The sequence below is a fragment of the Nerophis lumbriciformis genome, linkage group LG34 (assembly GCF_033978685.3).
Source record: "Nerophis lumbriciformis linkage group LG34, RoL_Nlum_v2.1, whole genome shotgun sequence".
NCBI classification, from domain to species: Eukaryota; Metazoa; Chordata; class Actinopteri; order Syngnathiformes; family Syngnathidae; genus Nerophis; species Nerophis lumbriciformis.
The window spans coordinates 11,093,278-11,152,145 of NC_084581.2; the positions used below are offsets into that span (position 1 = coordinate 11,093,278).

Below are 58,868 nucleotides of genomic sequence, written 5' to 3' on the forward strand. Positions count from 1 at the left end.
TAATCTTACTTAGATTTCAGTTTTTGCAGTGAGTGTGCAAGGACGGGAGTGGTAGAAGTGTCAAAAGATGGAGCTAACTGTTTTAATGACATTTCAGACTTTACTTAGATCAATACCAGAGCAGCATCTCCTCATCTGTGGCTCACTAGTGCAATAACAACGCCAGAAATGTGTCCCGTGAAAAACCGTCTGACCGGAACTCTCTAAAAACTAAAGTTCCTTGGGTGAATAATGTAAACTCACTCCACCGGTATGTTTTAGCGCTTTCATGACGAGTTTACTGACAGATATAAGTAAGAGCTTTACACTACTTTATATTAGAAATGGCAACAGCGGAGGATAAATGTCCCATAACAAGAAAATAGAGAAAAAGAAGAAGCTTATTGACTACGGCATCACCACGGACTACAAAGGCGGACGCGCGTAAATTTACAGGACTTTGCAGATCCCAAATACAGATCAGCAGGTACCAGAAGGTAGGAAAAGTTGCTTTTGAATAAAATAACAAAACAAAACGCCAGATAATATGTCTTACCTTATACACAAACCATAATAATACTCGTATGTTGAAGGACAGTACAATCCATCAAGCGGTGTGGCTTCATAGCTTACCAAAGTCGTACTAAAACATTTCGATAGATTTTTGAGTCCCGTGATTATTGTTCTATATTTTCAATGGAACATTTAAAATGTTGGTGTGGTTTACTTGAGTCATATTGCAGTCTATGCGTATCTCTTATGTGTGACTGCCATCTACTCGTCACATTTATCATTTCACCATGTACCAAATAAAATAGCTTCGAGGTCGGTAAGCACAACCAAAATTATTCCGTACATTAGGCGCACCGGGTTATAAGGTGCACTGTCGATTTTTGAGAAAATGAAAGGATTTTAAGTGTGCCTTATAGTCCAAAAAATCTGGTACACGATGTGTTCAATGTGGTCTTATAAATGTATTATTAGTGGGACATTTGAAGTAAGGAGTATACTTTTTATATATCACCGTTCAAATAAGTTGACAGAGGATTTTCTGTCCATCATGTGTCTTTGCAGCGCGAGCACTCCTTTCTCACAGCCGTGTGTGGAACTGCATCAGTTTGTGCGTCCTTTTTTAAACGTGCAAAATGAAAGGCAAAATAGTGCTCCCAAAATGGTATGTTGATAAATCACATCGCGCTTGCTGTTATGATATATTTGCATTTTCTCCTCCCAGTATTGTGGGTGTTTTGATGATCAGCACATATTTTGCATATTAAATTAGGACAGAGATGCAAAATGGATTGCTCGTCTTATTCTGCTCATTTAACAGATGCAATCGACTTTGCACACGTTTAGTAGATCAGCTTTGTGTGTGATATGAAGTTTGCACGCGTTTTAGTACAAGCAAACCTTTAGTAAATAAGGCCCTTAGTTCGGCTATTCTAAGACACCCTTAGATGCAGTACTTTATCTCCCTGCAGATGATGCCATCAACCCAATTTCTATTCACCGTATTTTCTGGACTATTGAGCGCACCGGGATATAAGCCGCACACACTAAACCTTTGAAGAAAATCATATTTTTTCCAAATATTAGCCGTACTGCACTATGAGCCGCATATATGTTTGTTGTGAAGTGAGTTATTTACACAAAAAGATTTTGTGAATATTTACATACCTTAATTGTTTCCAAACGATGTCTGTAATGCGGCAGTAAAATGGCTGATCAAACAAAACCGAAGTCATCATCATGGACCAACTAGCTGCGGAGGATAACTTTCTAATCAGACTGAATAAGTCCATGGCGACGTTTTGGGGAATTTAGAAAACTAAAACAATACAAAAATAATACCATAGTAAGTTAATAATACTAACAAAGACAATCGTGATTGTGTTAGCATTTTAGCTAATGCTAACAACGCTAGCTTCATTACATTCTGATAATACTTACAAATAGGCATGAAAACACTTCTACAGACACCACACATGGGACGATGAGTAAGTAGAAATAGTTTTAGTTACAGTATATTGTAAAACTTACAGACGTTGCTTGGAGTGATTAATGGAGAATCCATACGAGTAGAAACGCTATGGAAGGCTAGGAGACGGAACAGCACATCGACTTCCGGTTGAAAGCATAGTCTAAAAAGAAGGGCAAGGCAGCACCAGCAGTAAGCGAAATTGTTAAAAAAATGGCGCTGCAGCACAAATGTATTCACTTACTCAGTGTCTTTGTTTTTTTAATTAAAATCTATTGACAATATGGCCTAGAGCATGGGTGTCAAACTCTGGCCCGCGGGCCAAATTTGGCCCGCCGTGTAATTTCACTTGGCCCGTGAGGTGATATCAAATTAACACTAGAGCTGGCCCGCCAATTATATACAGCGGCGGTGCCGCGGTACACCGCTAATTCTCATACTTGCCAAACCTCCCGGGAGACTCCCAAATTTCAGTGCCCCTCCCGAGAATTGTGACACCCCTTTTCGTCCAGTCCAGCGAGTGCTGGCTCAGTTACACAATATGTGCGGCTTTGGCACGCACACAGAAGTGAATGCAACGCATATTTGATCTTCAGCGATACAGGTTACACTGAGGGTGCCAGTATAAAAACCTTTAACATTGTTAGAAATATACGCCACACTGTGAATCCACACCAAACAAGAATGACAAACACATTTCGGGAGAACATCCACACAGTAACACAACATAAACACAACAGAACAAATACCCAGAAACCTTTGCAGCACTAACTCTTCCGGGACGCTACAAGGTGTGTGTATGTGTGTGTGTTTGTCATTCTTGTTTGGTGTGGATTCACAGTGTGGCGTATATTTCTAACAATGTTAAAGTTGCTTATACGGCCACTCTCAGTGTAAACTGTATCGCTGGTGATGAAGTATGCTTTGCATTTTGCTCATATCTTGTGACTGGCGGACTCGTTGTTAGAAGGGATAAAAAGTGGACGTGACGTCAGCTCGTAGAGGACGTTAAAAGCAGTGCCTGTAAGGCACGCCTCCAAGACTGTGGAATACGAGATATAACGACAGATGAACACCTTCGTTCGATAATGAGGGATGCCTCAGCTCAAAGCCTGAGCCCCGACATTAATGAACTAGCATCCAAGAAAAGATGTCAGGTATCTGGCTTGGGCACATCAGATTTGATCAGTGTGTTGCAAACTGAGCAGCTTAAAGTCCTGAATGGTTGTTTTATTCATTATTTTATTTTCAAAATGATTAGCCTATGGAAAAAGTTAATGTTGATATTTACCTCAGAAGGCTGCAAATAGAAAAGAGGCATTCAATTTGTATTTAAATTGTATTTGATATGCCATTGATATTTTTTAATTATTATTATTATTATTTGAAACTCGATTTTGCATGTCACTATAAAGTTATATAAGCCTTGCTTGTTCAATATTTAACGCAAAACTTGTTTGGGTCCATATTAAAAAGGGTAATTTGTTCAACCTTGGCCCGCGGCTTTGTTCAGTTTTAAATTTTGGCCCACTCTGTATTTGAGTTTGACACCCCTGGCCTAGAGCAAAGAAAAATCCATAAATTATCCGCATCGTTTTATAAGCCGGAGGCTTCAAAGCATAGGAAAAAAAGTAGTGGCTTATAGTCTGGAATTTACGGTAAATTAAAGCAGAGAAAATTTAAATACCAAATGGCAAGTAGACCGTTTATCTATTGTACTTTCACCTTTATACTTGTGTTTCCACCAGCCTGTCCAGTCCAATTCAGTACAGTGCAGTCTGGAAGGGTAAATCCTGCAGGATGTGCTACATAAACAGTGTCACACCTGAGGAAAGTGGGCATTCTTTGTCCAGCAATCATATCAGCTTTTAGAAACCGCACTATCTTGTGCTTACAGTGCCATTAAGTGAACGACACACTTTATACTGAACTTAATTGTACTGCTTGGTGGAAACAGGACTTGGACTACTCTTACTCTAAATACATTATAACACAAGACTATTTATCTGGCGGCCCCAATCCCAGCAGGGAATGACACCAGACTGGCCTGCAAGTTAAGTTAAAAAGAATTTGGAAGAAGATGATCTTTGACTAGATTTTTGCAGTAGGCCCTTTTAAAAACAGCAGATTCTCGGACTATACCAAATAGGAATAATAGTGACGATAGAAGTCTGCCTCCTTAGGTCTCTGAAAATGTGGCCCCCAAAACAGTTTAGTTGACCCAAACCATGATAATAAAAAAATCCTTAAAACTAACTCTGATGAAAACAGGCTAGAACTGACCATAACCTTTAATCAGAACCTTTTTCTAAACACATTCTTAACCCGAACCTAACCCTGATTAAACCCCTAACTCTAAAACTAGTTCTAACCCTAACCATCTTTGTCCTAACTCTTAACCCTCCTCTGAACACTAACACAGAACCATGAGCAATAGTCCTAACTCTTGTCCTGAACCAAACCCCTAACTGGAACTACCAACCCCTGATCTCTCATCCCTAATCCTACCAACCAACCCTAAACTAATCAGTAACTCTTAGCAATATTTATAAGCCTTGAAGGCCTGACAAAGCACTTCTGGGTTTTCAATCAGAGCTGAAGAGAGGGAGTGAGGGGACAAAAGGAGTAAAGTTTAATGAGCATGAAGAGGAGGAGCATGTTGAAGTTTGAGTGTGTCAGACAAAGATCAATAATAAACAGTGGAGTCAGACTAGACTAGTGGGCGGAAGGATAAATAAAGCTGACCACCTTGACACCACTGTGAGTCAACGCTTTACAACACGCATGAAAGGCAGCTTTGTGTCGGGATAGAAAATAAATACCAAAGATGATGTGTCTCATGTGGACACCCTTGGACATAAACTCTGCGATGGGGACACACTAGTGGAAAGGAAATGGGACCAGGTTGTTATCTACTTGGCAAGCCTCTTAGCCACGTCTTTGTACGCCATCTCGATCTCCGAGTCAGCCGCACACGTGTTGGTGAACTCGTCGCGCGCCGCCGCATTCTTCAGGTACCGCCAGATGCCCGTCATGTCCATGGAAATGTCGTAGTTGCGGTACTTCTTAGCCACCACCTGGAAGACAACGCACATGAGTCTGAAGTGTAGCGCTAGCTAAGAATGTCACTTTTAAGCTAAACAAGGAACCCTGGTTGGTAACATCGGCAGAGATCAAGAAATGGACGGTTTTTGTAAATACTCAAGTCAGTTACGAGTGAAGAACAAATTGAATGTACGTTTTAGCATCAAAGAGTATTTTGCGTTTAAAGTCAATTAAGACTTTGATGAAGTCAACATGAAGCGTGTTTTTGTTACCGTCATTGAAAAAACCCAACTTACGTTTGTTTTTTTTTACATCAAAGACAGCTCTGTGTTTACGACAAATATAATGTGCGTTTTTGTAAGCGTCCAAGAAAATTTTAAATAACTGGACAATTTTGGGGAGTCGGTGCTTTTCAAAGAAGATTACATCTTGTATTTCTCAAAGCTCAGGGGTTGCGAGTCTTCAACCAACACTGACGTGGATGATTTAGTGTTTTCAACAAAACTAACATTTACGTTTTTGTGAAAACTCCACAAAATCGTCTTTGACATACCTAAATTAATGCTCGGGTTTTTCTTATCTAAAACACGTTTTAAACAACGATTTAGTTTTGGATTAACCTAATGGAAACACTTTCGTAAACATCACAGATTATTTAAACCTACTTTTTTTTTTTAACATCTGAAACAACTCCGCTCTCAATAACGCTAACACAATTTTGTTTTGTAAACTTGAAGATGATTCAGTTTTACTTAATCAATGTGCTTGTTATAGTTCTGTGTTCTGCTCAGTGGCCTTGTAGTTAGAGTGTCCACCCTGAGATCGGTAGGTCGTGAGTTCAAACCCCGACCGAGTCATACCAAAGACTATAAAAATGGAACCCATTACCTCCCTGCTTGGTAACTCAGCATCAAGGGTTGGAATTGGGGGTTAAATCACCAAATGATTCCTGAGCGTGGCCATCGCTGCTGCTCACTGCTCCCCTCACCTCCCAGGGGGTGGAACAAGGGGATGGGTCACCGTGTGACTATCAGTGGTACTTTAACTTTTAACTTAACATCTGTAACCATTGGTAGTTTTCAACAAATATAATAGTTTGTTTTTTTTTGCTTTGGGATAATTTAGTTCGATTAGGTCCATAATTGGTGAACACTGTGGATACTTTTAAATCTTCCAAAAAATCTAACACATGCACAAACTTTATGAATGTATTTTTGTCCAGTTTGAAGACAATTTTGCTTTTGTCAACATTGACGACATGACATTTTGTAGAAATCTAATTGTAACGGACACCAAATGTTGATTTTTCCAAGGTTTCAACAAGCTTTCTACCTTGACTATGTGCAGTTTAGGCAGCAGGTTGCAGTCTGCCAGGGTCAGCTCATTCCCGTCCAGGAAGCTTCGCCTGGAGGGCTTCTCCTCCTCCCTGCTGTCTGCGTCGATCTCGTCAGGCAGGGGGCTGTTCAGGTAGTCATCCAGCTTCTTCAGGGCCCTCGTTAAGCCTTTCTCCAGTGCTGGGAAGGGAACATATGCACATACAAGCTTGCCGACACAGTCATGAGGAAATACGTCCACTAGATGGCAGCAAAGCAACCAGCGCCAGGCAAATACTGGCCTCTGCTGCCCTCTAGCGAGAAATATTGGCATTTCAGCCTTCACTGTTTTCACATTATTGTTGGCCTTACTCTTATTTTGAATATTTCTTTCATTTTAGAGCTTTTTGATGAGCTCATGACACTTGGAAGTGTTAAAAAGGAATAGCCTCACCATCGTTGGCCTCCACTTTGGTGTTTTTGATGAAGGCCGAGAACTTGGCAAATATGTCATTCCCGGCCGTGTTGGACTCTCTTTGCTTGGCCGCCAGTTTGGGATACCTGACAGCAGGCAGGACTCAGTCACACATCTGGATCACATCAAGCTCAGAACCAGAGCACGTTACATGCCCAGCTAGTGCTTGCCCCTGTTACTGGTGGCCATTTATTATAACGGTGAGAGGAAAGAAGGATGTATTTAATCTGTAAATCTTCATTGAGCCCAGTCTGGCTATTGTTCATATGTCAAACGCATAAAAAAATCCAGGCTTTAAAAAAAAAAAAAGAATTACACAACATTTCTGTCCATTAATACTATAATAAAAATGATGATGATGATATTTATAATAATAATAATAATAATAATAATAATAATAATAATAATAAGAATGATAATGTTGATAATAAAAAATTATCAAGTACATATTTTTTTTCTAAAGTAGTATTATATAATGTATTCCATATTTTTACACTTTTTCCAAATGTTTTTTCATTGATTATTGTAAAAATCAGAAAAAGTGTTCAATCAAAATTGTATTTATTTTTTAATTTATAAAGTATAAAATACACCATATTGGCAAAAGTATTTGGCCACCTGCCTTGACTCACATATGAACTTGAAGTCCCATCCCATTCTTAACCCATAGGGTTCAGTATGATGTCGGTCCACCTTTTGCAGCTATTACAGCTTCAACTTTTCTGGGAAGGCTGTCCACAAGGTTGCGGAGTGTGTTTATAGGAATTCTCGACCATTCTTCCAAAGGTGCATTGGTGAGGTCACACACTGATGTTAGTCGAGAAGGCCTGGCTCTCAGTCTCCGTTCTAATTCATCCCAAAGGTGTTCTATCGGGTTCAGGTCAGGACTCTGTGCAGGCCAGTCAAGTTCATCCACACCAGACTCTGTCATCCATGTCTTTATGGACCTTGCTTTGTGCACTAGTGCACAGTCATGTTGGAAGAGGAAGGGGCCCGCTCCAAACTGTTCCCACAAGGTTGGGAGCATGGAATTGTCCAAAATGTTTTGGTATCCTGGAGCATTCAAAGTTCATTTCACTGGAACTAAGGGGCCAAGCTCAACTCCTGAAAAACAACCCCACACCATAATTCCTTTTCCACCCAATTTCACACTCTGCACAATGCAGTCCGAAATGTACATTTCTCCTGGCAACCTCCAAACCCAGACTCGTCCATCTCATTGCCAGATGGAAAAGCGTGATTCATCACTCCAGAGAAGGCGTCTCCACTGCTTTAGAGTTCAGTGGCGACGTGCTTTGCACCACTGCATCCCACGCTTTGCATTGGACTTGGTCATATATGACTTAGATGCAGCTGCTCGGCCATGGAAACCCATTCCATGAAGCTCTCTGCGTACTGTAGGTGGGCTAATTGGAAGGTCACATGACTGTGCAGTAAGTCGGCGACCTCTTTGCATTATGCGCCTCAGCATCCACTGACCCCTCTCTGTCAGTTTACATGGCCTACCACTTGGTGGCTGAGTTGCTGTTGTTTCCAAACTCTTCCATTTTCTTGAAATAAAGCCGACAGTTAACTGAGGAATATTTAGGAGCGAGGAAATTTCATGACTGGATTTGTTGCACAGGTGGCATTCTATGACAGTTCCACGCTGGAAATCACTCAGAGCGGCCCATTCTTTCACAAATGTTTGTAGAAACAGTCTCCATGCCTAAGTGCTTGATTTTGTACACCTGTGGCCGGGCCAAGTGATTAGGACACCTGATTCTCATCATTTGGATGGGTGGCCAAATACTTTTGGCAATATAGTGTATTTGCTGTAATATTTTCTTATATAGTATTAAAACAATATTACATTATAGTACACAAAATTCTAACTGTATAATTGGGGGCTCGTCTGGGTCATTAATATGACTGTACTGCGTCCGCTAAGTAAGTAAGTTGTCAGTATGAATCATGAGCCTAACGGATGTCGTGGGATGGTGTACCTAATGAAGTGACCACACGGGGTGTATTACTGACTTGGGGGGTGCTAGCATCTCCTCCAGAAACTCCTCGATCTTGTTGATGTCTGTCTTGACCTCTCCGTTGTAGGTAAGGAATGGCGGGTGCGTGCCGGGCGCCAGGTTGTTCAGATCTGCTGGCTTCCTGCAGGACAGGTGGGAAAAAAAGATGGACGTAAAGAAGAAGAAGGAGAAGAATCATGATGGTGGTTTCTGGCGGACCTCTTAAGGTCCACGGTGGTGACGTTGAAGACGACTCCTTTGAGCCAGAGGATCATGAAGAGACGCTGCGAGAAAGGACAGTTGCCGATGCTCTCGCCATCGATGCCCGCCTGCACACAAGCAGAAGTCTACATCAAACATGCAGTACTCTTGTACTTATTGAACTGTAAGTAGTAACTGCTCTTCTCTAACCTGAAGAAAACTCTGTCATTGATTAGAAACCCGTTTGTTTTAGTCAACCCAAGTGTTCAAAGGTTACAATTTGGAGTTTCCAAGAATGATAGCTTTATGTCATTGCAGGAACCCTACTGATTTTGACTGCCCCAGGTAGCTTTGTTCAAAGGTCAGATTCCTGTGAGTCTTTTTCTTTGTTACTCTCAATCTTTAAAGGACAATAGGGTTTTGTCAGAACAAGTATGATGTTGATTTTGATGCTACGGCAAGCTGTGTTCAAATGTGCAATTCCTGAAAACCTTTTTTCTTTGTCAACGCTCATTATTTTGCTTCAAGAACAATAGGTGTATTCCAGAGCAAGAAATATTTAGATTTTGATTGCTTGAGGTAGCTGGGTTCGAAGGACAGATTGCGAACTATGTCAGCTCTACACCACAGTCCAACTTCCAAGAATGATAGGCTTCTGTCAGTGCACAAACACTATTGATTTTGATTGCCCCAGGAAGCTGTGTTCAAAGGTCAGATTCCTGGGATTCTTTTTCTTCGTTGACACTCTCATTCTGAATCGTTCATGAACAATGGGTTTCTGTCAAAGCAAGAACCTGATTGATTGTGAATGCTTGAGGTAGCTACAGCTTCAAAGGAGGGATTACTATCTCTGCCAAGACGACAATATTGTTAAACCTCGATGAATGATGGGTTTCTGTCAGAACGAGAACCCTGTTAATTTTGACTGTTTGCGTTAGCTGTGTTCAAAGGTCAGATTACCATCTTTACCCCATGACGGTATTGTTGAACGTTCAGGAAGGATGGGTTTCTGTCAGGGCAAGAACCCTATTGACGTTGACTGCTCCAGGTATATGCTGGGTTCAAAGGTCACTTCCCTGGCAACATTTTTTGTTAACATTCATTCATATATTTTCAAAAACATAAGTGTCTGTCAGAGAGAAGAACTCTGTTGATTTTGAATGCTTGATCTGATTTCAAATGTCAGATTTATGCCAGCTCTGCAGTATTGTTAAATGTTTAAGAACATTAGGTTCAGTATGACAAAGCAAGATTGCAAGTGATTTTGAATTACATGTTGAGGTCAAAGATCAGATCAGTTGACCAAACAAAAAAATCATGATCAATACTTTGTTGGATTGGATAGGCTAATAACAAGACTTTTAGGTCAGCTGAGGTGAAACTCCCTTTACTTTTTATTAGTCAGACTTGATTGCACATATTCTTAAGCCTTCAAAGTTTTGAATGTGTGATTAGATAAAATCAGAACAAAAACTCTAAAAAGAAGAAAAAAAACCTATCGGTACTCAACAAACACATTTCAACACCTTAATGACAACGCAAGAGTTCTATTGATTTTGAACTATATGAAGACTTTTTAGGTTCGCTGATTACTACTTTTTATTAGTAACATTTCTGCCAAATGCGCACATTTACAGTAGTTTTAGATATGAGAGGAGCAGATTAGAGCAAGAACTCTTTAGATTTTGAAAGACTTCCAGGCACATATTCTTTGTGGATGCAATTGAAACCTCCAAGCTTTCAGGCTTTTTAACGTTTTGCTTGGGCAAGTACACTCTTGATTTTAAATGATAGGTGGCCGACACTGTGCATGTCAATCACTTCCTGTCGATGTCGGTTTTGTGCTGGCATGACATGTGCTCATGTTTCATCGCTAACTGTGACAACTGACCCCCCTGCTGAATTATACATGATGACATCATCCCCTGACCAACATGCATGCACACACACTCACACACATCCTTGTATTTGTTACCTTCTTGAGACCTCCGAAAAATGCCTCTCTTTAAGACCACACTTTCTAGATATATAAAGATTTGTATTTACAACATTAATAATATATACATACTATGCAAATATAAAAAAGGTAGGCTTTTAGTTAATTTTTTGAATATTTTGTTTGTAATTGGTTTTTAATCTTCATTATTTACTTCAAGTTATTACAGTATGTCTCTATATACGTATATATTTTATTTGTTTTATTAATTTTGGCCAAAGGGGGTGCATTTCAATTTATTACACACACTTATTACATATGTTGGCCAGAGGGGGAGCATTTCAAATTTTTACACACACTTGTTATTTCATATGTTGACCAAAATGGGAAGCACTTTTAAAACCGACACTGATATGTTATCATTTCTTTTTGGTACCACCCTAATTTTGATAGATTTCACCACCAGGGGTGCAAATGAGATCTCTATTTTTTGTTTTTTGTAATGTGCTTAAGGCCGATGACAAACAAGTCACGGACCACAGATGGCCCCTGTGCCGCACTTTAGGCAACCCAGCTGTAGAAGCTGACAGTTAATGGCCACTATAGTCTTAGTACCGTAGGGTATTTGTTCATCCTATGGTCACATATGGGACGCAGGTTGTCTTACGTCGGCACCAGAAGTGGTAAAATCAGCTGTTCACCTGGCGGGTTTTTTTGGGGGATGAATAGGGAAGTCCTTCTTTAGTCTTGTTTTATCACATATTGCTGCTTTTGCACCTGTCAATGTTTACTTTTGTATGCACATTAAATCAACAAAAAATCCAGACTTTGAAACAATGTTCACGGACTCTGTATTAGAAGCAACGGTTTTCCGTATTGGGACCACAATTTTGGTCCTAACTTGTTCACCGGTCCTCATATGGAAGGTACTTTTCCCTGTTGATGTCTCGAGAAGGGTAGAAATACAAGAACACACACACACACACACACACACACACACACACACACACACTCCCAGCAAACACCAGAACGCTGTTAAAACATGCCAAGTCAGCTGTGTGCATGCACTGCCATGCCTGTGTCTTTGTTAAAACACAACAACAACACAATACAACCCCAACCAATCAACATCTAGAACAGCAACCCAAGCCAAGTGGGCCTGCTGACCCGCTGCAAGAAGGTCACATGACACATCACATGTACTTTATGTCCAATCATGACTAAAGTCAGTCTAATAGCTGAGAGATGACAATGCTTTTATGCGGAATAAACACAATTTGAATGTGTTTCCTGTTTTATCATAGGCACTTCCTGTTGCAACAAGACCTGCTAGTATCAAGTAGTTAATTGTCACCCGGTGTGTCTTTTTGTGTTTCCTGTCAAGCGAGCCTACATTGGACACATGTTTGTTTTGGAGTCAGGCCTATCTAGGCCACACTGACTGTAAGAAGTGTACGAAAATAGTTAAGCATTTCAATTAGCGCGCCACGCAGAATTCCCAGTAGTCTGTCTTCTCTCAGGCTAATTGCTTAATTTTTTTCCATCCCACCTGCCTCAGGTACCCTGTGGTGTCCCAGGGGGTGGCGAGCAGAACAAACACACCAAGAAGCTGCACCAGCGCCGCCATCGCTGTGCTCTGCACCGTATGAAGGTAACGTTACCTCTGCTATTTTGTTCCGTGGACTTTCCATCACACAACACACTGACACAGTATACCAGTCGTTTAGTCTTACCTTCACAAAAAGTTCAATATCAGGCTCTCTGTCCACACCTGACATTTCTTCTTTCATTGCAAGCACACGTCGTCCAGTGCTGCCTACATCCTACATCAAAACTACTACACACATTAAAAAAACAAAACAAGTGTATTATCTGTGATCCCGAAAGGTGTCCGTAAAAGTTATGTGATGCTGAGAGGTCACACAGGTGGCAGCTCAGAGGTCAGATTTGTAGAAACAGATGGAAGAGCAAGAAAAGCTCTCACTGACACTGGAACAGGTGTCAGCCGGGACCACAGTGATGGATTGTAGGGGGCGGAGCCTCATCACTGACACCACACCTCCTCCTCCATCACCTACTAATACTGTATTAATAACACTACAGTACTACATGGAGCGCACCCTGGTAAAATAGCTGGTATTTATTTATAAAGGAATAATATCAACAGAAGTATGAATATGAAAACCATTTAAGAAAAATGTACAAAAAAATAAATGGACATTTGAATAAGATCATTTAAAACATTTTATAAAAACAGTAAAGTGTTCTAATATGTAACAAGAACATTTTTTTACCAACAACTAAATCTATTAAAACTGTTTTCATAATCTTGATGACATGAATATGTATAAACACTTTTTTTATAAGCATTGAAGATGGTGAATTTAACATGTACATATTTGATAAATAAATATATACATATAAATAGACTATTTAAAAACATTAGGAATAACCTTGTTATAAAATATATACACACATTAAAAATAATTTAAAAACATTAGGAAATAACCTTTTGTTTTAACAAAACTATAAGTATACACATACCCAAACTTAAAACAATTGTAATAACATTAACAAATAACCTTTCATGTAAAAAGAAAAAGTACAAACATACCACAAAAAAATATATATTATGAGAACATATTTACTTGAAAAAATTAATTCAAATATTCATACACAAAAAAATGTTTAAACCACTAGAAAAATAATTTTTGTGTAAAATTAATATTAATTAAAACACACCTAAAATCTGTTCAAAAAATATTATGAAATAACCTATTATGTAAATATAATGTATCATTATATACCCTCTAAAAAGACCATTTTAAACATTATCAAACAACAAAAAGTACTGTAGATCATTGACTATTTGCAGGTTTCTTTCCTCTGATTGAAAAGTAAGTGAGGTTGTTACTGCTACAGTGCTACATGGTCACTTGAATAGAAAGTTGTTTGACGGAGAAAAAGTGCTGCCCCTACAAATCCAGCAGAGGGCGCTGTACCACAAGTCAAATCACAACATTTTCTAGCAAGAAGATGTTTTAGTTTTGTTTGTGACCTGTCCTGTTCAGTAACATGGGAACACATTATAATTGACGCTAGACTAAGCTCCAACAAAATCTGATTTGATTTGATTTGATTTAATATATTTTTATTTCAAATATGCAAAAAAACAAGCGCAAGCCTGATCCAATACAGTGCTATAGCCTTAACAGCCATTATAACAAAATGAAAACAATGGAGAATAAAAAACGAAAAAAATATAAACAAAATGAGCAATAGACTTTCTTTTTTTTTTTTTTTACATATTTGAAAAGAACTGAGAAGAAGTTTACACTTATTTAATCCCACCCCTTTTCCTTAAATCATAAATTACTCTGAGCTAGAACTACCTGTTCACTCTATGTACAAACTTAATGAACTTGTATATACATAAATTATAAATATATACATACATATGCACACTACACGCATACACATCTCGTTGACACGTATGACTTGTGTTGTTATGACAATGACAAATGAATTGATTGATTGATTGGTCTCTACTGTACAGATTTGCTTTACAAAAGGGAGGTGTAACAGGAAGATGTTTTGACAAGATGCATACTTTATGCCTGTTCTTCATAATGTGTGTACATTTTAAAATGCATTTGATAACTGAGATATATTTTGTATCAAAAAGAGACATTTTAACTTTATTTTTCAACTCACTTACATAAACAACTTATGTAACATGTAAGCAAGTACGCCACAGCTTAGTGATTCCTTCAGCAATCACTATTTCTTCAGAATCAAAATATATATTCACATTATACATATATTATTTGTGCACTATTGACATGTGATGCACCAAAAATTCAGCCGCCAAAAAAATATTTGCTCACGGAAACCTGGATATTTCGGGTGATGAAGTATCCACTTCCGCTGCTTCTTTCCCCGCGCACACGGATGACGTCGCTCGCCCAAAGATGACGGAAAAGTTGCATTCAGGTCACATTTCTGTTTGGACTGTGGCCACATTTGAAAAGATCAGATTCCAATCAAATTCAGACTATCTCCTGATGTGGCCTGAATCTGATACGAAAATATCAGGTTTGAAGCACTTTGGAGCGTTTACAAGAATCTGATTTTGAAAAGCTCTGATTTGAGCCACTTTGGCCTGCAGTGTAAACATAGACCTGCAAAAAAATCAAACCTGTTTCACTTGAGGGCAAAAAATTAAATTTGGTGTGCAGTGCATACGTATGTCCGTGATATGAACCTGCTTGGTGCCTATAAAATATGCAGAAGCTCTCATCTTACTTTTAACCTAGTCTCTTGTATTCTCAAACTGTGGTATGTGTACTACTAGTGGTACGCTGGCTCCATCTAGTGGTATGCCAAATAATCACTTGATTAAAGTGCAGTGTTTTATTTTCATCTTCAAACACAGTGTTACTGTTCAAACTGTGTGTAATGTTACAGTAGTGATACATACCTAGGCTACTATATTTTAATGTTGGTCATTATGGTGATACTTAGAGAGAGAGTGTGTGTGTGTGTGTGTGTGTGTGCGTGCGGGTGCGTGTGCGTGTGTGTGTATATATATATATATATAAAACACCATTAGAGGTTTGAGGAATATACATATACATATATATGTGTATGTATATATACCGTATATTACCAAATAGTAGCCCGGGCGTTTATTTCACAAAATCGATTTTGGAGACAGGCGTTTAAAAGAAGCAGGTGGTTATTGGCACAAGGCTTTTATTTATTTTTGCACCAGCCTGCACCAGGCCATTATTTGGTTACAATGGTTACTGTCCAGTAATTTTTTTTCATACAAAACACTTTAAATGTAAAAGCTATTGTAAACATCCATCCATCCATCCATTTTCTACCGCTTATTCCCTTTTGGGGTCGCGGGGGGCGCTGGAGCCTATCTCAGCTACAATCGGGCGGAAGGCGGGGTACACCCTGGACAAGTCGCCACCTCATCGCAGGGCCAACACAGATAGACAGACAACATTCACACTCACATTCACACACTAGGGCCAATTTAGTGTTGCCAATCAACCTATCCCCAGGTGCATGTCTTTGGAGGTGGGAGGAAGCCGGAGAACCCGGAGGGAACCCACGCAGTCACGGGGAGGACATGCAAACTCCACACAGAAATATCCCGAGCCTGGGATTGAACCCAAGACTACTCAGGACCTTCGTATTGTGAGGCAGATGCACTAACCCCTCTGCCACCGTGCTGCCCCTATTGTAAACATACAAACAAAAAAACAAGGGATCAACATGAGGTAGGCTATCAAAAGACAAGAGATCAACAAGGACTCAACATGGCAGTAGTGCAACAATTGTCAAATAGAATACCAATACTAAAAATAAATAAACTTTTTAAATAAAACAGCCTACCGGGAAAAATACAATTATGGTACCAAGTACTCAAGTATAAAACCCACCATCAAAACAGAACAATAATACTGTCACTTAAATAAAATAAAGGCTACAGTACTCCAAGTTTTAAATAAAGCAGCATACAGGAAAAATAAAATTATAGTACCAAGTACTCTATAAAACCATCAAAACAATAATACTGCAGCAAACACAACCCCAGTAGCATTTTAATCTAAATTATGCAAATAACAGCCCACGGGCGGCTATTTGGACATAGGCGGTTATTAGGTAGAGGCGGTTAATTCACAAAATGGGGTCAGACCCCAGGCGGCTATTAGGACATGGGCGGTTATTTGCCCAAGGGCGTTTATTTGGTAATATACGGTATATATGTATATTAATACATATATATACATATATATTATATACATATATGTACAGTATGTGTGTGTGTGTGTGTGTGTGTGTGTGTGTGTGTGTGTGTGTGTGTGTGTGTGTGTGTGTGTGTGCATATATATATATATATATATATATATATATATATATATATATTAATATTATATATGTGAGTGTGAATGTTGTCTGTCTATTTGTGTTGGCTCTGTGATGAGGTGGCAACTTGTCCAGGGTGTACCCCGCCTTCTGCCCGATTGTAGCTGAGATAGGCTCCATCACCCCCCGCGACCCCGAAGGGAATAAGCGGTAGGAAATGGATGGATGGATGAACATACAGGTATATAGAATACCATCAGAGGTTTGAGGAAAGAACACTTTGAGACAAAAGCAGTTAAAATCAGTGACTTGTTGAGCTAATCATTCACTGACGTGTCAAACAGTAACACTGTGACTGGGAGTTTGCCTCAATCAAAGTACAAAAGACACAATGTTAAAAACTGGAATTCAACATTTAATTTCAAAATAGCAGCACCACTCCATTAGCCACATTATTGTTGTAGGTGTTTGTCTACACCCTTATAACTTTGGCCCTCACTTTTAAAGGGTAAGAAATAAGATGAAGTGTACAACTCCAAAGATTGGGCCTTAATCACATTCACTACATATTTCGTACTACAAAACACATACATAATGTGCACAGATTGAAGACGTTCAATAATACTTTACCAGAGGTGTTGAAAAATGACCGAGGGTGTGTTGCAGTGACCTATGCTCGGCATTTATCAACAGTGTGATATAACCTAAGAAGATACCGTATCAGCGCACGTCCTTGCTCGCTGTGTCATAAATGCATGAAACATCCTAAATCATCTCTGTACAGAATTCACCACAAACATTCAGTAATTTTAACTGTACTCTCAGCATTGCCTAGTCAGCAAAGTAACCCATTCACACATACACACACACACACACACACACGGAATAGAGATGTGCTCATGTATGGCCGCCACAAGTCACACTACACAGGTTAATCATTTTAACCAGCTTCAGATAAAAGTCACCCATTTCCCTTCATTAACATGCTATCAAAGTCATTTGTGGAGATTTATCCAGCCACCAGCTGCAAATCACCAAACTATTAGAGACAGCCCCCATATATAACACCTGATGTCACAGTGCAAACTACAAGGTGGCGGGTATCCAGTTATACTCCTCAACTTCTTAAAGTTTTTATTTAAGGTGTTGTTGAGCATAAATCCCGCACTTATTTATTTATCAATGCACAATGTAAATCCTTTATTACTGAATAAGCTATCTACAAACTGAATGTTCTTTATTTTTACACGTTATCCTTTTTTGTATTTGAATGGTGACTTGGTAACATGTTAAACACAGGAAGTAAACCAACGACCAGCAGTTGCTGACCTGGACATAATAAAAAAAATTAAAATTAAAATGAGAAAAAAAGCTCTGCTTCTTTTTTAAACATGTTGAATTGAGGAATGTACTTCAAAGTAACTAGTAAAAAGGTAAACAATTACTAATACCAATAATTAAAAATAAAAATAAACCTAACTTTGTGACGTCCGGTTGGTTACATTGTGGCCGTCTACATTTCTATTCATACTCAAAGTTTGATCATATTACGCCTATACTGGCTCACCTGAACTGGCTCCCGGTACACTTAAAGGGTAACTTTTTGGGTAATTTTGCCTATCATTCACAATTCCTACATAAGACAAAAACCCATGTGTTTTTTTCATCTTATGCAGTCTTAAGTCATAAAATAAGGCCAATACGAGGAGAGTCTGATAGACTTCCATTTTATTTATTAATTGAACAACTCATTTAACAATTCAATAACGGTACCCACTTGACATCAATTGCAGACAGTCACCTGGAAGGGGGTCCTTACATCCGCGGTCCCTTCTCAAGGTTTCTTCTTTTTCCCCATCTGGGTTTTTTTTTTAGTTTTTCCTTGCCCGGATGTGGGTTCAAATCAGGGGATGTCGTTGTGAGTTTATGATGCCGTTTGAGGCATTTTGGATTAAGGGCTATACAAATACAGTTTGATTGGTTGATAGTAGAGATGCGTTAAAATGTAACATCGGAAATTATCGGTATCGTTTTTTTTATTATCGGTATCGTTTACTTTTTTTAAATTTATTTTTATTTTTTATTAAATCAACATAAAAAACACAAGATACACTTACAATTAGTGCACCAACCCAAAAAACCTTCCTCCCCCATTTACACTCATTCACACAAAAGGGTTGTTTCTTTCTGTTATTAATATTCTGGTTCCTACATTTTATATCAATATATATCAATACAGTCTGCAAGGGATACAGTCCGTAAGCACACATGATTGTGCGTGCTGCTGGTCCACTAATAGTACTAACCTTTAACAGTTAATTTTACTAATTTTCATTAATTACTAGTTTCTATGTAACTGTTTTTATATTGTTTTACTTTCTTTTTTATTCAAGAAAATGTTTTTAATTTATTTATCTTATTTAATTTAATTTAATTTTTTTAAAGTACCTTATCTTCACCATACCTGGTTGTCCAAATTAGGCATAATAATGTGTTAATTCCACGACTGTATATATCGGTTGATATCGGTATCGGTTGATATCGGTATTGGTAATTAAAGAGTTGGACAATATTGGAATATCGGATATCGGCAAAAAGCCATTATCGCACATCCCTAGTTGATAGTACAGTATAGTACCGCAATACTAATGAATCATATTCGGTACTATACCGCCTCTGAAAAGTACCTGAAAACATCTTCTTTCGTTTAAAAAAAAATGTATATTATGTTTATAAACTCAGGAAATATGTCCCTGGAAACATGAGGACTTTGAATATGACCAATGTATGATCCTGTAACGACTTGGTATCGGATTGATACCGACATTTGTGGTATCATCCAAAACTAATTGAAAGTATCAAACAACAGAAGAATAAGTGATTATTACATTTTAACAGAAGTGTAGATAGAACATGTTAAAAGATGAAAGTAAGCAAAAATTAACAATAAATGAACAAGTAGATTAATAATTCATTTTCTACCACTTATCCTTAATAATGTTGACAAAAAAATAAAATGGAAAATGACACAATATGTTACTGCATATGTCAGCAGCTAAATTAGGAGCCTTTGTTTGTTTGACAAGTTGTCTTGTATGTTCACTATTTTATCTAAGGACAAAATTGCAATAAAAAAAATATGTTTAATGTACCGTAAGATTTTTTGATAAAATAAAGCCAATAATGCAATTTTTTGTGGTCCCCTTTATTTAGAAAAGTACCGAAAAAATGTTGGTACCGGTGCCGGTAACAAAATATTGGTATCGGGACAACACTACTCCATATAGTAAATTTAAAAAACACAGGTTATCTACCTGATACAATATAGTGTTTAATCTTATGTACAAAATATAGATAAAACTATTGCAGGCTGCTGATTTTCATCAGCCAGTCAATTGGATTGTCAATTGCATGTTAGCATCAAGCTGGATTTCAAGATCAACCCTACATCTAATGAGGACCAAGATTCATCATCACTGGTGTGGCTACCAATGAATCGTGTTCAAAATGGGTAAAAAAGCTGATGAACTTTGACTTTCTCCTACCTTGACAAAGAGCGAGATCTCCGGATGTGCAGGTTCAGCCGGAGCGACGCTGCTCTCGTCCAGGCTGACGTTCTCTAGAGTCTTCAGGCTGTAGTCCACAGACTCCTCCGCCTTGGTGTCCGAGTGCTTGTAGGCCATCAGCATCCCGTCCTCGGCGTTGTCCTCTTTAGGGGAGGCGGAGGAGGCAGAAGATGCAGAGGAGCGTCTGGACCCGCCATTCATCTCCTCTAGTTTGGCCTCCTCGTGGTGAACAACATCTGGCTCCTTGGGAGCATCCTCCACTTTCACCACCGCCTCCTTCTCTTCTTCTTCGTGGCTGCTAGATGAAGAAGAAGAAGATGACGAAGAGCGGCTTCGAGCGTCTCCGTCCTTAGTGTCCATGTAGTCTGGTGTAGCGTGCTCTTCCTGGGTCGAGACGTGGACCTGCACCTGGCTAATCTCTGACCTCTGGTTCTCCGAGCCCGAGCTGTCCGATCGATCACGTCGCTCAATTTTGTCATCAGCTGAGACATCCATGTTGGATTGAATGCTGCGTCTGCTTTTCAGGGACAAGGAGTGGAGAAGAAAGTGGTGCTGCACGGACGTCTGTACGGGAACATTCCAGAGACACCTCCCAGAAGACCTTTGAGCCGGTGACTTAACTGATGATTTACCACCAACAACCTGCAGAAACCGTTTTGAGAGTAGGTGACGCAACATACTGAAACCAAAATAAAAAAATGTTCACTCTATGTCAAATGTCCAACTTCTTCTTTGCCCATTCACTCACAGGCCACAACATTAGCTTGAAAATCAAAAATATCCCTTTGCAAAAACAATGAAATAATGGATTAAATTTATATAGCGCTTTTCTAGAAACTCAAAGCGCTTCACAGAAAACTGAGAACTGATCATTCAGTCCCTCTACATTCATACATTGGTGGTGGTAAGCTACATTTGCAGCCACAGTAGAATGACGGAGGCCAACTTAAACATCCAAAGTTAACTTATTTTTTTTAAAACAGAAATGACAATTTATTTATTTAATTAGTTGTGTTATTTGTTAAAGAATTTCATACTTTGAGGTTTGATGAAAACCGCTTTCGTAGCCAATCAGCACACAGTGCAGAGTAGCAGACTCGTTGAGCTAGTATAGCACAAAGTCAGCAGTTATCGCTTCAATTCCACAGAGTTTGGGGAGTATATGTCTGTAAATATGTTATTTTTTATTTTTTCATTTTATTTTTATTGACATCCAGCATCAGATATTTATATCCATTACATCATATTCACATAAATCATATATCTATTGTCTGCCCTAAATGTCAAAATATTTTTGTTTATATCCCATCCATACCCCCCCCAAAAAAAAATACAAAAAAAATAAAGTAATATCTATAAATACATCGATTAAATAAACAAAACAAAAAAAACAAAAACAGCAAAAAAAAGGAAAAAAATAATACATTAATAGTAATAATAAATAAAATAAAATATAAACAGATACATATATATATATATATATATATATACATACAGTACATACATATACATATAAGTAAATATGTTATTTTATGTCAAATTTGTTCACTTAAAAGTTCATTGAATACACAATGGGATTGTCCATTATGTTAGCATCAAGCTACCGACACAAGTGCATATTTTTTTTACTGTGTTTCCAATGCTTATTTGAGTTTATAAAATTTAACATGCTTCTTACATGTCGTGTGTACAGGACAACCCCTCTCTGTAGGCAGATCACGCGCTCTGCAAAGGGCCCTGGATTTGTGTGGGGTCCCAATTTGCGTAAAGAATTGCATGTAAAATGTCAGTAGGGATGGGAAGTGATAAGATTTTTTTGGTTCCACGTTGGATTCCGCCAAACGTTTCGGTTCCTTAGCGGTTTTCTCATTGATTCTTATTTTGGGGATTAGCCTCAATTATGTTGAATATAGAGGTAACATGACCTTACAATTATGTGATGTAACATGACCTTACAATTATGTTGAATATAGAGGTAACATGACCTTACCTTACCTTACCTAAGTCGCCACCTCATCTGCGATGAGGTGGCGACTTGTCCAGGGTGTACCCCGCCTTCCGCCCGATTGTAGCTGAGATAGGCTCCAGCGCCCCCCGTGACCCCAAAGGGAATAAGCGGTAAAAAATGGATGGATGGATGGATGGATGACCTTACAATTATGTTGAATATAGAGGTAACATGACCTTACAATTATGTTGAATATAGAGGTAACATGACCTTACAAAGCCACATACGTAGCATGGAAGAAAAAAAAAAAGGTTATTTAAAAAAAAAAAAAATGTATATTCTTCCGTAGAATTTAACAAAAAAATGTGGAAATTACACATGACTAACATTTAGTAACATGTGATATTAACTTATTACATGCAAAGTGAGATATGGCAAGCCTTTATTGGTTATAATTGTAATGATTGTGGCTTATAGTTTATGAAAATATTGAATTGAAAATCGAATCGATTCGAATCGTGTGGTGCCCAAAAATTTTACAGCCCCAGAAATTAAAAGTGATAAACGAGAGACAACTGTGTTTTCAAATGAAAAATGTGAGTGTGCACTACTTTGCTTTATGTAGACTGTATTTTACAACGTAAGTGTAAGTTTCTGACCATCGAAATATCACAGACGCGTACAGAAAAAAGAATACACAACTTTATTTAAAGTCCCTTTTATTTCAGAAGGCTGTTTTAATCAGTAACACGGCAAAAGTAAGTTCATCGTTACACCAAATTAGGATAGTTAAGGTAAAGTTAAAATGCAACTGATTGCACATTCATTCTTTTAACAAATAATTCACTTTTTTTTTTTTTTTTTACTTAATTCATTCATTTGTCAGCAAGACACTTTTTTCGGGAAAGGAAACAAATTCTAAATATTCATATAAATGTTTGGAATTTAAAAAGAATATATCACAGTGTTATTTTCTGGGAGGCTTACGTACTGTAGGTAATGTGTCTGAATAGAACCAAATGTATCCTAAATGTTGCAGCATTTTAAACACTTTTTTACTTCTACAACTGCGCTGATTTAAAAACTTTTTTGGCAAGAGGTACCAAACAATTGTTTTGAACAAATACAAGATGAAGTGCAAAGTATACACAACCTAAAGAAAAAGCACCTCACTGCTGCCCCCTATTGGTCATGTAGTGCAAATAGCAGGAACAGTTTTGACACTGAAAGAGTCAGCGAAGCCACGACAAAACAGTCCAAATAGGAAAATACTGACAACAGCAATGTCACTGCACTTTTCACCAACAAACGACGACGGCCATGACGAGGTGTACAAATAATGGGCAATGTAGAAATGTCCTCCATGGGACCAACTTCCTCTGCAGTGGACATTAATATATTTTGTCAGAGCTACAATTTTCTTGTTATGCGAAACACAAATGTCCACTGCAGAGGACGCTGGTTCTCGAGAGGATGTATGAAAAGAACAGTCGACACGGGGGAAAAAAACTAAGCTAGATGGACATTCAAGAAGCTACGCCGAGCCGATCATGTGACCACTGACCAATCACGACACAAATCCATTTTGCATTGATTTGCTCGTGTCTGACTGGCCGCCACTGCTTGAACGCAGGAGGAGGGAAAAAGTCTCCCTGGGCTACTCGTCATTCCTCACACCATTTACCGGTTGTGCAAATGAACGCCATCTTGCACCGATTGTCTAAGAGTCTTTCAAGAATCACACCCTGCATGCGGGAGGCTAATCCCTCCTACTCAAGCTAGTGTACGGAGAGTTCTAATGGGCTACGTTCATGGGACAATGTTCCTGTTTGGCATCAATTAATTACCAAAAACACTGTAATTGCAGTCAGGGCGTTGAGGGGTTCCGGTTTGGTGGCTGCAGGATTAGGTCTCTGCTTTTTGCAGATGATGTGGTCCTGATGGCTTCATCTGGCCAGGATCTTCAGCTCCAACTGGATCGGTTCGCAGCCGAGTGTGAAGCGACTGGGATGAGAATCAGCACCTCCAAGTCCGAGTCCATGGTTCTCGCCCGGAAAAGGGTGGAGTGCCTGGGGGAAGAGACCCTGCCCCAAGTGGAGGAGTTCAAGTATCTCGGAGTCTTGTTCATGAGTGAGGGAAGAGTGGATCGTGAGATCGACAGGCGCATCGGTGCAGCGTCTTCAGTAATGCGGACGCTGTATCGATTCGTTGTGGTGAAGAAGGAGCTGAGCCGGAAGGCAAAACTCTCAATTTACTGGTCCATCTACGTTCCCATCCTCACCTATGATCATGAGCTTTGGGTTATGACCGAAAGGACAAGATCACGGGTACAAGCGGCCGAAATGAGTTTCCTCCGCCGGGTGGCCTGGGCTCTCCCTTAGAGATAGGGTGAGAAGCTCTGCCATCCGGGAGGAGCTCAAAGTAAAGCCGCTGCTCCTCCACATCGAGAGGAGCCAGATGAGGTGGTTCGGACATCTGGTCAGGATGCCTCCAGAACGCCTCCCTAGGGAGGTGTTTAGGGCATGTCCGACCGGTAGGAGGCCACGGGGAAGACCCAGGACACGTTGGGAAGACTATGTCTCCCGGCTGGCCTGGGAACGTCTCGGGATCCCACGGGAAGAGCTGGACGAAGTGGCTGGGGAGAGGGAAGTCTGGGCTTCCCTGCTTAGACTGCTGCCCCCGGGACCTGACCTCGGATAAGCGGAAAAAGATGGATGGACTGTAATTGACATACCAGGCCAGCAGATGGCGACATCCCTTTATAAAGAGTCTTTGGAATTTTAGTGGGCTTAGAATTTGACCTATTAACAACTAAACGTCTTGCAATATCTAACAAATAAGAAGCATCGCAAACTACAAAAGTGCCCCGCCATTTCTGTTTTGGTCAGCAAAGAACATTTTTAATGTTTCGGAACATTGTCGCGTAAACGTGTCCTTAGCTACCAAAGTCTGTGCTCTCGGCTTTGATTAGAAACAAACTAACCGGGAACATGATGAGGTGACGTTGACAATCAAAGCAAAAGCCACTAAAAGCTCATGTAAAGGTTTACGCCACGCTTGATTGGACCTCGGTCCAGCGTGTCTCGCTTGATTCCAGGTGGATGTCGGCGAGCGGCTACAGGTGCAAGTCCTCTTGCAGTAAAGGCTGAGACATCTCCCTGCTACTGTGCTTCAGCGAGGGCAGCTGTTTGAGCGTCACCTGCTGGACGAAGACCGCCAGGAAGCCCAGCACCAGCGCCACGCCCAGGAGGGTGCCCACCACGTGGGAGTAGGAGCGCGCTTCCTTTGTCCTGGAGGCGACGCTGGGCATGGACGCCGTGGGCTCGGGCTGCAGAAGGTCTCGGACGTGCGCCAGGGAGCCGTTGTTGGGGCCGGGCTGGATGGACAGGATGTGGCACATGAGAGGGTAAAGGTCGACGGAGCGCATGGAGGTCTTGATGTAATCCTGGCGGAAGGCTGGGCCTCGAGCCAGGAAAACGGGCTGCATGCTGCGCAGGGTGTTGTCGTAGCCGTGGTTACCCCCTGAGGAAAGACCAAAGAATATATTAAACATTACTTGATATCGGGGCGGTATAGCTCGGTTGGTTGAGCAGCCGTGCCAGCAACTTGAGGGTTGCAGGTTCGATCCCCGCTTCTGCCATCCTAGGCACTGCCGTTGTGTCCTTGGGCAAGACACTTTACCCACCTGCTCCCAGTGCCACCCACACTGGTTTAAATGTAACTTAGATATTGGGTTTCACTATGTAAAGCGCTTTGAGTCACTAGAGAAAAACGCTATATAAATATAATTCACTTCACACTTCACTTGAATAGGCATAAGTACATATATAGTATCAAAGTGAGTACACCCTTCTACCAGTTTTACTACAGTACATCTTTTCAAGGGAGAATACTAGAAATGAAGCTTGGATTTACTTTAGAGGAGTCAGTGTACAGCTGGCACACAAAGTGTAATTTCTATAGTAATCATTTGAGATTATGCGTATACATTGCATGAATGATTTTTTTTAATGTACAATTGTTATATATTTTTATCATGTGGAGGTTGAGGTATCATTTTATTTATTTTTTTCAGTTGTTCAGATGTTTTTCTCAATCTTTTTTTTTATATTTCTTCATGAATTACATTTAATTACACAGGGAAAATCACAAGAATGTGTTGCAACTTTCATTTTCTTCTGCAAATTTATTGTAACAAACACCTAAAGAAAAGCAATTTCTTTTGTATTATGCAAATTCAAGCATTTTAAAAAAGGCCTGTGAGATCTGATAAATTGATGTCTATGTTCAAAATAAAGCATATTTTGTTAGGTTTGTTGAAATGCTATGCTTTTTGGGGTTAAGGTTACAAAAACACTAAAAACACTGATTACGAATTCATAAAACCAGAAGGTGGGAAGGTGGGCAGCACAGTGTAACAGGGGTTAGTGCATGTGCCTCACAATACAAAGGTCATGAGTTCAATCCCGGGCTCGGGATCTTTCTGTGTGGAGTTTGCATGTTCTCCCCGTGACTGCGTGGGTTCCCTCCGGGTACTCCGGCTTCCTCCCACCTACAAAGACATGCACCTGGGGATAGGTTGATTGGCAACACTAAATTGGCCCTGGTGTGTGAATGTGAGTGTGAATGTTGTCTGTCTATCTGTGTTGGCCCTGTGATGAGGTGGCGACTTGTCCAGGGTGTACCCCGCCTTCCGCCCGAATGCAGCTGAGATAGGCTCCAGTACCCCCCGCGACCCCGAAAGAGACAAGCGGTAGAAATTGGATGGTTGGATGGAAATCAGAAGGTAATTTTGATGGAGAAAAATAAACCTTCAAATATCGCAAATTTTTAAAAATTGCTGCATTTTAGGCACACAAAAAGGCTGCGTAATCTTGGAGGGACTGATTTGGTAAGTTGTTGCCCTACTGGGCAAACCAAGTAGACTAACAATAAAAAGGTAAAATACATTTCTGGATGAGCACCTTTGAAATGCATGTAAAACTATAACTATGTGGTAGTATTTGTGGGTGTCTGGAATAAATGAATTGGATTTGAATTACTCTTTAAATAATGCTGCTTTTGAATTACCAATAAGAACCGGCGTACAGAATCTTATTGTATCTTATGAGCTACATAAATCTTGCCTGAAACTAATTATTCAAACTCATGTCCAAATGAGCTAACCAAAACATTAGAAATAGCTCTCAGCACAATGCAGTGCAGTTCCTGTTGTACATGCTCACATGTATCCATGCAGAACTCCATAGAGAAAAGTGTAATTTAAGGATTTTATGTGGGCTAATAAAAACAACGGTTAATATTTGCCTTTTTTGTGTAAACCAGAATCAATCATCACTTCGGAAACTGTGTTTCTGGCCCAATAACAATAGCATAATTTGCCTTATGACAATAAATTGAGGAGAAGGCGTCATACACTCCCGCTCTTTCTTTGTTCATTCCAACTGGGATTAAAAATAAAACACCCCAGTGAAGCTGACTGATACTAAAATAGAACAGAGCAGCTTTTTTTTTTAAACAAGGCGTAAAGACGTACGCATGAGCGGCGTGCTCCTGTTCTGCACGATGGTCCATCCCTCCCGAGCCTCCAAGAGGATGGGCATGATCCTGATGTTGTGGCGGTAGTGAAGGCGCTTGGGAATGTCCTCCTTCCGGTACACCGCCATGTAGGGGTTGGCATCCGCCAGCTTGTTGTACACCTCGTCCAGCTTCCCTGCAAGACATAATGTGATGTCGCTGGGGTCAGCAGTCGTGTCCTTTAAATTAACCCAACAACCTTATTGATTTGAACGGTCAGAAATGTCCAGTTTTAACCATTCAGACGACCTAAAAAACCCAAGAAATATAATAACTCAAGATGGCACAGTTATTATTAATAGACACATGCTAAATAACGTTACACTGGATTGTGGTCATGTTTTTAAACCAATCTTGCTTAAACTTTACACACGTGTGCTTGTCAATTTCCTAAAGGTGAGTACTAATTTTAGTGGTGGTTGGGCTAAACACCCTAAAGTTAATGCGGCCATTTCTAGAGCGCATTGAGTTGTGTGACAAATTTCAAGTCGATCCCGTAAGGGGGTAAGACTTTGAGGTTTAATACCAGTGCCACCATTTGGTGTGACAATTAATAATACAGAGAACAGAAAGAATGCATTTTTTGTTTTAGCAAATACATTAACTCTCTTTTTTTCTTTCTTTTTTTTTCAATATTTTTCTTGTCTTTTTTTTTTTATTTTTTTTTATTGAGACATAGATTATTTATGTATTTAATATTTGTTTGCTTACTATGGTATATTATTTATTTATTATTTATTTGTTTACTGTTCTGTTACAGAGAACAAGGAAATGGGATAAAATATCTATGGCATAATAAGGGGTAGGATTAAATAAGCTCTGCTTCTTCCTACTCCTTTTCGGACGTACTTTAACAAAACAACTGGAAATGTATGATGAATTACATTGTATCGTATGCATGTTCAAAATAAACTGAAACTGAACTGAACTACTTCAATCCATCCTTTTTTCTACCGCTTGTCCCTTACAAGGTCGCGGGGGGTGCCGGAGCCTATCTCAGCTGGACTTTTTTTTTTTAACTGAAAGAACAAACAAACACTTTTGCGCTGATATTTTCTTGTTAGTATTCTGCTCCAAAACTGAAGACGGACTTGTACAAAAGCAGATATAGGTAGTAACACGCTGCATTTACTCAGTTACATTCACTTAAGTAACTTTTTGGATAAAATGTACTTGTCAGAGGAGTTTTAATGCAACATACTTATTTGAGTATTTTTGTGCAGATGAAGAAACACTACTTTTCCTCAGTTACATTGAGTTTCAATATGATCGCTACTTTTATTTACATCATTATATGTATTTATAACCGATTGTTTACTGCTTGCAAGCACGCATTCTCAGCTCATTGGAGAGACTTCTATCACATGACTCTGTTTCACCAACCCTACGACAGCTTTCGTGACATGTTGACCGTTCAAATCAATAAGGTTGTCGGGTTAATTTAAAGGACACGACTGCTGACCCCAGCCTACTCAGTGGCCTAGTGGTTAGAGTGTCCGCCCTGAGATCGGTAGGTTGTAAGTTCAAACCCCGGCCGAGTCATACCAAAGACCATAAAAATGGGACCCATTACCTCCCTGCTTGGCACTCAGCCATCAAGGGTTGGAATTGGGGGTTAAATCACCAAAAATGATTCCTGGGCGCGGCCACCGCTGCTGCCCACTGCTCTCCTCACCTCCCAGGTGGTGAACAAGGGGATGGGTCAAATGCAGAGGACAAATTTCACCACACCTAGTGTGTGTGTGACAAACATTGGTACTTTAACTTTTAACTTAACTTTTCACCAATGAAATGGAGCCTGGCAGTCACATGACTTCACTCCAACTACACACTTTAAAAGGTGACATGACGTCAGAGAAGACAGCGCAACTCTTCAATGTTTTCTTAGAAACTATGAAAAACAACATTTATATCATGCACTGTCATCTGTGTCAGTAGAAATGTTCACATTTCAGCCTATAAGAATTCCACTTCCGACTATAGAAAACATGTTGCGTTAAGTCGTAGATGTTTTTCATGTTTTAGCAGCGTATTAGCTAGCATTATGCCTATTATAACGTCGTAAGTGAATGTAAAATGTGCATATTTTGTAGCACATACTGTAGTAGTTACTATCCATCTCTTTTAAACACACATTCACAAACACACACACATTCTTGTATTTGTTACCTTCTTGAGACCTCCGAAAAATGCCTACCTCTTTAGGACCACCCTTTCTAGATATATAAAGATTTGTATTTACAACATTAATAATATATACACACTATGCAAATATAAAAAAGGAAAGCCTTTAGTTATGTTTTTTTTTGTAATTGGTTTTTAATTATTATTTACTTCAAGTTATTACACTATGTAATAACTTGTAATAACTTTTTTTTTAAATTAATTCTGGCCAAAGGGGCCGCATTTCAATTTCTTACACACACTTGTTATTACATATGTTGGCCAGAGGGGGAGCACTTCAAATTTTTACACACATTTGTTATTTCATATGTTGACCAGAGGGGGAGCACTTTTAAAACCGCCACACAGTCAATTTGAAAAATCCCTCCTTTTTGGGACCACCCTAATTTTGATAGATTTCACCACCAGGGGTGCAAATGAGACATTCTCTATTAGATGCAATGGTTTTCCGTATTGGGACCATGATTGATTGAAATTTTGATTTATGTTCTAACTTGTTCACCGGTCCTCATATCGAAGGTACTTTTCCTTGATGATGTCTCAAAAAGGGTAGAAATACAAGAAGACACACACACACACACACACACACACACACACACACACACACACACACACACACACACACACACACACACACACACACACACCCTAACTATGGTTGCAGTGTAAGTACCATTAAAAACAGCTACTCAATAAATCAGATGTTACTCACCAGTTACTAAGTAATTGAGTGGTTTTTTAAATTACTTTTTCTTAATTATTTGGATGACTACATTTTTACTCTTACTTGAGTCACATGACCCTAAATGACAATAGTCTTACTTGAGTACAATGTTTGGCTATTCTGCCTCCTTCTGAAGAAAACCAAATAATTTTTGCCATGAGAAAACATGTAAATCCAATAATCCCAGATACCACCAACATTTAAAGATTAAACACATTTTATAGAAAGCGATTATAGATTTAAATGCAGAAATATTTGAAATTCATATAAATGGTCAAAGAAATGGATGACATCAATGTTACCTTTAGTAAATACTCTTGTTGGCGAAGACAACGATAAGCGGAGAGGGATGTACGCAGGCAAGAGCCACGTGAATGCCACTTTTGCTACGATTTTTTTCTTGAATTCTGTAGTGTTCCTCACCTTTTTATGGCAATTTTCTTTGACATTTAATTTTATCTTTATTTCTTAAATTGTATTTGTATTTTTTCAATAAAAAAAAGGTGACCAACGCGTGAGATTATTTGCTTGGGTACTAAATTCCGCGTAACGGATTACAGTAGCTTGCTATGTGCAATGTTTGATTGTACAATAACCGAGTTGGTGTCCAAAAACCAGGGTAATATTGCCGAAAATTTTCATAAAAAACCGAATCATCAAAAAAGGGGGTGTAGAAAAACCGAGTAACTACTGTACATGAAGTGTTATTGTTACCTTCCCTGGGCAGTATTCCCACCACAGGACTCTTGTCCACCCACGTGTACAGGTCTCGGCTCACATACTCGTCCAGTTCTATGATCTTGTCGGCGAAAAGTTGCGTCATGCCGTGATCGCTCGTCACGATCAGGTTGACCTTCTCATAAAGCCCCGCCTTCTTCATCTCGTTCCTCAGGAAGCCCAGCTTTTCGTCCACGTCGGCGATGACGGCGTCCATGAGGGAACTCTCAGGTCCAAATTCGTGTCCACTCTCGTCCGGCTCCTCCCAGTACAGAACCCCAAAATCCACCGCCTCCTCTTCCGGGGCCGAGAACCACTGGATGATGCGTTCCACACGCGTCTCGAAGGGAACGGAAACGTTGTACGGAAGGTAGCGTGTTGGGAACGTCTCATGGATCTTCACGTCAGATCCGGGCCACATGGCGGCGCCGCTCCGTCCTCCAGATTTTTGGACGGTGACCCAGAGGGGCACGGCCTGCTCCCACCACAAGGGGTCATACATGCTGTCCGTGTCCATGGAGAAGGAGCGATTGAGGACCGGGTCGTACATATCGTTACCCACGATGCCGTGCGTCTCGGCGTAGAGGCCCGTCACCAGGCTGTAGTGGTTGGGGAGCGTCTTGGTGATGTACACATTCTCCACCTGCTCCACTGTCACGCCTTCCTGCATTAATAGGTGGAAGTTTGGCGTGGGAACACGGTTCACGTAGTCCCAGCGAAAGCCGTCAAAGGACACCAGGAGCAGTTTGGCATGCTCTGCTGGGCGGTGGAGAGAAACCAGAGGTGGCAGGAGGGCACACAGAAGGAGCAGAGAAACTCCATGGAGCATCATCATGTGCAGAGAGCAAGCTGCAAACAAGAAGGTAGGAAGTCAATATATAATGTATACAATTTACTGTAATAAATACGGTAATACCACATTTTATCTCCTGGAAAAAGCTTCTGTTTACACTGCCAGCAGCGGCATGTTGTTCAGGGGGTTCAACCTCTGGAAAAAATATGCTGCTGGGTCGGTAAGACAAGTCACACGCATGGTTAACTGTTGCATGCATGGAATTCCTTGAATTTCAACTGCTAGCATACAACAGCTGTTGTTGTGCGCTGTTGGTACTCGGATGCCACGCTAAAAACAGGCAAAATGGTGAGGCTGTGGCGTCAATAGTCGCCATCCTGATTTACACGAAAGGGTAGGGAGTCGGGACTAACTTAAAATAATGGCGACCGCCAAGATTGCTTGTATGGGGATGGAGGGCATTTCTTCTTTAATATTTTTCCATTGAGCAAAATATGTTGGGTTGCACCAGCATATCAGTGCTCTCATCTGCGCTGCAAAATATTTTTTTCTGAGGCAAGTTAAACCCCATCCTCCCTTTTGTTTGACCAGTTGTAAAGTTTTGAGATAAACTCCTGGCCTGTTACTTTGCCATATAAAAAAAAAAAAAAAAAAGATTACTACCTATATATATATATATTTTTAATTATTATTTACTGTTTGTATTATTTTATTTTATTTCTGATTATAATTAATATAATTTCTATTTTTATTTTGTTTGTTTTGTTTTGTTTTTGTTTTTTATTTAATTGATTTATCTGTAAATATTATTATTACTTTGTTATGTTTTCTTGCTGTTTTTTTTCTTTTGGGTGGCGGGGGTTGGCATCGTTGGGATATAAACAAAAAATATTGTGACATTTAGGGCAGACAATAGATATATGATGTAATGGATTGGAATGTCTGATGCTGGAGGACAATAAAAACTAAATGAAAAAATAATAATATAAAAATATTGGCGACTGAGGAGCAACCTGTAGCAGTGTAGGTGTTTTATTTGAATCCATTTTAAAGTACAGTGATATCTCGGGTTGTGTATGCCCCGCTTTTCGTATGATTTGGTTTTCAACAAGAAGTTCAAGAAGTTTTCATACACCGTCTCGGTTAACAAACTAGTCTGTTAGCTCATTTTATTGAATACGATTGCAAAAGAATCCACCATGGGGCCAAAGAAAGTTGCGAGTGCCAGCACATTTGAGCAAGTGCTCTCCGCTCATCACTGTCTTCGCCTACAAGACTCTTCAAAAAAGATAAGTGATTTTATTCCTTATTCATATGCATTTCACATAGTTTCATGCATGTTAACTATAACTACAACCTCCGAAAAGGAGGTTACAGTATGTAATCGTTAGGGATGGGAATCTTATAACAAGTCATGATTGATTTTGATTCAGATTTTTGTGTTGACGATTAGTTTCAGAATCGATTCTCCATTCAAGCAGATTCTCGCAATAAATATATTTTGGTATATATGAAATATAATGAAACCATTTCAAAACAGGTTACATGTTACAAAAGCTCATTTTTTTAAAAACAATCTTAGGATGCATACGCACAGTAAGCGTGAATATGACTTAAAAATCGATTCTTAAACATTTTGAATTGATTCAGAAATGTAATAAATAAGAATTGTGGTTCAAATGTGGGCCCTGCGATGAGGTGGCGACTTGTCCAGGGTGTACCCCGCCTTCCGCCCGATTGTAGCTGAGATAGGCTCCAGCGCCCCCCGCGAACCCAAAGGGAATAAGCGGTAGGAAATGGATGGATTCAAATGTGTGATTTTTACGGCACTCCTAGTAATCCTCGGTTTGTCTGTCAGTTAGTTGGTTAGTTAGCGGAATAACTCCAAATGTGTGGAATTTCATGAATCTTTCAGAAAAGGAACAACTGATTAGATTTTGGGCCTGATCTGAATCATTTCTACGACGTTACCTTACGTTTAAGTTACGAGCTTCCTTGTGGTGCCACAGGGACAAACACAGCAGTTGCGCTATATACAAATAACTGAAAAAGACAAGCAGATTTTTAAATAACTTTTAGGAAATGTCCAAAATGGATAAAACACAAGCGACTAAATTGTGGGGCTGACTCGGATTATTGTCTGGATTCAGGAAGTTTTTACTTTTGGGGCCTGGCAGATGTTTGCACTCTTTGAGTGCTTTTCTAGGTCTCTATTAAAAGTGTTTTGTGTTCATATTTTTAGGCGTTTGGAACGGATTGAGTTATTTCTAATAGGAACATTTGCTTTAGTTTTCATACGATTTGGTTTTCATCCGAATTTTAAAGGGAAACTACACTTTTTGGAGAATTGTTGTTATTGTGTGTTTTAAACTGTAAAATATGCATCGTACTAGACAGCTAACAATGCATCTAACGGTAGTTATCTTTTTCGCCCATAAAGCCCTCTAAAAAAACCATCCAAAAACCGACAAAAATACTCCATCTACATGTCGTGAACGGCATATTAGCCAAGTAATAGCGACATTGGTATTATATGCGCTAACACAAAGGAACTATTTTTAGCGGCGCAGTGCAATGTTTAAACACACACATTTGATGATCAGAGGGTCCACACACACACATTTGATGATCAGAGGGTCCACACACACACATTTGATGATCTGGGGGTCCACACACACACACACACACACACACACACACACACACACACATATTTGATGATCTGGGGGTCCTTATGCAGCTATTGAGATATACTGAGCCTGAAAGCTGGTGAATTTTAATTCTCAATTATAAATCATGCCTCACAGTTGTATAGTAAAAGGTTATGGCCATAAACCGAGAGATTGGTCAACTTTGCCTTCCAACTTATACCTGGAGATGGCGAGAAAGACACAAAACGACGCTTGTTTGCTGACACCTTCTTCTTTTTTTTTTTACCTGATTAGAGATTGTGGTATAATTCATCATCTAATCAGGGAACACAAGTCTTGTGCTGAAAAATATGAATTCCATCAGTTGGCATCCCACTGAGAGTGGACATTGTACAGTAAATGATTGTTTTATTATGTTTGTACAAAACCCAAAACCAAGTTGGCACGTTGTGTAATTCGTAAATAAGAACAGAATACAATGATTTGCTAACCCTTTTCAACTTATATTCAATTGAATAGACTGCAAAGACAAGATATTTAATGTTTGAACTGAGAAACTTGTTTTTTTTCTTGCAAATAATCATTAACTTAGAATTTAATGGCAGCAACACATTGCAAAAAAGTTGGCATTTTTATCGCTGTGTTACATGGCCTTTCCTTTTAACAACACTCAGTACACGTTTGGGAACTGAGGAAAACAATTTTTGAAGCTTTTCAGGTGGAATTATTTCCCATTTTTGCTTGATGTACAGCTTAAGTTGTTCAACAGTCCGGGGTTCTCTGTTGTGGTGTTTTAGGCTTCATAATGCGCCACACATTTTCAATGGGAGACAGGTCTGGGCTACATGCAGGCCAGTCTAGTATCCATGCTCTTTAACTATGAAACCACGCTGTTGTAACACGTGGCTTGGCATTGTCTTGCTGAAATAAGCAGGGGCGTCCATGAGAACGTTGCTTGGACGGCAACATATGTTGCTCCAAAACCTGTATGTACCTTTCAGCATTAATGATGCCTTCACAGATGTGTATGTTCCCCATGCCTTGGCCACTAATACACCCCCATACCATCACAGATGCTGGCTTTTCAACATTGTGCCTATAACAATCCGGATGGTTCTTTTCCTCTTTGGTCCAGAAGACACGACGTCCATAGTTTCCAAAAACAATTTGAAATGTGGACTTGTCAGACCGCAGAACACTTTTCCACTTTGCGTCAGTTCATCTTAGATAAGCGAAGCCTGCGCGGTTTCTGGGTGTTGTTGATAAATGGCTTTGGCTTTGCATAGTAGAGTTTTAACTTGCACTTACAGATATAGCGACCAACTGTAGTTACTGACAGTGGTTTTCTGAAGTGTTCCTGAGCCCTTGTGGTGATATCCTTTACACACTGATGTCGCTTTTTGATGCAGTACCGCCTGAGGGATCGAAAGTCTGTAATATCATCGCTTACGTGTAGTTATTTCTCCAGATTCTCTGAAACTTTTGATGATATTACGGACCGTAGATGGTGAAATCCCTAAATTCCTTGCAATAGCTGTTTGAGAAATGTTTTTTTTAAACTGTATGACAATTTGCTCACGCATTTGTTTGAAAAGTGGTGATCCTCGCCCCATCCTTGTTTGTGAATGACTGAGCATTTCATGGAAGCTGCTTTTATATCCAATCATGGCACCCATCTGTTCCCAATTAGCCTGTTCACCTGTGGCATGTTCCAAATAAGTGTTTGATGAGCATTCCTCAACTTTCTCTGTCTTTTTTGCCACTTGTGCCAGTTCTTTTGAAACACATTGCGGGCATTAAATTCCAAATGAGCTAATATTTGCAAAAAATAACAAAGTTTTCCAGTTTGAACGTTACTGTAAATATCTTATCTTTGCAGTCTATTCAATTGAATATACCGTAGGTTGAAAAGGATTTGCAAATCATTGTATTTTGTTTTCATTGACGATTTAATTTACGCAATGTGACAACTTCACTGGTTTAGGGGTTTGTAATATGTATATCTTGTTTAACACTTAGCAAAACTGCTACATGATGCTTAGAGTTTCACTAGAGCTGGATGTGCTTATTACAAAGCTTCTAAAACTTGTAGCTCATCCTCCTTATATTCATGCTCAAAAATGGAAAGTTCTGGATCATCATTTGTCCCAAAGTAGTCGTTGTTGTCTCTCACAAAGTCTGCCATGATTAGTAGTAGTTGTTGTTGTATGAAATGGCGAACATTGTGATATGCTCTGCCGCGGTAATGCTTGTAATGACCAAAATACGGTAAACCTTACATGTTATTATGAGTGTGCCTGTTACATACACACAGCATGTATATCAAACGTTGATTGAAGCATTTGTATGTTTTTTTAGAGCGCTTTATCCTCACCACCATGGCGGAAAATCAAATAAGTTTGTTCCAAGTACTGGAGGACTAGAGCAAAAAGGAATGGCAGGACAACACAAGAAGCTAACTGCTAAAGCTTCAATGTAAAGTTGGGGTGATAGATCCAGATGTTGATACTATTGATACCTAGTATAGCATCCGTATAGAAACCATACTAAAGTGATTAGACAGCTATTTTTATTTGTCTTGTTCTCATTTTTTTTTTGGTGGTTTTGTTATCGTTTAAAAACTCAGGGAGTAAGTCTGCGGATAAAAGAAAGCTTTGAGCACAAAACACTAATTATTTCAATGGGAGCAAATAGTAGCATTTGCTTTCGTTCAGTTCTTAGTTCTGTTACAAATCGTGTAAGGCGGAGCATTCATTACCACACTGTTAAGTTGTCATCTAATTTACAACAATAGTAGAAATTATACATTTCATAAGATACGTTTTATAAACGTGTTATATTCGGAAATCGGATTGTATCTGAGGCCAAAAAAATCTAATTCAGATGGAGGTCAAAAATGATGTCCGGACATCCCTATAATTTTAATTATGTGTGTAGTTTTGCGCAAAAAAACAACAACTATTGAACAATTTATTTCACATGAATGAGTTTTTGTACAAAACATGCATTAAATGTCAACATTGATTTTTAAGAAGTCTAAAAATCGTTTTACATAGATAAAAAAAAGAGTGAAAAAAAGTTGTAATGATGGGGGTCCACAACATCTTTAATAATATACCAAAAAAAACATCTAACGTTAACAACATTTAACTTATTTTTACACTTGAACCACCCATATTGAATTGAATTAGCATAGTTTTTCAGTATATCAGACAATTAATATAAAACGGCAATTTACCTAATTTGCCGGATTCTGCAAGTTTGAACAGGAACGTCTACCTGCAGCGGCACACCTTTTATCCTCCGGTGTTTTAGCTTAAATTAAAAAAGCGATACATTGTGGAGATAACACAAAGCTCATATTCTGCCTGTGCAAAGAGATGCTAAAAGAGGGGCTAAAAATAGTTATATGTGGCTATCAGTGCTTGAGCCAAAAAAAACTATTGAACAATTTCTTTCACATGAATTAGTTTTTGTACAAAACATGCATTAGATTAAATTCAACATTGATTAAAAAAGTCAAAAAATCGTTTTACATAGATTAAAAAAAAGAGTGAACAAAAGTTGTAATGATGGGGGTCTTCAAAATGTTTAATAATACATTAAAATAACCCGCTAACATTAACAACGTTTAACTTATTTTTACACTTGAACCACCCATGTTGACGAGACGTAACGAACTCATGATTAATGATCTCAGCGTTGCTAGTGGACAAAATGGAACTAATTTTAGCGATATTACGGAGATGAAAGAAGGCCGTTTTAGTAACACTCTTAATGTGTGATTCAAAGGAGAGAGTTGGGTTGAAGATAATACCCAGATTATTTACCAAATAATCTGTATAATTATTTAGTTGTCAAATGTTAAGGTGGTATTATTAAATAAATGCCGGTGTCTAGCAGGACCGATAATCAGCATTTCCGTTTTCTTGGCGTTGAGTTGCAAAAAGTTAGTGGACATCCATTGTTTAATTTCATTTAGACACGCCTCCAGCTGACTACAATCCGGCGTGTTGGTCAGCTTTAGGGACATGTAGAGTTGGGTGTCATCAGCATAAGAGTGAAAGCTTACACCGTATTTGCGTATGATGTCGCCTAGCGGCAGCATGTAAATTAAAAGAGTGCAGGGCCAAGAACCGAACCCTGAGAAACTCCGCACGTTACCTTAACATAGTCCGAGGTCACAATATTATGGGAGACACACTGCATTCTGTCAGTAAGATAAGAGTTAAACCACGACAAGGCTAAGTCTGACATACCAATACGTGTTTTGATACGTTCTAATAAAATGTTATCATTGACAGTATCGAAAGCAGCGCTAAGATCAAGAAGCAGCAACATAGATGACACATCAGCATCCATCGTTAGCAACAGGTAATTAGTCATTTTTGCGAGGGCTGTCTCCGTAGAGTGATTTGCCCTGAAACCGGATTGAAAAGGTTCACAGAGATTGTTAGACACGAAGTGTTCATTTAGCTGCTGTGCAACAATTTTTTCAAGGATTTTTAAAATAAAGGGAATGTGGGACACCGGTCGGTAGTTTACCATGAGGTCAGGATCGAGGTCAGGTCTTTTTAGCAGAGGATGAATAACTGCTTTTTTGAATGCTAGGGCAACAGTGCCAGTGGAAAGTGATAAGTTTAAAATATTTTGCACTGATGGACCTAATATTACAAAAAGCTCCTTGATAAGTTTCCCAGGAAGTGGGTCAAGTAAACATGTTGTTTGTTTTATCCCACTTACACGCCTTAACAATTCCTCTAATGTTATTTCATCAAAAAGAGAGAGACTATTTTGGAGGGCAGTATCCGTCGTATATACAGTCGTATCTGTGTTAATAGAACCCAATTGTAGATGGGATGCGTTGTCTTTAAACTCCTTTCTAATGAGTTAAATGTTCTTATTAAAAAGAATAATAATAATATTTATAATATTTGGTTACATGTCCCTTGGCAAGTTTTACTGCAATAAGGTGCTTTTGGTAGCCATCCACAAGCTTCTGGTTGAATTTTTGACCACCCCTGTTGAAAAAATTGGTGCAGTTCAGCTACATTTGTTGGTTTTCTGACATGGACTTGTTTCTTCAGCATTGTCCACATGGAATGGCTAAATCAGGCTAAAATTAAGGTTTTAGAATGGCCTTCCCAAAGTCCTGACTTAAACTTGTGGACAATGCTGAAGAAACAAGTCCATGCCAGAAAACCAACTGTACCAATTTTGTCAAGAGGAGTGGTCAAAAATTCAACCAGAAGCTTGCCAGAAGCTTGTGGGTGTGATACCAAAAGCGCCTTATTGCAGTGAAACTTGCCAAGGGACATGTAACCAAATATTAACATTGCTGTATGTATACTTTTGACCCAGCAGATTTGGTCACATTTTCAGTAGACCCATAATAAATTCATAAAAGAACCAAACTTCATGAATGTTTTTGTGACCAACAAGTATGTGCTCCAATCACTCTATCACAAAAAAATAAGAGTTGTAGAAATTATTGGAAACTCAAGACAGCCATGACATTATGTTCTTTACAAGTGTATGTAAACTTTTGACCACAACCGTATATGTGGCTATCATTAGTGCTGGCGCAAAAAACAAACTATTGAACAATTTATTTCACATGGATGATGCATTAAATTAAATTCAACATTGATTAAAAAACTCTAAAAATCGTTTTACATAGATTAAAAAAAAAAAAGAGTGAAAAAAAAAAAGTTATAATGTTGGGGGTCCACAAAATGTTTAATAATATATAAAAATAACCATCTAACATTAACAACGTTTAACTTATTTTTACACTTGAACCACCCATATTGAATTGAATTAGTCTAGTTTTTCCAGTATATCAGACAATTAATGTAAAACGGGCCTCTACCTAATTTGGAGGATTTGCTAAGTTTGAACAGGAACGTCTACCTGCAGCTTGCAGCGGCACACCTTTTATCCTCAGGTGTTTTTAGCTATAAATTAAAAAAGTGATACATTGTGGTGATAACACATGAAGCTCATATTCTGCCGGTGCAAAGATATACTAAAAGAAGGGCTAAAAATAGCTATATGTATCATTAGTGCTGGTGCAAAAAAAAAAAAAATTGAACAATGTCTTTCACATGAATGAGTTTTTGTAAAAAACATGCATTCAATTAAATTCAACATTGATTAAAAAAGTCAAAAAATCGTTTTACATAGATAAAAATAGTCGGAAAAAAAGTTGCAATGATGGGGTTCCACAAAATGTTTGATAATATATAAAAAATAACCATCTAACACAGGGGTGTCAAACGAACGGCCGAGGGCCGGATCAGGCCCGCGAACAGGTTTTATCCGGCCCGCGGGATGAGTTTGCTAAGTATAAAAATTAACCTGAAATTTTTGAAGGAAAGAAACAGCTGTTCTAAATGTGTCCATTTTGATGTCGCAACAGCAATTCTTTGTATCTTTGTAGATGATGCTACATATGTACAAAATAAACCACATGATGTTCGTACATCAGTCAAGGAAAATGATCTACATAAATAACATACTGTAACTTGATTTTTATATCATTTTTTTAACTTGATAGATTGAAAATGAACACCAATGAGTTGACTGATTAACATTATCACATCATTTATTCAGAAAATATAAATAACGACAAATAAAATATATATACTATTAACCACAACAGGTAACTGTAAAAAACCCTAAAAAAAACAACATTATGATTTGAACATTTTCAGAATGTGCTTGTACTATTTTTAAACAAAGAAAACAATCTGAAGTTGTCTTTATTTTTCAGTTATCCTGTGGTGATTTTATCACTTTGGAGTAGATTTTTCTCCATGTGGCCCCCGATCTAAAATTAGTTTGACACCCCTGATCTAACATTAACAACGTTTAACTTATTTTTACACTTGAACCACCCATATTGAACTGCGTTAGTCTAGTTTTTCCAGTATATCTGACAATTAATATAAAACGGCCATCTACCTTATTTGCCGGATTCGCTAAATTTGAACAGGAACGTCTACCTATGCAGCTTGCAGCGGCACACCTTTTATCCTCAGGTGTTTTTTAGCTTAAAATATGCCATGGCACCATTACACTGCTTTAATTTCCTGCCGCACACACACTGTCACAGTATGAGTGTGCGCACACATCGACCCGACAGAGAGAACTCATTCTATCAGGACAACAACGCAAAGGTTAGCAACATTCACGTTAGATGAACCGCACGTCATCGATAACGGTGACGTCATCGATAATGACAACAAATGCATCGACGCAAAGGACAACACACACACATGCGCAATTTCTTGCCGGTGACAATTGCACATTTGTGCACGGTGTGCAGCCTGCAACACAAGCCAGCTGTGCAAGCAGAGGAGAAAATGCTGTAGGCTTGTTGCAAAAAAAACAACAACACAGAATCGCCGAGCTTACCTTCGCTATATCGGATCCTGCACTGGGCTGGACTGTGTGTCTGCGCACTGAGATAAACAACCTCAACTCTGCTGTCAGCCGGAAGGAAGTCCCGCCTTCCAGCCGCTTTCTCTTGTTTGCCTCTTTATTTTGTGCGCAAATCAGATGACAGCGACAATGCAGCTGGGCGGCTCCTGCAAGTGACTTCATGCATTTGGATGAAAAAAAAGCGTCCTCAAATGCACCGTGATGGACAATGACGTCATTATAGCATCAGGGGGTAGAGGATCGAGGTGCATCGAAGTGGCCCCCTGGCGCTGTTTTGTACTGTTTTTTACTTATTTTGATTAATATTATTTCTCAATTGTTTGTAAATGTTGCAATTTATAAATAAAGGTTTATAAAAAAAAATACAATAAAAAGGTGCATCGAAGTGTTTAAGGTAGACATCTTTGCTAGCAGTCTTTTTACTCCTTAGAGGTGAAACGTCACACTAAACCCCCAGGGACGGGAAATAATATTATAACAATATTTTCACAGTTCATCGTTTAAAGTGAATAGTTGAAAATGTAACACTCGTCAGTGATGTCATTCTTGTGTCAATGTGTCAACTTTCCCATTGCAGTACTGTGAGCTTCCACAAGATGTCACTCAAATTCTGTCTCAGTGATGCATTGTGGTGGCGATAACACATAAAGCTCATATTCTGGCCTTTGCAAAGAGATGCTAAAAGAGGGGCTAAAAATAGCTAAATGTGGCTATCATTAGTGCTGACTGCGTCGTTTTGAAGCTCACTGTCTTTCAGGCCTAACATATAAAGTTGGCTTAGTTCAGGGGTGTCAAACTAATTTTAGCTCAGGGGCCAGCATGGAGGAAAATCTGTGCACACGTGGGCCGGACTATTAAAATCATGGCATTGAAGCTGAAAAATAAAGACAGCTTGAGAGGGTTTTCTTTGTCTTAGTTTGGCCAAAAATAGTAAAAACACATTCTGAAAATATTACAATAAAAATATAGGAAAAAATTACCGGCAGCGATAAAGTTTAGCTCTATGAAGGAAAAAAGAAAGTGAATTAATGTTTATAACTGAATACATTTAGGGAGGTAGGTAGGTCTTTATTGGCATTGCACAAGTACAACGAAACTTTGTTTTCAGCACAAACCTGTTCAAGATTAGACAAACAAACAGTTTACAGGGTTACAGAACAGGAACGCTGATGGTTCGCCACAAGGCACCCCGTAAAAGATGGGAAAAAGGTAAACGCTGGGGAAGGATGAGTAAAAAAATACAATCTAGACTGGGCTCCTAAGGGGGCCCAGTCTGGAGTGGGAAAAAACCTCCACATATACATATTACAACATACATCTCGAGATATCTAGCAACAGAGGGGAGGGAGTGGGGGCCACGGTAACAGGCTGCAGCTCTTCAGGCGCTGCCCAGCCGTCCATCACCCCTAAGGGATTGGCGTCAAGGGCGTTGGGTGGGGTATGTGTGTGTGGCGTATATTTTTGTGGATGCATGTGTGTGTGTAAGCCTGCCGCGTGTCTCTGTTTCGTGGCCTTGGTGTCGTGCAGTCGCTAGTCAGCCCAAAGTCAACAACAGGTGTGTGTGTGTCCATGAGAGACATTTACATACAGTATGCATAGAAAATAGTTTTCTTTTGTATTCTTTTTTTAATGAATTAAGTAAAGTTTATGACAACCTTTTTCCAAAACACAATATGGAATGTGAGATATAACAGGATAATGCATACATTTACCATTTGTTTTCAAAACGCTTACAAAAAAGTGGGACCCCAAAAATTAACTGTTGGACCCCATTTTTTAAAATTCCTAGCGCAACTCTGATGGAGTATTGGTGCGTGAAAAACATTTGATAAAAACTGCTACACTTTATATACTTCTGCACTTTAAATGAAGCTGCTAAAATACTGTAACTTGACCGCCCATTGATTTGCAACTCACATACCCTCTATGTATTGTACTTGTATTATAAATTGTTTATCATTATGTAATTGTATTATTGTTGTGTATTTTCAATCCTGTGTAATTTTATTGTGGATGTTAGATACACCATAAAAAGACTACAGATGGAAATTAGCATGGTGCTAAATCTGTTGCAGCCATCTTTTTAATGTAACTGCACATTGTCCTTCAAATAAACAAATACAACTGTATATTGTAGCATCCCGGAAGAGTTAGTGCTGCAAGGAGTTCTGGGTATTTGTTCTGTTGTGTTTATGTTGTGTTACGGTGCGGATGTTCTCCCGAAATGTGTTTGTCATTCTTGTTTGGTGTAGGTTCACAGTGTGGCGCATATTTGTAACAGTGTTAAAGTTGTTTATACGGCCACCCTCAGTGTGACATGTATGGCTGTTGACCAAGTATGCATTGCATGCACTTGTGTGTGTGAAAAGCCGTAGATATTATGTGACTGGGCCGGCACGCAAAGGAAGTGCCTTTAAGGTTTATTGGCGCTCTGAACTTCTCCCTACGTCCGTGTACACAGCAGCATTTTAAACAGTCAAAAATTTTACTTTTTGAAACCGATACCGATAATTTTGAAACCGATACCGATAATTTCCGATATTACATTTTTAAGCATTTATCGGCCAATAATATCGGCAGTCCGATATTATCGGACATCCCTACTGTTGACGTTAATTCCAGGTCCAGAAATATGAAATAAGTGCAAATGTTGTCCTTGGAGGGACCCTTTAAATTGATGAGGCATTGTGTGCCACACAAGGTACCTAATCCTTTGATTGCTGAAACTATATACTGTTTATGGGGTTTATTTTTGACCGCAGGATGATTTTTATCTTCAAGATATATATCCTAACCGTCTTAAAGATAACTTCTGACATATTTTTAGAAAGGTAAAAGAAAATATGTTTCTTAAATGTGGCTATGGAGCAAAAAAATTACGCAAAATTTACACCAAAGCATATCCAATACATCTTATGTAAACCGAAAGGAAGTGTGTTAAATGCAGATTCAAATCGTCATCGGTCCCTTTTAATTAGGGGTGTCTCGAAACAACCTTTTCACTTCTGATACGATACCAATATTGGAGCCTTGAATGTTGGCCAATACCGATATTAATCCAATGCGATATCAACAGAAATCATAGTACATCTAATATTTTGAAGTGGGAAATGTTAGAAAAGCTTTGATCAAATGAAATTAGTCAAAGAGAACAATGATAGGTATACAAACACTAACCTTAAGGCATAATGGTACATACTTTTAATATGTCTGTCACAATCAGGCTGTTCTGCTGCCACCTATCTTCTTTTTGTTGGACTGCCTGGTTTCTGGGTCACAGGGTGTGGCCACCTTTGCGCACACCTGATACTCACTTCCTCCTGACTACTTAAGCTCTCCATTCCCTTCACTCGGCGCCAGTATATTTCTTGGTGTTTCACCCTTCCAGTTGTCTACATTTCCTCTGCTTTGGCTCCACTCACGCTCCACGTTCCATGTGGCTTAGTCCAGGCATTGCGGTTGTCGTGTTAATCTCCATACCTGTGTGCCTTAAGTGTGCATCCTTAGTAATGTTTCCTCATTCCTTTTTGAGTGCTCTCTTTGTTATTACTCTTATTTATTTTTCTTCTCTGTGTTGGGGTCCTACTCGTGACAAATCTACTGGCAAACATAGACCTCGCAGAGAAAGAACCCTCCACTTTGCGCTTACTGGCTTTGGACCGACTCTTGACAATCACGACCAGGTGCTGCGTGATTTGACGGTCGCCTTCCAGACGCTGTCGGCCAAAGTCAGCACTCTCAGCCAGCGTGTCGATCAAACGAGCACTGTGACTCATCCGGTTTTGCTTTTGAGTCTGGCTGCTGTGGACAGTTTCTTCATCAGTGCTCATTTTAATCTCAGGGCATTCAACCAATTGCAACTGGACTGTTTGGTTTGTTTTAGAAGACGTTTCGCCTCTCATCCGAGTAAGCTTTATCAGTTCATGCTCAAAGACTTAGATTGGTCAGATCCGGTATTAAATTTAAGTTGGTCCGATCTAGTCTAGCGGCTGGTGCCAATTCCTTTGCTCATAGATTTAGGCCCAATCCCAATACACCCCCTCATCGTAGTTTTTAGCCCTATCCCTACATTTTGCGCGTTCCCGTGACGATAGTGGTGTCCCAATGACTCTTTACATGTAGGGGTAGTGGGCATAACGAGGAGTGGGGGTTATGAATCTAGCCCTTCAGAGTGAGGCATTTCAGATGCTGACTCGCTCAGGTAGGGCTAGAGAAAAATGCACAATTTCTGCATAAGTTATATAACACTAAATGTTAATTTGGAACATTAGTTTGTAATGTTAACCAGCTAGCCATGCTGGCTAAAATACTAAATAATTAATTCTAAAATAATAAAACTTTAAAGCTCGCGAATGTGAAAACCGTTACATACCTTTAAAAAATTCACAAGAGACAACGGTCGTAGATGCGGCTTCTTAAAAAAACAAAAACAATCTCAGCTGTTAACTCCATTGCTGTCAGGTTTGTTGTATAATGGTTGTGAAATGGTGGGACGAGAAGGTTGTACAGTACACCGCTACTAATGAAGTACTGTGGTATTAATAAATTAAGACTCAGACAAAAATATTGTACACGTTTGTACATACAAATGCACATACATACTTATATACACACAATTATACATACATACAGTATATACACAAATACGTATATTCATTCATTAATACATACATATGCACACACATTGGTACTTACTCACATAAATAGGTACCTACGCTCCCACATACATACACAAATACAGTATACATACATACACACTCACAGTATATATATCCACACGCACGTTCACTGTACAAGCATACATATACACATACTGTACATACACACATACTGTACATACAGTCATGCATATAATCATGTGTCATCAAACATATATTAACGTTGTTCCCCTAGGGGAAACTGGGTAATACACGGCACACTGACAAAGCTCAACCTATTTTTGCTATAACAAGCTCCCAGGTTAATACAGTTCGCTTCGCTTTCTTCACCTCCATTTATCTGCTTTGTTTTGTATTTCAAGTTATCACTACATATATGTATTGTTGCATTTGAAACAATTGTATTGTTGATAATAGCAGTAATTATTGTTATTATTCATTATCAATAGTGCTATTTCTGTTGGTATTTATACTGCTCCATTTGTAGTATAATAATGTTCATTGTCATTTCTGTGTTATTAATATTTACTTCACTAACTGCCGCTTTGCTATCACTTTTCGTATCATATTTGTACATATCGTATTTGCTGATGCTGTTCTGTTGTTGTTGTTGTGGTGGTTGTTATTGTTGTGTTTGTTGTTGATGTTGTTTTTGTTGTTGTCTCTCTGTCTTATCCCCCTTTAATTCCCTCAATTTCCCCCTCTGTCTTCCCTTTTTTCTCTTGCTATCCCTTCCTGCTCCGGTCCAGCTGCACCAAACAATAATATAAGGGGCGGATAGTAATAATATATTAGGGCGGCATGGCATAGTGGGTAGAGCAACCGTGCCAGAAACCTGAGGGTTGCAGGTTCGCTCCCTGCCTCTTACCATCCAAAAAAAAAAAACGCTGCCGTTGTGTCCTTGGGCGGGAGACTTCACCCTTTGCCCCCGGTGCCACTCACACCGGTGAATTGAATGATAGGTGGTGGTCGGAGGGGCTGTTGGCGCAAATTGCAGCCACGCTTCCGTCAGTCTACCCCAGGGCAGCTGTGGCTATGAAAGTAGCTTACCACCACCAGGTGTGAATGAATGATGGGTTCTACATGTAAAGCGACTTTGGATACTTAGAAAAGCGCTATATAAATCCCAGGTATTATTATTACTATTATTATTAATATAGTTAACAGTGTCCCCCGTGTACATATACAGTAGATACAAGTTGGTTGGCTTGTTGAATATTATTAGAGCAGACCAAACCGCCCACATGATGTAAAATAATGCAAGTGAATTGACTGAATTTCGTAACAAATTCCCACTTTTTCATTTGTGTTTTATCTTGAACAATGTGTTTTACATGCTACTTGTGTGTATTTTAGCCTTGTTTTCAGTGTTTACTAATTATTGTATTTGTCTTAAAGCACAGGTCAAAATTGGCAGCCATAAATCATAAAACATTTATTACAATGTCAAAAAAAGCTTTCTATTCTATTTGAACCTAATCCTATATCAGTGGTTGTTAACCTTGTTGGAGGTACCGAACCCCACCAGTTTCATATGCGCATTCACCGAACCCTTCTTTAGTGAAAAATAAAATGTTTTTTTGTTTTTTTTCAAATTCAAGACAAAGTTATATGTTGTTGGTAACACTTTGATATGGGGAACATATTCTAAGTAACAAAAACAAAGACTTAATTTAGAGTTATTTGGTTAGGGTTAGGGTTAGGGTTAGGGTTAGGGTTAGGGTTAGGGTTAGAGGGTTAGGGCCACGGTTAGGGTTATAATAAGGCCATGCCGAATAAGGCATTAATAAGTACTTAATAATGACTAGTTAAGAGCCAATTTGTTACTAATTTGCATGTTAATAAGCAACTAATTAATGGTGAATATGTTCCCCACACTAAAGTGTTACCATGTTTTTTTACTGGTGCACAAAATGAACGGTGCATGAACATCACCTTGTTCAAAGAACAAAACCAACACAGTGCATAAACCCACAACAAATTACACACCTGCAAATCAGTCTGACTTCTGCTGTTACCGTATCCGTAATACGCCGATAGGGAGAAGTGTTTATTTACACGATGAGTCGGGTGTGTTTTGACCCCCTGAGGCCGACTCACCGAACCCAGAGGGTTCAATCGACCCAGGTTAAGAACCACTGTTCGAGATTATTTCAGACTTTATCTATTATGTAAAATACTTGTTACTGTTTTTGAGTGCAATAAGAAAAACCCATGTGTTAAACGCGCATTTTATTTTGAATTCTAATATTGTTCTTTGGGTGGATCGTGAGATCGACAGGCAGATCGGTGCGGCGTCTTCAGTAATGCGGACGCTGTATCGATCCGTTGTGGTGAAGAAGGAGCTGAGCCGGAAGGCAAAGCTCTCAATTTACCGGTCGATCTACGTTCCCATCCTCACCTATGGTCATGAGCTTTGGGTTATGACCGAAAGGACAAGATCACGGGTACAAGCGGCCGAAATGAGTTTCTTCCGCCGGGTGGCGGGGCTCTCCTTTAGAGATAGAGTGAGAAGCTCTGTCATCCGGGAGGAGCTCAAACTAAAGCCACTGCTCCTCCACATCTGAATTGCAGAGTCTTTCAGGAATGGTTGAAAGGACAGTATTGTATGTGGGAGACAGGTGGTGTCGCAGACCACCTCCTTTGTTTTTCAACCTTGACATAGATGGCTTCCCTCACTCCTCTTTCGTACAATCCATCCTCCTGTCCAGAATATGTACATTTTTGTTCTCAAAGGAGTGCTGTTTCTTCTTGAGGTGCAGGTAGACAGCTGAGTCTTGGCCTGACGAGTTTGCCCATCTATGCTGTGCCTTGCGTCGGCTTAGTGGTTGTTTTGTTTCCCCAATATATGAATCAGTGCATTCATCATTACACTGGATAGCATACACCAGATTGTTTGTGTGTGTGGTGGGTGTCCAGTCTTTAGGACGCATTAGTCTCTGTCTCAAGGTGTTACCTGGTTTGCAGTATACTGGAATGTTGTGTTGGTTAAAAATTATTCAGAGTTTCTCAGATAGACCTGATACATATGGAATGGCAATATTTCGCGTCTGTCACCTTTTTTCCTCCTCATCCACTCTGTTCTTGTTATTTTTGGAACTGGATGCACTTTTCACAAACGACCAGCTGGGGTGACCACAGGTTTTAAGGGCTTCCCTCAAATGCCTATGCTAATTTTCTTTGGCCTGTTGGCGGTAGATCATTATCAGCTCTATGTTGTAGGGTTCTGATAACGGCCAGTTTGTGTTCCAGTGGGTCATGTGAGTCAAAAAGTAGGTATTGATCGGTATGTGTGGGTTTTCGGTCAACCCTGTCAACGCTGTATTTTCCAATGAGGACATCACAGTCCAAAAAAGACAACTTACTGTCTTTGACATCCTCACGTGTGAACTTCATGTTTTTGTCCACTGAGTTAATGTCCTCCATGTAAAGGTTTGCTACTATTGGGGATACAGGTGATCCCATGGCACAACCATGTTTTTACCAACAAAAACATGGTTGTGCCATGGCATTTTTACCGACTAAATTCTGTCGTCCAGACAAAGGGCTAATTCAATGTCAAGAGTGGTAATTTCGTCACGGGTAGCATGTTAGTTCTTGATGCAACGATTTAATCCCTTGCGAAAAATGTTGTATAAAGCGGCGTCACCAAATCTGCTCTCTGCAGCGAGGATACAAATGTCAATGGAGTACGCAGCTCCAGAGAGAGCACGTAGTACCAAGTGCACAGCAGGAAGTGAAGTTTATTTATATAGTGCTTTTCTCTCGAGACTCAAAGCGCTTTACATAGTGAAACTCATTATCTACATCTTTTTAAGCTACATTTAAACCAGTGTGGGTGGCACTGGGAGCAGGTGGGTAAAGTGTCTTTCACAAGGACACAACGGCAGTGACTAGGATGGCAGAAGCGAGGATCAAACCTGAAACCCTCAAGTTGCTGACACGGCCACCCTACCAACTGAACCACGCCACCTTGGCTCAAGCAACGGTATTGTCAGATAACAGGCTGATTATAAAAGCTATCTTGGTGTGGTCAGTGGAATAGGAACCAGGCTGCGGGACAAAAACTAACTAAACACTTCACTGGTTGGAGGTGACTGCCATGCCATTCCTGGTTGTCACAGATCACAAGAACCTGGCTTACATAAGGACTGCTCAAAGACTAAACTCCCGCCAAGCACGTTAGTCACTGTTTTTTACACGCTTCCACCTGCGTGCATACCTGATACTAATTTCCTCTCGACTAATTAAGCTATCTAGTTCCTTCACTCGGCGCCAGCAGATTTACTGATGCTTCACCTTTCAAGTCGTGTAAATCTCCTTTGCTTTGGCTACATTCACGCTCCTTGTTTCCTGTAGCTCAGTCCTAGCGTTGCGGTAGTAGTTAACTGTTATTCTCCACACCTGTGTGTCTTAAGTGTGCATCCTTAGTAATTGTTCCTCATTCCTTTTTGAGTCCTCTTTTTGTTATTACTCTTATTTATTTTTATTCTCTGTGTTGGGGTCCTACTCCGGCAAAGCCGATCGTGACAAATCTACGGCACAACATGGACCTCGCAGAGAAAGAACGCCTCAACTCTGCGCTTACTGGCTTTGGACAGACTCTTGACAAGCACGACCAGCTGCTGCGTAATTTGACGGTCGCCTTCCAGACGCTGTCGGCCAAAGTCGGCACTCTCAGCCATGTGTGCTTTTTCCATTTCTCATACCTTAAGTGTGCATTCTTAGTTATTTCTTTACTCATTCCTTTTTGAGTGCTCTTTTTTTATTATTCTTATTTATTTTTCTTCTTTGCGTTGGGATTCTACTCCAGCTAAACTAAATTAAGCTGATAATGAAACTTTTTGTAGTATAGAATGTTAGAAAATATTAAATCAAGTGAAATTACTTAGAGAACAATGGTAGGTATGAAAACACTAGCTTTTTGACATATTTAGTGCTTTGAAGTGGAATATTAATTTGTGTTCATAATAATTAATTAGATTAAGATTATGACACATAAAATTTTATGATCCAGGTGTTTGTTAGTGGATACTTTCTAATAATCTTATGCCTTGGAGACTTTGTAAGTGCAAGTAATATGCAACTAAAAATATTTGATATTTGTTTTATTGACAAATGTTGTTTTTTGACTGCAATATTGTTCAATTAAGGACACCTATTTCAAAGGGCTAGTCTGTGTGATTAGCTGTTGTGTACAGTATATGATTGCTCCCGGTAGCCTATTGCCTACCATGTTTACCTTTTGTAAATGACTTGACTAAATTAAAAGAAAAGACCTAACTTGTGTGGTTACTGGAGGACATTTAGATGATGACTGGCTGTCCAGCTTTGCACAGGTAAACACGCTGCAGGACTTCTAGTATAGGAGATTATTTTGGATATTTTAGATGCAAGTCGCTATCATCCGATGCTATTTTTTTTTTTTTTTTCTGCTCTTGCGATTTTAATATCGGATCAGGAGACCCTATTCATTTAAGGTTTTCCCAAATTCATCATTCTTTTCGGGTCAATGTTGGAACGTTTAAAAGTTTTTTGGATGCACTTTCGCTTTTAAATGCTTTTGTATTTTACAGATACTATGCCTTCAACTTCAGGTAGTGTGTGCTGCGTTAAAATGTGGCATCGGATATGGCGTCCGTTAGAGCGCAGGCCAATGATTTGAAGAAATACCATACTTAGACTAGACTCGACTAGACTAGACTTCCATTTTATTGTCATTCAAATTTGAACTTTACAGCACAGATAAGAACGAAATTTTGTTACATAAGCTTATATCAATATCTCTCAGCGTTGGATCTGTCTTGATATCGGATGATGTGGCTGGGGTCAGAGGTTATACAATTACATGTGCTTTTCCTCACCTCTTCTTTGCACAGCTTTCTTGTTGAAATGACAACAAATGTGTCACAACATAGCTAAGTTCAGTGAATTGTATTTGTTTAAGCACAGAGATGTTTTCCTGCACTTGTCATGTCTGTAATGTTTAAAAATATACCGTATATCAATAGAAAAATTCAACCACAAGCAAAGATGACCACTCTGTGGTAAAGGATGGAAGAGACAGGAAATGGTGTGAATGATATCTTTCTGGCGTGTGTGGCCTGAGTTGCTGTGCATTCAGCTGACTGCGTGTTTTTATGCATGTGTACCCTTCTGGGTGCATTCACGTTCGTGCATACATGAAGGGTTTTTTTTTGTTTTTTGGTGTGTTTGTTAGGCCTTTTGTGTTTTTCTTTTTGTGCTCTCTTGTGCCCGTTTCGCTCATGTGATGTTTTACACAAAAGCCTCTGCATTTAGTTTAAAAGCTTCTGCTTTTGTTTTGGGATAGTGTTTACAATTGATCCAAAATGCCTTGAAATTACTCTATTTATTAGAAAAATATTTTTTGTATCTTTGCACATATAACCTCAATGATTTTATAAAGCACCGCTGGTGAGTAACTTCAACACTTTGTATTGCTCTTCAAAGTTATGAAGATATCCTGGTATGGATGTTGTCTGTATAAATGATTGATTGGCACTTTCACACCAGGATAGCAAAGAAGTACACTTAGGGACCAGCACTAAACATAACAAGTTGCAATAAATATCATTAATTATACTTGAAGGAGAGGGACAAGCGATGGAAAATGGATTGATGGATGGACGGATGCTCACCTTTCATGCATGTAAGTAAATTCCGTAAAAAAAACTGATGCATAGCTTCTGGGATTGCTCTTTACCATTAGCATCAATTCTGATCAAGATTAGACCTTGTAGGACAGAATGATTAAAGTTTTAATTTTTGTGCCGAATTGTCAGCCTCACCATCAAAGTTTGTCACCATGGCCCGCCAACATCCTGTGGCGTAGTCTAACATGCTTGGCGATAAGTGACATCACATCACTTATCTGCCGCGAAAAAGCTAAGTGCTATCGTTCTGTATATCTGTGTGCTTCTAATTGTTTTGATGCTTTCTTTATTTGTTCTCAAACATTATCAAACTTGCAAAGCACCCACTCTCTGTCTCACCACCCCTCTCTGAGCTTGCTAGCTGCTAAGCTAACAAAGCTAAGCTAGTCGCGGCTCAAAGCAACTACACTCCGAAGGCGTCTGCTACTCTTTGGCTATTGGTCCAAAGACAGCAAGAACTCGACTCGGTGAAAGAAACAACCTAGCTATCTGCTAATCTAATGAAGCTAAGCTCGTCGCGGTCGAAAGCAACTATGCTCCGAAGGCATCTGCTCCCTCAAGCTGTGGCCATTTCTCCAAAAACAGCAATAACTCAACTCTGTGAAAGAAGCAACGTGAGTATGGCTCGCTGCTTTTCGTGCACCGTTCTCATGGCCCTAAGAGATGACTATGTCTGCCAGTTAGAGTAATTTTGTAACTTTAGACGCTGCAGACACATTTGCTAATGTTAGCTGTAGCGAGCTGGCTAGCCCAGCTCGTAGCAGCCATGAGCGGCCTACAAGCCACGGTGAACCGGTTAAGGCACATAATAAATTTAGTCCTATAGCTAGTCCTACACCCTAGTCTACCGGGCACCACACCTTAGTCATGGGGGACTCCATCACCCGGAACATACAGTTTAGTAAACCAGCCATAATTAAATGTATTCCCGGGGCAAGAGCACCTGAAATTAAAGTTAGTCTTTGGGAGCTGACACGCAACAGGCCTAGTAAACACGTACGACAGGCTAATCGCACCACTAGCTAGGTGAACATAGTTGTACACGTCGGGTCCAATGACACTAGGATGAGACAGTCAAAGATTACAAAACATAACATAGCTAGGACTTGTAAACTCGCTAGAAAGATGTCTCGGCATCGAGTACTTGTCTCTGGCCCCCTGTCTGCGAGAGGCAATGATGAGAGGTATAGCAGATTAGTCTCGCTTAACAAGTGGCTCCTAGTTTTTGTAGAGAACAGGAACTAACGTTTCTTGATAATTGTCCCTCTTTCTGGAGCAAACCAGGCTTGCTGAGGAGGGACGGCCTTCACCCTAACCGGGAAGGTGCCATCCATCTCTCCAGAAATATAGACCACTATTTTAGTCAATCTTGACTAACTACACTAGAGCAAGCTCGGACACAGGCAATTACAGTGTCTGTTAGTCCGGGTGGGAAGTCAGTTAAGCTAGAACTAACCAGCGCCAGGCTGGAAAATTCCTGCACCCATAGGATTTCTCTTAGAATAATACACAACTCACATAATGTTTTGTCTGTAGTGACTGTGCCAGACGTGAACATGCATTCTACTGAGGTGGCAAATTATGATGCGTGCAATCTATCACAGCACCAAGCAAATAATCTCAAGATCCCCATCATATCAATTCCTAGATGTGATCGAAATTATTCAGGGCGCACTACACAAAATAAACGTAATGTTATTGATATCGATACTACAGATACCATTAACAAAAATTCCTCAAGAAAGCCCACTACCTTGGTAGCCTATATGGGCTTTTTACACATCAGATCATTGTCTCCCAAAACGTTATTAGTTAATGAGGTCATTAGAGACCACAATCTTAACCTCATTGGTCTCAGCGAAACTTGGCTAAAACCAGATGAATTTTTCCCGCTTAGCGAGGCATCTCTTCCAAACTATAAGAGTGCACATATTGCCCATTCCCTTAAAGGGGGTAGAGGGGTCGCACTAATATCCAATGAAAACATTAACCTTAACCTTAACGTAAGTAATACATATAAATAATTTTAGGTGCTTACTTTGAGGTCTGTCACACGGCTACCTCTCTATCTGACTGTTATCTATCGCCCCCCTGGGCCCTATTCGGACTTTATCAATGAATTTTCAGAGTTTGTCGCTGATCTAGTGACGCACGCAAATAATATAATTATAATGGAGGATTTTAATATCCATATGAATACCCCGTCAGACCCTTCGTGCATGGCGCTCCAGACGAATTGATAGCTGTGGTCTTACACAAATAATAAATGAACCCACACATCGCAACGGTAATACGATAGACCTCGTCCTTGTCCGGGATGTCACCACCTCCAAAGTTATGGTACTCCTGTACACTAAAGTAATGTCTGTTCATTACATTATAAAATTTGAAGTTCTGACTCATTGTGGACCATTAAAGTTTGTCTAAGTCTAAGTCTAAGTCTAAGTCTAAGAAGCTACTAATAACCACTGCTTTAGCAGCCGCAACATTAATGTTGTCACAACTATGACTCTTGCTGGCCTACTGCCTTTGATAATGGCACCATTCCCAAATTATGTAACAACTTTTAACGATGCCCTGCGCATTGCCATTGATAGTATAGCATAGCCCCTGGTTTACAGAAGAAACCAGACCTCTTAAACTATCATGTAAAACGCTGGTACGCAAATGGCATGCGACTAAACTTGAGGTTTTTCATCAAGCATGGAGTGATAGTTTAATAACTTATAAATGCAAGCTTACCTGAGCTAAAACTAGTTACTACTCCAATCTCATCCGCCTCAATAAAAACAATCCTAAATATTTGTTCAGAACAGTAGCATCGGTAACCCAACAAGGAACTCCCCCCAGTAGCTCTACCCACTTGGCTGATGACTTTATGAATTTATTTAATAAGAAATTGAACTAATTTGAAAGAAGAATAAAGATAACGCTTCCCAGCTCCAACCGGGTTCTATTAACGCAGATACGAATGCATGTACGATGGATATTACCCCCCAAAATAATCTCTCTCTTTTTGAAGAAATAACATTAGAGGAACTCCTGCGACTTGTAAATTGGACAAAACAAACAACACATTTACTTGAAACTTATCAAGGAGCTGTTTGTAATATTAGGACAATCAGTACTAAATATTATGAACTTATCACTTTCCTCTGGCACTGTTCCCCTAGCGACTCAGTAAAAAAATCTCTGTATTATTTTCGACCCAACTCTCTCATTTGAGTCACACATTAAGAGTGTTACATCAGCCTTCTTTCATCTCCATAATATCGCTAGAAATTATCCCATTTTGTCCACCACCGACGCTGAGATCATTATTCATGTGTTCGTTACGTCTCGTCTTGATAACTGTAACGTATTATTTTTGGGTCTCCCTATTTGTAGCATTAAAATATTACAGTTGGTACAAAATGTGGCTGCTAGACTTTTGACAAGAACAAGAAAGTTTGATCATATTACGCCTATACTGGCTCATCTGCACTGGCTTCCTGTGCACTTAAGAAGCGACTTTAAGGTTTTACTACTTACGTATAAAATATTCAACGGTCTAGCTCCATCCTATCTTGCTGATTGTATTGTACCATATGTCCCGCCCAGAAATCTGCGTTGAAAGAACTCCGGCTTATTAGTGATTCCTAGAGCCCCAAAAAAGTCTGCAGGCTTTAGAGTGTTTTCTATTCGGGCTCAAATACTCTGGAATGCCCCTACCTGGGCACAGTCCTGCCTTAGAGAAGCTACCTCAGTATCTGTGGTCCCTTCCGAGGTTTTTCGTTGTTCCCTTCGGGTTGAATTTTTCTTGCCCTGATGTGAGATCTGAATCGTTGTGGCTTGTGCAGCCCTTTGATACATTTGTGAATAAGGGCTATATAAGTCAACTTTGATTGAATGATTGATATTGATTTATTGATCCGTCTAGTGTCTGTGATTTTGACTCATTTGGTCAAATTTGCACAAAGTAGAAATTATTCATTTCAAATAAGATATTTTCATAACTAGACCATAAACAATCTGTTTACTGTTTTCTAAATCCTTTTTTCAAAATTATGAGAGCCCTCTAGATATGAAATAACACCCTTTCATCACCTTTACACTCTTTTAATCCAATATAGTATTGCTGCTTGAGGCTGAGCCAATTATTGGCCAAAATATTGAAAAATGTGGTCTCATCTAGTAGCCAATACTGCGGTAGTATGACATTTTAGTTCATTCAGCCATTGTTATTATTAAAAATGACAAATTTAAGGGACCTGCAGTAAAAGCTATGTAATATGATTATACATTTTACAAATATAAACAATGTAATAGCGCTTCCAATAGGATATTTGCACCTCGATATAATAATGCATCATGTGCAACCAAAACTGGGTTTGTTTAGAGGTGCACCACACAGTACACTGTCAACATGTGTTATGTAATGATCAATAGTAAACAAACAAAAATAAACACACACTATACAAATGTCAATGCAGCTAAAATGTGTGCTTATAATGGAAATGTATTCCATTTTAAGAACATGTACAGTCGTGCTCATAAGTTTACATACCCTGGGAGAATTTATGATTCCTTGGCCATTCTTCAGAGAATATGAATGATAACACAAAAACCTTTCTTCCACTCATGCTTAATGGTTGTGTGAAGCTATTTATTGGCAAACAACTGTGTTTACTCTTTTTATATCAAAATGACAAAAGAAAGTACCCAAATGACCCTGATCAAAAGTTTACATACCCCAGTGACTTTGATCTGATAACATGCACAAAAGTTGACACAATCAGGTTTGAATGGCTAATCAAGGTTCCAATCCTCACCCTGTGACCTGTTTGTTTGTAATTAATGTGTGTGTATAAAAGGTCAGTGAGTTTTTGGGCTTCTGACAGACCATTGCATCTTTCATCCAGTGCTGCACAGATGTCTCTGGATTCTGAGTCATGGGAAGGCAAAATAATTGTCAAAGGATCTGCGGGAAAGGGTAATTGAACTGCATAAAACAGGAAAGGTTTTAACAAGATATCCAAGGAATTGAGAATGCTAATCAGCAGTGTTCAAACGCTGATTAAGAAGTTGAAAATGAGGGATTCAGGTAGACCAGCAAAGATTTCAGCCACAACTGCCAG

The 58,868-nt window shown here is 39.3% G+C and overlaps 2 protein-coding genes and 1 long non-coding RNA gene across 5 annotated transcripts; 1 reads left to right on the forward strand and 2 right to left on the reverse strand.

The window, feature by feature from the left end:
- Window positions 1–4,566: 4,566 nt before the first annotated feature.
- Window positions 4,567–20,930, reverse strand: clic5b (chloride intracellular channel 5b). Of its 2 annotated transcripts, none has more exons than XM_061929211.1 (6): window positions 20,359–20,930; window positions 9,013–9,122; window positions 8,810–8,935; window positions 6,770–6,876; window positions 6,335–6,516; window positions 4,567–5,034 (listed from the first exon to the last, which is right to left on the reverse strand). In XM_061929211.1, exons 1-6 carry the CDS (start codon window positions 20,872–20,874, stop codon window positions 4,870–4,872), a joined length of 1,206 nt encoding a protein of 401 aa, XP_061785195.1. In that variant the 5' UTR covers window positions 20,875–20,930; the 3' UTR covers window positions 4,567–4,869. The 2 variants fall into 2 exon arrangements, with proteins under 2 accessions (XP_061785195.1, XP_061785196.1); XM_061929212.1 differs by lacking the exon at window positions 20,359–20,930 and adding an exon at window positions 12,664–12,882.
- Window positions 8,681–21,053, forward strand: LOC133576182 (uncharacterized). Of its 2 annotated transcripts, none has more exons than XR_012049300.1 (3): window positions 8,681–9,178; window positions 12,489–12,581; window positions 20,905–21,053. It is a non-coding gene; the product is annotated as an uncharacterized lncRNA (long non-coding RNA). The 2 variants fall into 2 exon arrangements; XR_009811600.1 differs by lacking the exon at window positions 8,681–9,178 and adding an exon at window positions 12,194–12,373.
- Window positions 21,054–23,015: 1,962 nt separating this feature from the next.
- enpp5 (ectonucleotide pyrophosphatase/phosphodiesterase 5) lies at window positions 23,016–42,539 on the reverse strand. The gene is made up of 4 exons (XM_061929888.1): window positions 42,393–42,539; window positions 31,527–32,378; window positions 27,864–28,040; window positions 23,016–25,849 (listed from the first exon to the last, which is right to left on the reverse strand). The coding sequence occupies exons 2-4, from the start codon at window positions 32,362–32,364 to the stop codon at window positions 25,443–25,445; spliced, it is 1,422 nt and encodes a 473-aa protein (XP_061785872.1). The 5' UTR covers window positions 32,365–32,378; window positions 42,393–42,539; the 3' UTR covers window positions 23,016–25,442.
- Window positions 42,540–58,868: the final 16,329 nt, after the last annotated feature.

What these genes read in the sequence shown, in the direction of transcription:
- clic5b (XM_061929211.1), bottom strand. Translation starts at nt 20,874, where the DNA reads ATGGATGTCTCAGCTGATGACAAAATTGAGCGACGTGATCGATCGGAC. An exon ending in ACCACCGTGGACCTTAAGAG is followed by an intron (nt 8,936 to 9,012) that starts GTCCGCCAGAAA and finishes CCTGTCCTGCAG; the next exon opens with GAAGCCAGCAGATCTGAACA. An exon ending in GAGATGCTAGCACCCCCCAA is followed by an intron (nt 6,877 to 8,809) that starts GTCAGTAATACA and finishes GCCTGCTGTCAG; the next exon opens with GTATCCCAAACTGGCGGCCA.
- enpp5 (XM_061929888.1), bottom strand. Translation starts at nt 32,364, where the DNA reads ATGATGATGCTCCATGGAGTTTCTCTGCTCCTTCTGTGTGCCCTCCTG. An exon ending in GGGAATACTGCCCAGGGAAG is followed by an intron (nt 28,041 to 31,526) that starts GTAACAATAACA and finishes TATGTCTTGCAG; the next exon opens with GGAAGCTGGACGAGGTGTAC. An exon ending in CAGGAGCACGCCGCTCATGC is followed by an intron (nt 25,850 to 27,863) that starts GTACGTCTTTAC and finishes GTCTTTCCTCAG; the next exon opens with GGGGTAACCACGGCTACGAC.